Source organism: Amblyomma americanum, chromosome 4 (assembly GCF_052857255.1).
Source record: "Amblyomma americanum isolate KBUSLIRL-KWMA chromosome 4, ASM5285725v1, whole genome shotgun sequence".
In the NCBI taxonomy this organism is placed as follows: domain Eukaryota; kingdom Metazoa; phylum Arthropoda; class Arachnida; order Ixodida; family Ixodidae; genus Amblyomma; species Amblyomma americanum.
Genome location: NC_135500.1, coordinates 101,878,540 through 101,940,273, shown reverse-complemented (window position 1 = coordinate 101,940,273; position 61,734 = coordinate 101,878,540). Strand labels below are relative to the sequence as shown.

Here is a 61,734-nt window from a genome sequence, read left to right as displayed (position 1 = left end):
CACCACGGTCTGGAGTGCCAATGTTGTGATTGTGATTTTAGAGGAAAGGAAAGGCGCAGTAAGTGTCTCATATGCTGGTGGACACCTCAAACATGCCGAGAGGGAACGAAAGAATGAGTGAAAACTTTATTGTCTACCGAGAAGGAGCCCCCAAATCCCTGGTCCCAGCACGCAGTCCTTCGACTTGGGCAAGGGATGCCCAGCAGAATAGGGACAAGTGAAGATGCATTGCTTCTTCAAAGCCTCATCCGCCAGGCGGGTGGCTTGCTGCTTAATGGCGCGGTCCTCGCTACGCAGGGAAGCTTCCCAGGCTTATGTTGAATCCGGCGTCCGGGGAATCGGAGCAATAACAAGTTAGGTGATGATGAGTGCACCTTTGACCGCAATTTTTATATTTTGAATCTTCTTCATCCCGGTCGGTGTCAGGCATACCCAGACTGGGCAGATATAATTTCCAGCTTCTAACCGCCTCCAAATGCATGCGGAATACGCCGCACATTTTGTACACAAAATTGTATTGATCGTTGTAACCTGGCCACTCGGGAAATGTCAGGCAAACACACATAGCGTTTGTTCCGAGCTCTTATTGATCCTTCGCAAACGCGGGCCGAGACGCAGAAACATATGACTCGTGCCATCCATGCTTTTCAAGTGGACATCACCCAATTGGCTGACACACTGAAACAGAAATACTTATGCATGAAAATGGACCACATTTTTGTACCCACTACACATATAGGACTGAAAAATTCTGAGCTAGATGCACCCTTCTATCATGTATGATCTACAAGCCGCTCTTTCAAAAATGAAAAGATGAACGGCCCCCGGCAAGGACGGCATAACAGTTAATCTCTTAGCCAACTTGCCCGAGACTGCTCATATTTCTCTCCTTGAATACATAAACGCTATTTGGCACTAAGGGGACACCACTATCCCCGTGGAATCGAAAAGAACCCTGGTCACTTTCAACCCTAAAACAGGCAAACAGATCAACACGGACAACCTCAAGCCCATATCCCTCACCTCATGTGCGGACAAGCTTATGGAAGCGGTGGTGAGGGATCGGCTATCTGCGTATCTAGAAACGAAACAGGCTTTCGCGGACACAATGCATGGTTTCCGATCCCACAAATTTGCACAGGATATTCTGCTACAACTCAACAAAGAAATTCTTGAAGGCCCAACATATGCTTACGACCACAAGATAGTACTGGCACTCAACCTTAAGGGGGCATTTGACAATGTGAAACGCGATGTCATACTTGTCAATTTAGAACGGTTAGGCTGCGGACGGAATACCTTCAGATACATCCGGCAGTTCTTATCTGATAGGCATGCGTACATAAAGATTCAGGATCCCGAACATGGACCCAACACTTTGGGAACGAGGGGCACTACACAGGGAGCTCTACTCACACATTTTTTTTCAACATAGCCGTGATGCACCTTCCGGCGAAACTAACAGCTATCCGCAACATTAGACACGCCCTCTATGCCGACGACATCACCATTTGGGCCACCGCCGAAGCAGGTGACATTCACGACATTCAGAACAGCCTGAAAAGGGCTGCAAACGTAGTTGAGGCATATGCTGAACATTGTAGACTGGAAACTCCCCCCCCCCCCCCCCAAAATTCGAATACGTCCACATATGCTCATACTCGTAAGGACGGCTTCCAATACAGCTTAAATTAAAAAAAACGGTCCTATACCGGAGAGACCAGAAATCCGTGTCTTAGGGCTATACATCCACCAAAAACACCGCCCCACCACCATCATTCAAAAACTCCATACAATAGCGGAACAAGTAGGCCGCATGACCAGGGGTCTCCAACGAACAGGGAGGCTTGAGAGCACGCCATACCCTACGGCTTGCTCATGCTTTTGTCATCAGTCGCATTGTATACTCGACACCATACTTACACTTACGTAAACAAGATGAAATCAAACTTGAAGTGATTTTTTGCAAAATCTATAAACGTGCTCTGGACCTTCCCATTGCTATGTATAACGCAAGACTAGTCGCCTTTGGTATCACGAACACATATAAAGAGCTTAACTTAGCCAATCTCACTAATCAAACACAGCGATTGGCACAGACCGAATCAGGTCGACGACTTTTAACCCACCTCCAAATCCAACACACCAACCCAGAAGAAGAACGATACTGAATCTCGGAATTATGGCGTCAGGCCCTCCACGTGAGACTCCTGCCACGAAATGTAACTTCGGCTGACCATCATGGCTGTCGCATAACGCGGGAGGAGGCCATAAATCGTTATTACCAATCCAAATCTAAAGTCTTCTATGTAGATGCTACCGGCCCACATCACGATAGCTGGTACACAGCGGCCATAATACATAACCACATCATTGAGACGGGCTCACGTTCCATGCCCCGGACATCACACACGCTGAAGAAATAGCTATAGCATTAGCTTCATAGAACTCAAAATCTAAATACGTTATCACGGACTCGTATGAGGCAAGCCGAAACATAATACAAGGTTATGCACTCTATCTGGCTTCGGACATCTATCAAAGATGCATCCGGGAAACTGACCCTTCACATAAACACGTGGTGTGGGCACCGGCTCACCAGGGGCTCAAAGGGAACTACGCTGCAGATGCAGCGGCTCGTGCGCTTAAGAACCGGAGCGTTCCAAGTTCCCACACTGATCAACCACCTGGTGAGGAGCCCACGCCTGTGACATTTAAAGAAACACGTACCATATGCCGTCTAGAACATCAACGCTTTCCGCCCCTCTTTAAGGGTCTCAGCAAATCAGAAGAACAAATTCTAATCCGCATTTTCACTAACACTTGTCTAAATCTTGCGATACTATAATTTTTTGATCCCAGCATAGACGCTACCTGCCCGCTCTGCGATGCAGAACAAGCTGATGCCTATCACATGGTATGCGCTTATCCCTCCAGTCCCAACGCACCTTACGTCCCAACATGGCCTGGTCAGCCGGGCTCGAGCTGCAGCTGCAGCTAGTGGTCTGCCGGACTAGGCAAACACCACGGCCTCTTCTCAACTCGCCTACTATTTTTTGTAAACAAAGTTTTTCTATCTCTGCCACTAGTCGTCTGTGCATTCTACTGAGTGAATATGAAAAGATGGACATCCACCTCGAAGAGCGTGTAATCATAAAATTCTGCGTGAAGCTGGGCAAGACAGCCACGCAGACCTATGAGCTCCTTCGATCGTGACGCTTACGGCAATGAGACATTTTTGCGGGCGCGAGTTTTCAAGTGGCGCAAGATGTTCGTTTCGGAGAGAACGTCGGTGGAAAACAACCCAAGGCAGAGGCGTTCTTCAATCTCACGGAATGAAAACAACGTGGCTCGGATCACGGAAATCGTACAGAAAGACCGCACCATTACAGTCCGCATGCTATCAGATGCTCTCGGCACTAGTCAGACAGCATGCCACCAAATTTTGCGCGAGAACTTGGGGAAACGAAAGCTGAATGCCAGACTTGTGACACACTCCCTCAAAGAGGAACAATAAAAATGGCGGGCATCATTGAGCGCTGATTTGCTCTCCGAGGCAGAGAAGGATGCTGCACTCGTCGACAGCATAGTTGCTGAAGACAAAACATGATTTTTTCAATACCATCCTCAAAGAATGAGGCAGAGCGCCGATTGGCGGCCCACGAGCTCTCCGACGTCGAGAAAGATGTGGCGACAGAAGATCAAAACAAAGACGACGCTGATAGTTTTTTTTCGATGGCAGAGGTGTCATACACCACTAGTTCGTCCCACAAGGCCAGGCGGTGAATCAGGAGTTTTAGATTCGCGTGCTCCAACACATGCGTGATTAACTGCGACTCCGTCGCCCTGACTTATGGGCATCTGGGCAATCGAGTCTTCTCTACGATAACGCAAGGCCACGCACTGCTCTCAGCATGAAAAAATGTCTCGCCAAGCACAGCATTACTGTACTTCCACATCCGCCATACTCGCCTGACTTCTCCCCATGCGATTTCTTGCTGTTTCATTATGTGAAGAGAGCCCTGAAAGGTCAGTGAATGGGTAGGAGGCCATTCAAAACGCCACGACAAAGGAGCTGACAGCCCTGCCAAAAACCGAAATTGTCCAACTGTTTCCAAGACCTTAAGAAGCGTTGTAAGCTTTGCATAAACTGTAAGGAAGACTATTTCGATGGGGTTATGCACATATTAATTCAGTGTTAAACGCATTTTTTAATATACTCAGTCTCGGAACATTACGGAAATAATAATAGAGTCCGCGCGACCTTAGACTTCAATCAACCATTTAATGATGCAGTCTTCCGTAAAGAATATTCCACAATAGATCATATTCACACTATCAATCAGGTGATGGAGAAATGCGCAGAATATAAAGAGCCCCTAAATATCGCCTTCACTGATTATGAGAAAGTATTGGACTGAGTGGAAGCCTTAGCAGTTATACAGGTATTACAAATCAGAGTGTACAGTACCCTTATGTCAAAATGCCTGAAGATATCTTTGGTAACTGCACAGCGACCGTAGTCCTCCATAAAGTCGGCAATAAAATTTAAATCATGAAGGGTGTCAGGCAATGAGACGTGATCTTGCCACTGCTATTCACCGCCGGTTTACAGGAGTCATTGGGGATCAGAGTTAATGGGATTCGAGGTAATGAAGAATACCCAAATAATCTGTGATTCGCTGATCACATTGCTTTGCTGAGTCACTCAGGAGAATAGCAAAGCATGATCAATGATTTACATAGGCAGAGCAGAATGGTCGGCATAAAAATTAACATGCAGGAAACCAAAGTAATTATCTACAGTCTAGCAAGAAAACAGCAGTTCACAATTGGAAGCAAGGTGGTGGAAGTGCTAAAGGAATACGTCTATTCAGGGCAGGTGGTGACAGCTGATTCAGGTCATGAGAGGGAAATAATTCGAAGGATAAGAATGGGATGGAGCGCATATAGCAGGTTCTCTCAGATGACGAGTAGCAGTTTAATAATATCGCGCAAGAGAAAACTGTACAACCGCTTTATCTTACCGGCACTTCCCTACGTGGCAGAAACGTGAAGGTTAACGAAAAGGGTTAAGCTTAAGTTAAGAAAAACGCAGCGAGCCATGGAAAGAAACACATTAGGTGTAACGCTCAGAGAAAAGAAGCGGGCAGAGCGGGGCAGGGAATAAGCGTGGGTTAATGACACCCTAGAAGAAATCAAGTGGAAAAAATGGGCTTGGGCAGGGCATGTTTTGACAAGACAAGATATCCGGTGGCCCTTAAGAGAATGGAGCAAATTCCAAGAGACGGCAAGCGTAGCAGGGGGCGGCAGAAGAGAAGGTTAAGTGGTCGGATGAGATTAAGAAGTTTCATTTTAAACCAGCCAGAAGACGCGACACAAAGGAAGAAGCAAACAAGACGAGGCTGGACTAACAACTGAAGTTTTACTGAAAGGAAGAAAAACACGAAGACTCGCACTGAGATGCGCGCGCACATAAGCCGTATCAGTGAAAGGGCACACAAAAAAAATTTTTCAATGTCAGGGTCTTACTAACAAGTTATCTAAAAAGGCAAATTCCTTAGCGTGAAGGTTTACCGACGGCTTGTTAGTAAGACCCTGACATTGAAAAATTTTTTTTGTGTGCCCTTTCACTGATACGGCTTATGTGCGCGCGCATCTCAGTGCGAGTCTTCGTTGTTTTCTTCCTTTCAATAAAACTTCAGTTGTTAGTCCAGCCTCGTCTTGTTTGCTTCTTCCTTTGTGTCGCGTCTTCTGGCTGGTTTAAAATGAATACTTACCAACTCGCCCAGTCCTCAACCTTGTTTAAGAAGTTTGCTTGTATAGGGTAGGCGCAGCTGGCAAATGTCATGGTTAATTGGAGAGACATGCGAGAGGCCTATGCTCTGCAGTGGCTGTAGTCAGGCTAATGATGATGATGATAACTTGAAGCTTGTGTTGCCAGGATATTGGTGTAGTGTTATTCAATCTAGTTTTGGAGCCCGTCTAGCATACACTAATTATTCTGGCACCGCGCCAATCATCAGGTATTACTAGCGCTTGCAAGGAGCTTGCGTAAATTATAAACAAGTATTTGAGCACCCAGTCAGCGTATCGGAATAAAAACTTGTTTCAGATGGAATCATGACCCAGTCATTTCTTGGTGTCGAGATTTTGTTACTGGGAAAGGATTCCAGCTTCACTTGTGGATAGTTTCTTCATAGAGTGTTTCTTTGTGTATGCCGGCTGGGAAGTATAGAGGGCTGTTCTTGTGAAACGAATTGGAAAAACTTAATAACTTCGTTTGCAATGTCATCAGGCTGACTGATAGTTTCGCTTGAACTTATAATAGAGGAAATAGTTGACTGGTCTTCTGATAAGTGGTGCCAAAACATATGAGAGCTGTGGCCCATGGAAGAAAGCAGCGTTACTGATAGCTTCGCTTGAACTTATAATAGAGGAAATAGTTGACTGGTCTTCTGATAAGTGGTGCCAACACATATGAGAGCTGTAGCCCATGGAAGAAGGCAGCGTTACAACAGACAGGCAGGATTTTGCTTCTCGAACCTTCTTTGCGAACTGGTGACAAGACTCTCAATGTTATTCTATCTCCCCTTTTTTGCCGGCGTTTTGTTTTTCTTTTAAGTTCAGTTAAGTCACGCGTTATTCACAGGCGCTCCCTCTTTATGCGCTTTTTTTTCAGAGGCGAACGAAGTTCGCAAAGCAAGCATGTACAATTTTTTTTTGAAAGGCAACCATAATTTGACACATCCTGCAATGCGCTGAATTCGGTGGAGCTGCACAGAAGTGATCCTAATATTGCAGGGTCATTTGCCCGCGCATAGTCCCTAGCAAAAATCGGCGATGTTTTTATTTGCTTTTACACGTGACTGAAATGGTGCATGGTAGTACTGGCAATTGGTGGTCTTATATGACGTCTTCAATGCACACTGAACAAAGTGGAAATGTATTGCTAAGAAAGAATAATTAAAGAAAAATAAAAACCCACGAACTCTGGTAATATTGGCTACCAGCTGATCTAAAGAAAAATTCTGTGCGGTAGATAAAAGTGATTCCGCGCTTTTGGAACAAGTTCTATCATGTTAAATGTCCGTCCAATTTATCCGTGGTAGATTATACTGGCGCGACACAATAACTTTAGACCTTGAATTAATGTGCTGTTACAGATAATCGTGCAGTTTTTCAAGATATTCTGAGAAAGAGTTTAGAGGTCGATACACACTTCCCAGCAGTATACATTTGACTAAATAAGTTATTTTAGCCCAGACACAATTTGTACTGCTCTTCAAGACTGAAATTTTTATGCTGTTTTTAATAGCTATAGCTACACCATTCCCTCGAGATCGTCTGTCTTTACGCAGGAGTTTGGGAGTCACATGTTCTTGCTTGCAACAAAGTTCCTGCTATAATTACTACGTAAGAATTGTGTACAATAAATAGCTGCTCAATAAGACCTAGTTTATTTACTGCGCTTCTTGCATTAAAATTTAAAGGGCAATATTCTTACGTTTTGTTTTTCTTTGGACATTTATTATAGCTGTTATTGTTACTTTTATTATTATATTATTTATTGTTATTGCTTCAGCAGGAGAATAATGTATACAAGAAATGGCGCCAACCCATTTTTTTGCTCATCATCTGGGCACTGAAGCTAATACAGGCTGCGTTGAAAACAGGTGTGCGGCAACGATTTCGTCCCGAGCAACCAGCTTGGTTGGCCTCGAATTAAGCAACCGTTGTCTACACGCAACAGTGCTACGCTGGCCGGAACACGATATCAGCAGAATATGCGCCAGCTACGTCTTCGTTCTGTAACGCGGTAGGAAACCCACTTCACATGAGACAGCTGGAACCGGTATCATCTGCCCATAGAGAAGAGATTGGCGATCAGTTTACAACGAAGTACTGGGGTACCTTCAATTTCATTATAATGCTGTTGAACTATAGCGAGTGCTTCACGTATATTGTTCAGCACTTTTTAGGAAATTAGTATTTTTGAGTGAGAAGCACATTTTCTTCGGGAGATCATTGTCAGCTGTGGAGCGCAAGAGAACACAGCTAAGATGTGCGCTAACTAGCAGGCTGGGTTACAATACTGAATAGTGAACATTTAGCTATTACTGTTAGTGTCATTATTTATTCAGAGGCGTGTTGCCCATCGTAAGTAATATCCATACAGTATTTAAAATTTTGAATTTCCTTAATGCAGTTAGCCTCGGCGCTGTGTGCCAGCAAGTTATGCCTAAATCGCGCCTAAAGAATGCGCGTTCGAGAAGCTTGCATTCAAAGCAACCCCTCCAATGCACTCAAGTTGTAGATATAGCCAAAATATTTTCGTTTACTACTGCAAAAATAAGTAATAACAAGGGGACACTTAACCTGCGCCTTTAAGGGTGTGAAGCGATGGCGTTTATGGATCCCTTCAGCGGTTTCTCTTCGCACATAGTCACTGCTCTTCGTTCACCTTCACATATTTGCCCCGATTATTACACTGAAAACATAAATGAGCCCTTTTAGGACTATGAGTGGCTACCGCCCGCTTTTAAACTCCTTATCGCAAATAGCGTGCCCGGCTGTATGTGGTGAAAAAGAGCAAATCTGCCTTTTTTACTGCTGTCACGAAATCAAGGAGTAAAATAAAGCATTCACATGATTTTGCTACTTTACAAAACAGGAGTCGACTTTAATACTCCTTCGGGCCTTTTAAGCACTCCTTAGCGTCTGCCCGCCCCCTAGTGGCAGCTTCCTGTTCGCTGCACTTGCAGTTGGCAACGCCGGCTTGCTCGTCGCTGCTTGCTTGCTTCTCACGTCTGCTCTTGCTGCTTCGTGCCCGTTTGTCATGCTACTAGACATCGGATTGCCACCGCCCTACTCAGTAGTGTGCTGCACAGACTCGGCCTCTGAAGCCTCCAGCGTTTTCGCGGAGCGCTTGGTGTTGCATCGCCTGCGACGGCAGTCTGCATGAGGCTTCTTCAGCCTAGCTCAGTCCAGCCAACATGGCGGTGTGTGACGCGTCGACCTCCCTCCCTCCCCGCAGCCGCCAGCTAACCAGTCGCTCCTCTGTGCGCGCTTGCGTGACAAGAGACTGGAAATCATCGGCTTTGGCAGCAACATGCCGCATTGAACGCCTCACTGAAGCCGGCAATACGTACAGAAGCAACGACTGGTCATTCCTTCTCTACGAAGCTTACAAATGTTGGCGGCTGCCGTTTCGCCGCGTCGACATGGCGGTAAGTGTGGGAAGGACATGTTTTCTCGACACCTTCGGCCCCTGGTTTGTTCGCTGTTACAGGGATACAAAAGACCGGGTTATCATTGTTGTGTATAGGGGTAAGCAGTTTTGAACTCTCCTTTCATGCCACTGATGCGCATGCATTTAACGCCACTCCCTTTGTCGTGTGTGAAGACTTGCGTTGAACACCGGATGCATAGAGACGATAGGCTTCAGCATCGCCCCAAGAAGCTAACTCACGCAGCGGTCACTAAATAAGTATCTGAGAAATTCTTTGTTGTATGCGGGTGAAAAAAAGTGTGGCGGAAAATGAAAGCGTGGCAATACAGCTGTGACTCTTTACTTTAATATGTACAAATTGAAATATGATCAGTTTCCTAGGGACCAAATTTTGTCTGTGCATTTACGCGCCATGAATATGGAAAAGCAGTACAGACGTACAATGAATGGGCAGGATGAAAATGCAGAGCCATTGGGTTCCGTGAATTTTTTCACGTTATTGCAGCAATGAGAACAAAACCTCGCGTGCCCTGATCGGTCGCTTCGTTTCCTGTTTTAAGAGGCGCTTATGATGCAAACAAACTAAGCGATTTTATTCTTTGTTAATATAGCAGAGGATATTACGGTGCCCAAGGAGACTGCCTAATTATTTTACATTTTCCGTGTTGGTGGCGTCTTAACGTAGCAGCGATTTTCGGCAGTGGACGTGGGGTCGTGAGACCTCCAGTTCCAAAATTTATCCTGTAAGCTCTTCGCATTTTAGTAATGTGGAAAGAACTTCTCTCTTCGCATCTAGTTTCCAAACACCTTCCGTTTATGTGAATCTCGTAGAGGCAAGAATTCCGGTTTAATCTGCCACCCCCGGAAAGCCAGCGAAAGAAAAAAATAAAGAATACACAAGTATACAAGATCCTGTGCTCGAAGTGCATGGCGTTCTACAGCGGCGAAACCTAGCATTTCGCCGAAAGAATGAAGCAGCACAAAGCGGATGTCAAACAGAACTGAGCGTGGGCTGACAAGACTGACATGATGGAAGTATTGTGCTGGACACTGAGCCGCGCCCGCTCAGGAGACAATTTCAAGAGTCATGGAATTTTCAGCAGACGCGGGGCAATCATATCCGCTCCCCAGACTCCCCCCCCCCCCCCCTTCCCCTATATTCATGGTCTATGTCCAATGACCGGGCGGATGAATAACCGATGGCTTAAAAAAAGGCTAGCTGCAACTCGCCCGCAGTTACACCTGATGAAGGAACCGAGTAATTTCCGGAACGCTGGTTTTTTTTCGTTTTCATAGTTGTTCTTTCTGACTTAAATTCCTTTCCCAATGTTTGTCCAATGTTTGTTGTGCCCAATGTTTTCTTTTGAACTCTGGCCAGGAATGTGAGGGCAAAGCAGAACACAAGACAGCTGGGCGTGGGAAGGAGCGGTCTGATGGTAGGGTTTTTTTCACCTGTACGCAGAAGGACGACCTCCTCAAGTCAAGAAGTCTTTATTGAGTAACACAAACAAAATGTATGCACAGATATTTGGACCGATAGCCAATGAGGCTAGTAAGCGGTCCAATACAAAATAACATATAGGACAGCAACCACAAACACATTGAAGAAAAACTAACTTTGTAGCCTTGCTTCCATTCCCAAAAAAATGTTTCTTGCATGTCAGTTTGAAATTCCTAGCTTGCTTTATTTCAATTGGCAACTAGTTCCAAATTTTCGCTCCTGTAAATTCTATTCGTCTTTCTCCGTACGCATTATGGCAAATTGGAAGGTTAAAATTGCCATTGCTGGCTTGTCTAGTGTTGCGGACGGGAATACTGAATGCACCAAGAGGTAAGGGGTAGTTGGTATTTATAATATTATTAACCATAAGAGCTATTTTATAATCGCGTAGGGTTGTGAATGACATGATTTGCATTGCGTCAAAAATGTTATTGTTAGAACTATTCGAAGAAGGTAATCCCATGGTTTTCAAGGCACGTTTTTGTAGTCTTAGCAATGGTGTTAAATACGTTTTGTATGTGATTCCCCATGATTCACTGCAATAACTGAGATGACTGTGACATAATGAAAAATACAGTGATCTAAGAATAGCAGGTGGAAAGTGACGCCGTGCCTTAGCCAAGGTAAAACAACCGTACGCAATCTTTTTACACACATTGTGCACCTGTTCCTTCCAAGACAAGTGGTAGTCAAACATGACCCCTAAATATTTAAAAGAAGACACACTATCAATAACATTGTTGTCAACACATATAGAAAAATCACTTGATTTAATACACTTTTGTTTTGAACGAAAAATAACATATTTAGTTTTTTCAGTGTTTAAAGTTAGATGATTATTACGAAACCCGGTCGAAATACGTTGGAGTTCATTGTTAATAGGATTTTCTATTGACTCAAGTGAGTTGCCAGTAAAGATAAGTGCAGTGTCATCCGCATACATCAAAATTTGAGAATACTGTATTGCATTGGGGAGGTCATTAATAAAGATTGAAAATAAAAGCGGTCCCAGAACTGACCCCTGGGGTACACCACACGTAACAGTTTGGTATGCAGACTTGAACTGTTTGAGGACAACTTGCTGCTGTCGTGAAGAAAGATAACTTTTAAAGAATTCAAGTGCGCCGCTACGCACACCATATGCTTCCAGTTTCATTAAAAGAATGGAGTGTGAGACTGTGTCGAAAGCTTTTTTGATGTCTATAAATACGCTTACAGCAACATTATGATTATGAAGAGCAGATAGGATAAGCTGTGATAGAGTAACTACAGCCGTGGATGTGGAGCTGCTAGAAACAAATCCGTGTTGCTGAGGACAAATAATATGATTAGCATCAAGAAAGGTTTTCAGTTGGAAAGCAATTAATTTTTCAAAAATGGTATTGACGACACTCAGTACAGATATGCTGAGATGTAACTAGACGGGTTGTTAGGGTCACCAGTTTTAAATATCGGAACAACTTTTGCAACCTTTAAAGTATTGGGGTATAAGCTAAAGTGTATCGCGTGATTGAATATTCTGCACAAAGGAACACAAAACAAATCAATGTTGTCCTTGATTACCTTAGCCATTATGCCGTCTGGCCCGGCCGCTTTATTCGTGGGCATGTTCGCCACAACACTTGCAACTTCATCGCTATTAATGTTCGAGAAACTGAATTCATTATTAATACATCGAGGTACGCCGGATGTCACTGAAGCTAAGGGAGTAGGTTGCGCACTGTTCTGACCGTAGGTTGTGAAGAACTGATTAAACTGGTCTGCAGTCTCTATTGACAAGTTGTCAGGAACGATCTGTTTTCTTTTAACTGTTCCCGTAACTTCTCTTACAATCTTCCATACTTGCTTAGTGTCATTTCCTTGACGATTAACCAAGGAAATTAGTATAATACAATTTCTTTGATTTTCTCATCAGCGCCACGAATTTGTTTCTGTAATACTTAAACTGTTTCAAGTAATAAGCATTTGTTCTGTTGTTTTTGAGCTTATTGTAGTATGAATCCTTTTTTTTCAATACTGTGAGTATTTCCTCAGTAATCCAAGGACATATGGCATGTTTATAGTTGCGCCGAGAAAACTTCCGCGTAGACTTAGTAATTGCATCGGAAACAGCAGATACGAAGTTAGCAAATTCAGTGTGAACGTCACTGTGACACAGATTTTCGAAATGAATAGATTCAAGCAAACGCCTGACATGCGCGTAGTCCACCCGTGAAAATACATTGGTATGGGTAGGGCAAGTACAATCGATACCCGACCGTGGCAAGAACAGAAAAGTTGAACAGTGATCAGCTATGTTTTGGTTACAAACACCAGCATAGGCATCTATATCACGGTTACATAAGATGTGATCAATAATTGTTGCAGACTGATGTGTAATTCTAGTGGGCACATTGATAACGTTCTTGAGGTTGAACGATTCCAGTAAGAAAATATAATCTGGACAGTCATCCTTTGATAAGTCGATATTGAAATCACCAACTATTGCTAACTGATTATTAAAAGACATCAGAGGAACCAGAATGGACTCCATATCAGATATGAACTGACTTGTGCACGTGTTTGGCGGACGATATACCACGCCTATTACGACGTCTGTCTTAAGGCGAATAAAAAGTGCTTCCGTGGTTTTAGAGCTCAGAGAGGAATCCGAGAGTTGTTGATAATCTATGCCGTTATTTATAAAAAGAGCAACGCCATCCCCTCGTGCGGTGCTATCTCTTGGTAAAGATAGCGTTGTGTAACCCGGTATGTACGGTATTTCTCCTTTCTTAAGCCAGGTTTCAGTTACAGCGATAAGATCATACTGGAAAGAATGTTGCGATAAATGTACAGTGAGTTGGTCTAGATTTTTATTTATGCTGCGGACATTGCCATGAAAAATGGAAAGGTTTTCGCTCTCGCGCCACTTAGCACTGATTTCCTCAACGGAAAAAGCCATGTTTCTAGACTACCTGTGCAAGATCAGCGTCACAGGTTATATGTAGAACATGCGAGGTATCTGTCTTGCGCATCAGGATCTTGCCATCAGATACCCATGTGTGTTTCCACTGTTTTTCCTTTTTGGCTTTCCGTGCTTTACCTAGCAAAATTTTATTTGCCGGGCACAAATGTTCGTTGATGAACACGGGATTCTCGTGATCATCAAAGCTCAGAAGTGTAGTGTTCAGCCGTTGCTTTTTCGCTTTTTTCAGAATGCTCTCTCTCACTTTCCTGGAGGCAAACTTAACAATGATGTTGGGTTCGTCCTTGTTTTTTGAGGGCACACGATGGATAGCTTCAACATCGGATTCATCGAACTCGGTGCTCAAGAGATGACAGATCGATGTCATCACTGAAATCAGATTTGCACTGGGTGCTGGAGGGATGCCTTTGATTTCAAGGTTATTTCTTCTACTGTACTGCTGCTGTTCAGTTAATTCGTGCCTGAGAGTTTTCACTTCATTTGTGAGTCGGTTGTTTTCTTTTTTCATTTCCTGGTTTACGTTTTTCACGTCAGACAGGGTCTTTTTGAGCTCAGAGATCTCTGTTCTAAATTCTTCGAACTTTTCATTGATAAAGCCCATTGAAGTTTTGACAGATTCCATTTCAGATTCAATCGCATGTTTTAAATCTTGCTTTAGTTCACTTTGCTTAGAGTCAAACTGTGCACTCAAGTCAGTCATAGCCTTTACAAGTTCTTTTATGGTTGAAGGAGGCTTATCACCCATGCTGGACACAAACACGAACGGAGCAATCCAGTAGCCTAAGATCAATGTTTGTAATCAAAGATACAGGATACACACCAGCAATGAACGAAGAAGGCGGTTAGCCTCTGCCTGGTTGCGAAGGCTGCCTGGATTGCTCCGTGAATGATGTGGGGACCGTCGTGCTGCGGTTATATAGGGGACGCCGTTGATATCGGACAGTAGTGCGCAGGTGCGGCTTGCCAGTAGAGAAGGGAGGGAGGGGGACGATCCGTGGACACGTGTAGGTTCCGCCAGCAGTGACGGTAGGAGCTTCGGATTCCGCTTCTCAAACGCGCATTTCTGCAATGAACGAAGAAGGCGGTTAGCCTCTGCCTGGTTGCGAAGGCTGCCTGGATTGCTCCGTGAATGATGTGGGGACCGTTGTGCTGCGGTTATATAGGGGACGCCGTTGATATCGGACAGTAGTGCGCAGGTGCGGCTTGCCAGTAGAGAAGGGAGGGAGGGGGACGATCCGTGGACACGTGTAGGTTCCGCCAGCAGTGACGGTAGCAGCTTCGGTTTCCGCTTCTCAAACGCGCATTTCTGCAATGAACGAAGAAGGCGGTTAGCCTCTGCCTGGTTGCGAAGGCTGCCTGGATTGCTCCGTGAATGATGTGGGGACCGTCGTGCTGCGGTTATATAGGGGACGCCGTTGATATCGGACAGTAGTGCGCAGGTGCGGCTTGCCAGTAGAGAAGGGAGGGAGGCGGACGATCCGTGGACACGTGTAGGTTCCGCCAGCAGTGACGGTAGCAGCTTCGGGTTCCGCTTCTCAAACGCGAATTTCTGCAATGAACGAAGAAGGCGGTTAGCCTCTGCCTGGTTGCGAAGGCTGCCTGGATTGCTCCGTGAATCCGTGATTGCTCCGTGAAAATGCGCGGCTGGGAGTTCTACCTGCAAGGATATTGCATGCAAGCCTCCACTGCATGTGTGCAAAGCGGAACGCGTGAGAACCCTTCTGACATGTGAATATATATATATATATATATATATATATATATATATATATATATATATATATATATATATATATATATATATATATATATATATATATATATATATATATATATCACAATGCCCCTTCCAGAGCAGGAAAGCAGCCAAAGGCAATGGGGATACGCGAGTGCCTTACTAAGAAAGTTTTATTTTTTTCAGGTTTGTGCTTTATAGCGAAAATGTTCCCGATCGACGCTTTTTTCCATTCCTCCTATTGCCTTAACGGCTACGAAAGCGGCTCTCTGCAAATCGTGATACCCTGATCACCGCGTTCAGCCGCTGTCATCCTGCAGGGTACAGATCTGTACTAGCTACTAGATTAGTTACTATGTCCTACATGCTGACCTTTGCCATAAAAAAACGTTAAACATCAACAATAATTATCCTATTCAAAAGTGTACCCTGAAATGATTGTGTGATCTTGGCTTAAATTACACTTGAAGCACCTCATACTTCAAGTTAAGCGGTGTGATTGCTTCCATGCGCTTATTTTTTCTTCAAATCTTTTTCTTTCAGAAGAAGCCTCCTTTGACATCGTGCCTTTTAACCAGAGATAGCATGACATTCGTGTATGTTGACAGAAAAACATTTCAACGTGCTCTGCTTGCTTGCAAGTGTGGCATCTCTATTCATTCGTTTGGGTATAATAAATTGAATACCGAAAGAGAGCGTGGGTCAAGGCACTCCTCTTAATCTCTATAGGGGCCATAACGTTGGTCCTCTGTGAACATCGAAAGCAGGCTCCGGGACATTTAACTCGAATGTTTTGTACTCAATGAAAATATTGCTTGAAATCAGTCACAGCAATTTCGTTGTCGCATTTATTGGGCAACACAAAGCCATAAATTAAGGCTTCCATAGGAGTACCGGAATTGAAATGGGATTCCTCATCAAAATAAATATACTTGTCTGGGCAACAAAGATACGTCTCTGTACGTGAGTGTAAAGCAGGTACAAAAAGAGCATTAATATCCTTTGATTATCAGAACATTTACTCAAAAAAAAAACCCTTGTCCAAAGAAGAGTACAATTTGTACTCCTTTGAACACCAAAGATACCTCTCCATATGCGAGATTAAAGCAGGTATTAAAAGGAGTACTAATACTTTTTGATGATCAGAACATTTACTCCAAAAAGGACCCTCGTCCTGAGAAGAGTAAAAGCTTTACTCCTCAGGGAACAAAAAATTCTCCCCCGTACGTGAGAGTATAGCAAATATACTCTTGTCTTGAGAAGCAAATTAAACACCTTTTCGGGAGTGCGCTAGGCGACGAGCCATTTACTCCTTTCTTGGGATTTATCCGTTTGCAGTGTGGCACACGGCTTCCGCATTTCTGTCTTCGAACTCTTCCACCCTGCAGTGTACGCTCACGTTATTTCTGATACACACACATTGATTAGTACTCACTGCACTATACACACAATCACTGGCCACCAAGGAGCTTCCACCCGGACGCAGGTTCCATACTGAGGAAGCCTTATACTACTCGCGTGCCATCTGATGGGTCAGCGTTGGTCATCAGATCGCGGGAGTATTCCGGTGGCCTCCGTATGCCGGCGCCACTACGTCACGTTAAACCAAAGAAGATATGGCGTGGGTTTCAAGACACAATTCCGCCGTGACGTGCGTTTCTCGACGCAACGCCGACGGCGCCTTTTCCGCTGAACAAGAGCCTTAAAGATATCCCTTCAAAAAGTAGCGGGGTCATCCGTGCTACGCCTACTCTACCTCAGTGCAGGAAGGCACGCTTGCTGGTCCGTGTTTCCGCATGCGAAGCTTCTTGCTCTCACTTCTCTTCGTGCTGTGTTGTCAGTTCTCTTTCATCGTAAACGTCTCGCCTGTCGATTCCGAAGGCGATCTCTTCCTCGGCGGCTGGCAGCAGTACTTGTACAATTATCCGCCTGCACCCACGCCTTTTTGTTGGATCATAGGAACACAGTTAATGTGTAAAATTTCTAGACGCAAGTCAGAATGGTCGTTTCATCTCTTGCTTCGGGTGACAGAGACATTCACGCTGCTGATTGGTCCCAACGCAGCTGGCGTGTGTCCACCTCGCCGACACGTGGTGCCGTTCGTGGCGATTCTTGTGCAAGGATGTACTACGTGCCACGCGCCACTTTTGTTCACGCGCTGCAAGCGTCTCGGGCTTGGCGCTGTCCGACGTTGCAATTTTCTCTGGCATTCTACGTGTGACTGTCTTCGCAACGTCTTCATTATAGGTCATAATTTAAAAAATGGCTGTGGTTTAGCTCTGGTTAAACCTGGTAGGTAGTGAGAGGTACAGGCCATGACTACGCTTAGGCTTCGCTGTGGTTGAGCGTGGTAATGCTACTGACGATATACTTGGCTAATCTCTCTCTATGCTTCTTTTGTTCCAGCGCTGAAGTCTGGCTTCTTTCAGAGACGCTAAACTCTGCACGTCGCCTTCTACCGTCGCCGATTCACTGTCGGAGGCCAAGCGAGCTCGTCTAGCCGCGTCATCATTGCGACGCTTATTGAGACGTTTTACACGCTCTTCTTCGGTCTCATTGGCACGCTGTCTCGTCCTTGGTTCGTTCTCATTCCGAAGTTTGGCTTCTTTCAGCCTAGCCGACTCATCGTTTTCCAAAACGGCTCAAGCACAAGGCCGCGTTTCCTCGACGCCGCGTCAGTGCGTGGGCTACTGGCGTCGCTGGAAGCGAAAATTCGCCGCTTGGAGCGAGGCGACGAAGGGAGACGCAGATATGAAGAGATCTCGGCTTTGGCGCTGGAAATCCCTCATAGGTGGGTATTGGTGGAGCCAACAGCCGCGGCCCATTTCTACGAAGGCAGCAGCGTTCCTTCCGTACCCTTGCTATTGTCACCCTTGCCCCCGCATAAGGTTCCCGTCGCCGCTGAATGGGACGAATAGGTTTGGACAGAGGATAACGGACGGGCTTTACCCAGGATGTCTCCCCACCCTGTCTAAAGGTGCCAGTTCGTATGCCCCCATGTGTTTGGTCGCCCCTTCCAGCGGGCTTCGTTCGATGACGCCGGTAGACGAGACGCTGACGCGACGCCGAACAATCGCTGCGCGTCGCCTCCCCCTAAGCCGAGCCGCAAGACATGCCGCCGGAGCAACGGTAACTCTAGAAGGCCAAGACGCCCCACTCAGCAGACAACAAACTACTGCACATGTGGGAGGCAAAAAGTAGTCTATAAAACCGGCTCAAACGACAGAAATGGAACCGGAATCTAAAAAGAAGAATAGCCAGAGTAAATCGAGAACTCGAAAAATACGCACTACACCTATGCGAAGAAAATTGGTGCAGCAATTGCGACGGCAGGGAAAAAGGCTTGAGTCTAGAAAAAACATGGAACATTCTAAGACACTTACTAGACCCAGCCCAATCCAGGTCGCAGACAAACATAAGACTAGCCAAGATGCGACATAAATACGGCGGAACAGACGAGAGCGTCATGGAAGAAATCAAGCAAACATACATAGGAAACGTGACTCGCACCAGCCTACCACAATATGGGGGACCCCCAAATGAGGAGCTAGACACACCCATAACAGAGGCTGAATTGAGAGCGGAAATAATCAGGCTTAAAACGAAATCGGCCCCAGGATCAGATGGAATAACAAACAAAATGCTGCGAAATCTAGACGATGAGTCGATCACAGCTCTAACAAAATATGTACAGCAGGTATGGGAGAAGGGTGATCCGAAACAATAGAAAGAAGCTAGTATCATACTAATCCCCAAGCCAGGCAAGCCCCCTAAGCTCGAGAACCTCAGGCCGATTTCCCTCACATCGTGTGTAGGGAAACTAATGGAACATGTAATCCAAACGAGGCTAACCCGATTCATGGAAGATGATGAACTATGGCCGAATGAGATTCCGGCCGGGCCTAAGCACCCAGGATGTGATGTTGAGACTCCAGCACGACATCATAGACTCGCGATCGAGAGATATAAAAGCAATCCTAGGTCTAGACCTCAAGAAAGCTTTTGACAATGTCAAACACGAGGCAATCCTGACAGAACTTCAGGAAATAGGCGTAGGAGGCAGAACCTACAATTATATAAAGAACTTCCTGACAGAGAGGACGGCAAAGATAAGATAGCAAGATTTGGAATCGGAAGAAATAGAGCTGGGAAACAGAGGTACCCCACAAGAATCGGTACTCTCCCCACTCCTCTTCAATCTGGCAATGAGGGGTCTCCCAGCTAAACTTGGGAGAAAAAAACCTAAATTTCAGCATGTATGCTGACGACATAAACTTCTGGATAAACAAAGGTAGCGACGCATAAATAGAGAACAAGCTGCAAACGGCTGCAGATACAGTGGTAAATTACGTAGCAGCTAGGGGGCTTGCCTGCTAACCAGAAAAATCAGAACTATTAATGAACCACCCCCAATCATTAAGGCTGAAAAAAGACAGCGATCTCAAAATCATGGTCGGAAACCAACCAGTAACCAAAGTAGACAAAAGAAGAATATTAGGTCTTTTCATACAAAGTAACGGATACAACGACGAAACCATAAATAAATTGGAAGGCTACGCAGCACAGATGACTGGGATATTCAGAAGAATAGCCCTCAAGGGAAGAGGGCTCAGCCGATCAGCCGACTCAGCTACGCTACACCATATCTAAACATCCGGCCTCAGAAAGAGATAAATTGGACTAAATAATCAGGAGATGCTACAAACGAGCACTCGGAACACCCATAAGCACCTCAACTGAAAGACTCCTATCAATGGGAATCCATAATACATGGAAAGAAACAGCCGAAGCAGTAAGGACCGCCCAGCAGGAAAGACTCAGCTAAACATACACAGGCAGGGCCATTCTAAGCATGGTGGGATTGCAGACGGACAGAGGCATGCAAAAGAAACAGGATATTCCAAGAAAAATCACGGAACAGCTGAGGATTGACCCGCTTCCCAAGAACATGCATCCCACCTTCAATAAGGAAAGGAGGGAAAAAAGAGCTGAAGCACTAGTCAAACGCTTCAGCGAAGTAAACAGCGAGACAGTGGCATACACAGATGCGGCGAGCGGCAAACTGGGAGCAGCAGTAGCCTCGGTAGTAGATGGCCAAGGTAAATCAATCTCGGCAGCAACAATACGCAGCCGCAATCCAGAGGTAGCGGAAGAAGTAGCAATAGCGCTTGCTTGCGTAGGCACCAAGGCAAGTTATATAATAAGCGACACCAAAACAGCCATCTACAATTATGGAAGGGGCACAGTAGCACCAGAACTACTAGTTGGAAGGAAAATTGACAGGAAAATTAGCCTCATATGGGCACCAGCTCACACGTCAGTTCCAGGCAACGAGGCGGCGCACCTCTTAGCCCGAGATCTCTACCTCCGGGCAAGAGCAGAGCCGCCCGATTGCAAGGAGCTTGACGAGAGACTACAGACATACACGGAGATAATAGAAAACTACAGATTACAGCAAAGAACTGTCCCTCCACCGGACAAAGAGCTCGGAAACAGAGAGGCAACAAGTTGGCGCAGATTACAGGCGGGAAACTACATAAATCCGGTATGGGCATCACACGTCCTGAAAGACGAAGACATAGACGATAAATGTAAGGAATGCGGGGAGAGGGGGACCCTCGACCACATAATCTGGCAATGCACACACTCCCCAGGGGTCAATGAAGGAATAAAGAGTAGAGAAGCCTGGGAGACCCTTCTGCAAAGCGCGGATCCCGCCATGCAGAGGAAAGCCATCCATCTGGCGGTAGAGGCCGCGAAGAGCCAGCAACTCTTTGCCTGCATCTGGTCGCGGAGGCCACGGCCCCTGCCCCTAGGCCTGCGCGCCAGATATAGGGAGTAGGCGGTCTCCATTTCTGATGAAAATAAAAGTTTTTGGAATGGAAAGTAATGGCGCCGAGCTGTGCGACCACGACCGAGGTGCGACAAGAGCCGAGGTGCACCTACGGCGAAAGTGCGACCATGCTGAGGAGGCGAAGCGCCTACAGTAATGTAGCCCTCGCTACAAAATAAAAATAGACCATATCGTGTGTGAGCACTCAAATAAAATAGAAAACGAGAATTTGAACATCGTTTAAGTGGCACGTTGTACTCTTAAGCAGACACTGGAAGTGCAGTATTGCTTAGACGGAAACTTGACGGACAAAACATGAAGACAAAGAGTGGCTAAACCGTAGCTGTGCAATGCATTAATACATTTATACAATGGAGGAATACTTGCCTATTAGACGAGGGCTTCCTCCACCCCACGTCGATGGATGGATAAAATATAGGAGCGTCCCATTTCAAACGGGGTTGGGGCAGTTGCCAGCATGTTCTGCTTTTCTTTCTTTCTTTTTCTTTAGTGGTGCTGTCAATTGGTCTGAAATCTCGCCAGTTTGTTTAAATACGTTTTCAGTCCTACAATTCTTACCTTACCTCACCTTTGTCAGCTCCATGCTTTTGAGCCACCAATCTTCCAATCGCTTTTTAACAACCTGAGCTATCTGCCGAGCGGTGTCGAAAATCGACGGCCTTTGATTCGCCACACACTTCACATATGAAAGCACTGCTTCGGCTATAGGTTCCCGCAGTCCCCACAGGGCACCACACTTTGCTTTGGTTGCATTGTGCAATAAATGAAAGTGTCTTGAGTGGTTCTGGCCGCAAAATACACTTCTTTTTACTGAGTGAACTTGTACGTAATTGCAGGTGTAATTATGCAAAAACCAGATAATCATGATTTATTGTTTATAGGGGTTTAGCGTTGTAAAGCTTCTCAGGCTATGGGGGGCGCCTTAGTGAAGGGCTGGGGAAATTTCAACCACCTGGGGTTCATTAACGTGCACTGACATCGCACAGTACATCAACCTCAAGAATTTCGCCCCGGTCGAAATTCGACCGCCGTGCCGGGATCAAACCCGCGTCTTTCAAGTCAGCTGCTGAGCGCCATAGCCTCTGAGCCACTACGGCGGCTTAGCAGACGATGAGTCATGACAAGTTCTAGCATTTATAAGTTCTTATAGAGCTTTCAAGCTTCTGTGGATGCGAGACTTTTTTTTTAATTACCTGCCTCATTAATGCCATCTGTTGTTCTTGGCAGAAAATCTTCATTCTTTTTTTAGAAACTTGTAAAAGCATTTTAACAGCAGTAAGGTGTCATCTTGGGACCAATTTTTGCGCTTCAGAGGATGACATAGATACGGCAGTAATGATTTACTTGGGCAGAAGTATTTCTTCAATCAATTCAGTCGAGTTCTTTAGGTAATTTCCTCACAATATGGAAGTTTGAGTGCCGTGAAAGAAACGAATAATTTTCCAAGTAAAATGTTCAAGTGACCTTTGCGTAAGAAGACGCCGTTGAAGCATGAGAAGCGCTGCACAATTCCTTAAGACATGACAGTTGCTCAATAAAGCAAAATGTGCAGTCCAAGCGTACTGTTTCGCAAAAACATCATGAAATATCGCGGAAAATGTCAGCACACTACAATCTTGCATCAGTAGTCATCTACAGAGCGGCAGCCAGACCTTTTTTTCAGTTTCGTGTTCTTTGTGTTTATTGAGAAAGTGATGACCGAGCTCATTTTGCTGTCGTCGGCGTAAGTATTGACTTGCCGTGTTGGACAACGCTTCGGTTACTGCGGTAAAGAGGATGAAGAGCAGTAGAACGTTCCTTCTCGCCGACGAATACAAGAAAAGACCTCATTATTTCTTTCATGGAAAATCCTCGGTGCATCCATGTGCGATACGTTGACGCTCTCTGTTGAATGACAGCGCCTCACAGACGGCTCGCAGACTTTAAAGTGTGGCAGTTTTGAAAGCGTCTTCGTGAACATGGAAGTGTACATAAAACTTGAATACACACTAAAGTAAACCTAAATTGATATATTAAAGTCTCAAGACAGCATATGCCCACTATCACCGGCAACTTAGAGCTCTGACAATCGAGAAAATTAAGTAAGAGTGAGAGATATGTTGCGACGGCAAATTGCAATTTTTACCGTGCCTGCACGTCAAGCGCGTATCTTGAATGCTTTTGCAATAGAAATATTTGCAATAGCAATGCAATATCTGGTCTAAGTCCCGTCGAAATAACAGGAATTCAGGGCAGAGAGTCCCGTCCAGATAGGAGCCTGTGAACCGTCGCTCTCTCGACGAGGAGAAATTTTATCAGCGGAACGAATGGCCTAGTTGCTTATAGAAAACAAATAGGCGGTAACTCTACAGTCGGGTACAAATTAAAAACGCTACGGATTTTATCTGTTAAAGGATCATCCAGACAATGGCGTCGGCCGATTCTAAAGACCTCTTTAGCGTGACAATGCAGGAAACGGCGCCAGAATGGAGAGAGGGTCTATCCTTGACCATAGAAGGAAATAGTTTTCGGCTCTCATCTACGACTCCCTGCTTTGTCACAACAGCAGGGTCACGAGAATCCGCCGTCACCATTGGCTGAAAGGGCGTCCTTTGAACGGGAAAAGCTGCTCTGATCTTAAGTTGCATCCGACTACATTAACAAATGCATGGAAGGGAAAACAAAACCTTATGATATTCAATTTTCTGACATTTTACGAAGAAGATTTTGTGGGGCTATAAAGAATAATGACCTAGTAGTGCCCATTGGAGCTTAACAGTATTTCAAATGTTGCAATATTCAGAACTTTTGCCCGAGTAAGTAACATATACACAGTAAAAAAGAAATCATGGGCCCCGACAAACTTCGTGAGAATTCTAATGCATTACAGGTGTTCATAGATCACTGACGCAGCAGTGCACAATGCGCATAAAAAAGGAGAAGAGTAAATAAGAAGGTTTTGACGATTTCATTTAGCAGGTTTGATGTCCCGAAGTGACTCAGGCTATGAGGGACGCCGTAGTGAAGGGATCCGGAAATTTCTACCTCCTAAAGTTCTTTAACGTGCACTGAGGTCGCATAGGACACGGGCCTATAGAATTCTGCCTTCATCGAAATTCGACCACCGCGGCCAGCATCGAGCCCACGTCTTTCGGGTCAGTAGGCGAGCACCATAGACACTCAGCCAGTGCGGAGGGTGTTTAAATTAGAAAGAAAATGCTGGTATTACAATAAAAACATTATGAAGCAAATTACTTAGCGCCATGCGGCTGTCTTCAGAAAAGTTCTATGCATTCCTTTTAATTTTGTTAATTCTACAATTTTAATTTTTTTAATTCTATTTAGTTCTATACATTACTATCTGTCCTACTCTTTGTGCCTTCATGTTCTGACTACGAATTCCCGGCTCCGTCTGGTGGGGTGCTTAAGCCCTCGCTGACCACACTTTCACTTTCATCGGCATGCGGGGAACTGTCTTCCACAGAAACCGGATATGAGGGAGCTTTCGCATTTTTGAGTGTTCATATCACTCAACCTTTTCTTGGTAGAACTGAATAGTCGGACACAGCATCTGTCTATACAAAAGTGAAAGATCACCGAAGACGCATCACCGTCAATAACGAAGATTTCTTGATTGCGTTTTTCACCACCTAATGTCTCTCTATTCGCGAGCCTATTGTCATAGATACCCCGTCGCAAGTGTGATGCTTGATTACAGAACCTGTATAACGCTCAACACTGGGACGCCGCGATTGTAAGGACAGGAAAAGGGGACTGAGGGTATAGAAACTAGAAAGGGAGAAACAAATAGGTTTGCGTGAACAGCATCAGTAGAGTAAAAAAGCACGACAAATAAAACAAGTAGAGAAACTGCAGCTTCACTCGGAACGGAATATGTTAATTCATGGCTACTTATTCCCCTGTCTACTCGCTACACAGCGGGATATTTCCTTTTCTTTTGTTACCGGCAAACATACCTTAGCAGAAGTACATAAAACAACGAACTTCAGCTTAATGCCCATAAATAGCAATGAATAGCTTTACTCTTTGGGCAGGTCTACAAAACATTTTTAAGTTGCTCAGCTCTCCCTTAAACCACAACATTTTCTCGCCTAACCAAATGTTAGTGCGCCAGCACTAAAAATCCATTCTCAGTATTCGCAGATATTAGTCTCTACGAAGCCTCTGGCAGGTAGCAGCCGACCTGCCACGGCGGACTAGTGGCAATCTGCCCAGCGGCTGTGGGAACCTGCCAGCAGGCTTTATGGTCAACTATGCAAGACACTTTATGGCAGAACACTTTAATGGCCACGAGTGGGTTCCGAATACCCAGCGGTGCGAACACTGCAGGCTCGCTCCTCCACTGCATAAGACCACCATTTCGTCGCTGTAGGTGAATATCCAACGTGTTTAAATGCCAGTCTGTTGCACCGTGTTTCGGATGTCGTCTTGTTCATGAACTTCCATTCGTGGGCAATAGATCCAGAGAGACAGAGATACAGAAGGACGAAAAGGTAGAAAGTTAACCAGGCGATGCCCCCGTAGGCTACCCTACGCGTGGGGAGGGAAAAATGAAGAAAAAAGAAAAGAAAGAGCTGAAACGAAATGAGTTTCGTCGTAGGACAAGAGGACAGAGGACGCACACCTAAAGCTCCAAGTTTATAGCCGGGAACGCAACCCCGGGTTCTTTAAGAACTTCAAGAGCGTCTTCACCGCTTTCCTTTGTGATGAAGGTTTTGTCGAAGGCCCCAGAATCTTGGTTTCTCTAAGAGGACCAGGGTCCCAACGGCGGAGTGTAGCAGCCATAAACGCACGCTGTCGCTCAAACTGAGGGCAGTCACAGTGTATGTGCTCGATCGTTTCATCACAACCGCATTGATCAAAAGCTGGACAGCCTATCACGGCGAGAAGATTGAAAACGCCACATCCGCCTGTGGCTGGAATAGGCGTTCACTATGGATGCATAACACATGGCTATTGCATTGCCGTCTTAAGCTGTGTCGAACTGGAACAGAAACCGAAGTGAAAACCGAAGTGCGAGCACATATAATTCGCACTTGGCCTAACCACCATAAACGCCCTCAATTGTTTGTACACCTTTCCATCTGTTGGCTCTTGCACTTACCGTACCCTTAAGAAAAAAAAAATATTTTGTTAATTTTAGTCGGTCGGTGGGCTGCCTGGGAGCTGCAGTGGGCCCGGGTTAAAATGTACCAATGTCTTTTTCAAATGCGAACGATTTGAGTAAACTGTGTAGATTTCATTTGAAGCCGTGCAGACACGATCTCGTTGATGCTGATGAGTAATTGCTCCCTTATTTGAAATTTTCAGCAAAACTGGGAGATAGCTTTTGCGCACCAAATCAGCCGCGCTGGGCCGTTTCCCAGTAACTTTTGATAGCCTAGTTGGTAGAGCAACGGACCCAGACAGGCGGGCGTCCCGTATTATTTCCACGGAGCAGTACTGACAACAGCTTCTACGACGGGTGCCGCCAGGAACAAATACATTTTCTTGTTTATGGTTTATACTGTCTCTCTCTCTCTCTCTCTCTCTCTCTCACACACACACACACACACACACACACACACACACACACACACACACACACACACACACACACACACACACACACACACACACACACACACACACACACACACACACACACACACACACACACACACACACACACACACACTCACACTCACACTCACACTCACACTCACACTCACACTCACACTCACACTCACACTCACACTCACACTCACACACACACACACACACACACACACACACACACACACACACACACACACACACACACACACACACACACACACACACACACACACACACACACGCACGGTCGGACGGTCGGACGGTCGTCTAGGCAGCGGCACATTGGCGTCTGCTCATTTGAGAAATGTGCACCCGCATGTAATTTTGTAGGCTGCTGTGTTGCCGTCGATTACTGTATTTAGGCATATATTGCGCGATCTGACAGCTTCTGTCGTTGTTTTTGTGGTCTAGACTTTTTCATGGCATGTCAGCACTGAACAGATTGTGCTATATACCGTATATATTCAGGACGATACGACGATCATTGCAAAAGCGTTCTGGTGGCAAATTCTGAGATTTGATCTGCCGGTTAACTTTTGCCAGTTCGCCAGTGAGACGTTCGATGACATGTAGATGCCAACAATTATGATTTAGGCAGAAATATGAACTGCACAGATGTCACCCATGCCAGACAGGCTTTCTGGGATGGCGATGCTGATAAGCGTGGCTTGCACAGAATCTGCGCAGCAGATATCGACCACACGCGATAACAAACCCCAGAATCTGTGTACTGGCCACGCAGGTGTAGCCGATAATTTCGGAGGGTTGAAGCTGTAAGAGACGGCTGCGAGCGCTGAGTCAATACCTGATCGCTGGTGAGTGCGTGCTGTGCCTGCAATTGCATACTACCGCCGACGCCGACGACGCGTAACTCTGGGAAAGATATAGCTGTAGCTCTGAGACTTTAACATTTCACTATTTCACGTCACTTGGAACGCTTTGAAGCAGCAGCGTATCACATTCCAGAGCGGGTCGCAGATGCTTTTAGCCGCGTTCCTTGAATCGTTCAAGGCCTATTTACATACGTGTGGAGCGTTGTGTTGGTCCGATTTTCTTCTTTGCCTTTGGCGATTAGCCGAGCGCCTCTGTACTCGTGTCAAGCCTGAGTCAAAGGTAGAAGACTCCGGCTGTGTTCGATTTCAATCACACCTGGTGGCTGGAGGGGAACTGATACGTATAACTGAATGATTCCTGCCCACGCACGCACCGCGAAAAGGCTGTGGTGGTGTCCGAGTGGTCTGAACGACCGGGATAATAATTTGTTTTTTATTTTGGTGTCGGTGGTTCGAACAAGTCTCGGGCAAGAAATTTTTTTCTTTTGGATGCCGTTTTTATGACGACGATAAGACGCTCTAGTTGGCTTCCCTCCGGCGGCTATGGGAGGAATTGGGGCTGACGTCTGTAGTTGCTGAACAGTGGTGTATATGGAAGTTTCTTACTGCTGCCCCGGTTGCATTTAAAAATTTCCAAATCGCTTACTGTGGTGTCCGACTTATCACCGCAGTCGTAATGAGCAGGCGCGCAAAACGAATAAAAGGCGTACGCCGCAACCAGCGCGCGGGCTTATCTCGACCACCCCTCTGGTCTTTTTCGACCCTCGACTGTAAGGTCACAATCCCCCATGTGAGCGCAAAGCGCAGGTCTCCTTTGGCAGCAACGCGTTTGGTTGTAGTTGAACACTTGAAAACAGAGTGTGCCCGCCATCTTCAAATTTTCACGCATAATTCTGTGGACAAGGTAAAACAAGCTAGCGCCGCGGCTTTTTACATTCCTTCTTTGGGCTGTAAGTGGTCCGTACACTTTCCTGCTATCGTATCCTCCACAACGGCTGAAAGGTTTGCTATTGAGGCTGCTTTACGGAAGTTAGGGTCTTGTCCGGCTCAACCTGTTGTCATCCTAACTGATTCAAAATCTGCCCTTCAGAGGTTAGAGCGCGGATTCCCAACTGATGCCTTGGCTGGAAGCTCTCTGCGCTTGGCGCAGAATCTGCACAGCAGAGCATTTACTCTCAATTTCCAATGGGTGCCCTCTCACATATGAGTCTACGGTAATGAGGTGGCAGACAATCTCGCCCATAATGCTCTCTCAAGGAGTCCATCAAAAAAGTATCTCAAGATGGGAAAAGTCTCTACAGGGAAACGGTGCTCGATCATTTCAGTACCCTGTGGAGTCACAGTACAGTTCAAGACATTGTTTACCTGAGTGGAAACCAGACATGCAGAAGGGAGGCTGCACGCCTTGTTTTAATATTTCTGCAGGACACGGATCTTGTTTGTAAATGGTGAAAGCAGGAACGGGCTATGGCCTACTGTGATTGAATGTGTGCGTAGATGGTGTTTTCCGGAGTGGACTACTTTATACTGTGAGTGAATGTGTTTTGATCTTTCTCATGTTTTATATGATGGCAGCACAAAGCCAATCGCTTTCGCATCGCGTACTTTGACCGATGCCGATAAAAAATACAGCCAGCTTCAGAAAAAGGCCTTTGCGATATTTGGTGTTGAGAACTTTAAGTTCTACGCTTACGGCCGTTCGTTCAACTTATTCACCGAGAATAAACACTTTCAGACAATCTTGGTCCCAACAACCGGCATTTCTAGTATCACAGCAGCGCGTTTGCAGCGCTGGGCTGTCATATTGTCAGCTTACCAGTATTCGCTTCAAGCGCGAATGCTGAAGCCGATTTCTGTTCGCGCCTGCCACTATCAGTGGTGAAAGATGAAACCCAAGAAAGAGAGGAAACTTTTTATTCATTGTGGTTGCAATCAATGACAGTTTCAAGCCAGGACATTGTTCGAACATCAGCTTTGTACCCCTTGCTTTGTAAAGTGATAGATTTCATAAATCGGGGGTGGCCGGCGTCTGTGACTGAAAAAGATTTTTTGACAGAGGGAACGAGCTCACAGTTCATCAAGGCTGCATCATGTTCGGGATGCGAGTGATCGTGTCGGAAAAGTTGCGCAACTTGCTGCTGACGAACACCACGAAGGGCCCCCGGACATCGTGCGCAGCAAGCAACTGGCGCGCAGCTACGTGTGGTGGCCGTCCATCGAGGCGGACCTCGAGCGTAATGTGAAGGCCTGCGTAAGTTGTCAAGAACAACGCTGAGAGCCGTGCAAAGCGCCCCTGCACCCTTGGTCTTGGCCGACAGCACCATGGCAAAACGTACATATAGATTTCGCTGGCCCATTTTTGCATGAAATATTTCTTGTAGTCGTGGATATGCACTCATAGCGGCCGGAAGTGTTTCTTAAGCGCTCGACTACATCGGATGCTACAGTTCACAAATTGAGAGAGCTGTTAGCGCGGTTTGGGTTCCTAGAAACCATTGTCACTGATAACGGCCCGCAGTTCACTTCCAAAGAGTTCAAGGTTTTTGCAAAAGAATTGGGCTGTCGTCATGTGCTCACAGCACCGTATCATCCCGGCTCAAACGGGCTTGCAGAGCGTTTTATTCATACAGTTATAAACGCTCTTCGTAAGTCTAGCGGAGAGGACACATTACATCTGAGGCTTCACAAGTCTATGCTTACCTATCGCAACTCGCCTCATGCGACAACTGAGTCACCAGCAAACTTGTAACTTGAACGATGGCTGCGAAATCGACTCGATCTTGTCAAGCCAGCGGTGGGAGGAAGGGTTGCATATAATCAGTTCAAGCAATGCGTGGCTCGACCACGTCGTGATCGTGACATAGCAGTCGGCGACCAAGTGATGGCTCGTAATTATCGAGGAAGTCCAAACTGGGCCCCAGGTATTGTTGTGGGGCAGTCCGGCCCTTTGTCTATTACCGTTCATGGTACCACAGCGAGGCACTTTCACCTGGCGTCGCCACAAGGACCAGATGCTCGCGCGGATCATGGATCCGGACCGCGAGGCATCTGACGTGTTCCTGGCGTCTCCACCAAGCGTCCACCCAGTGACATCCTCCACTCCTACCACCAGTGACCCTGCCGTTTCGCAAGAGGTTCAGACGGCGGGTGCAAGACGCTACCCGACTAGAGACCGTCGACTACAGGACAGATATCAAGCTGGAGTTTAGGTTGCTAAATTAGCCAATATAAAAGGCGAGGGATGTGGTGTCCGGCTTATCACCACAGTGGTAATGCGCAGGCGCGCAAAACGAAAAAAAGGCGTTCGCCTCAACCAGCGCGCGGGCTTATCTTTACCGACCACGCACCGATTAACATGTGGGAATAAGCGTCGCTTCGCCCCTGGAAACTTTTCTGCTCCTTCATGAACCACGCAATACTGCACTTATCTGCCTTCAAATAATCGGGACCCACTGACAGGTTCACCACTAGTGCCTCAGAGCACGTGGAGCAGTATGGTTGTACAAGGCATGAAGCGAAACCTATAAAGATGATAATGACCGATGCCATTTCTTGTTGTTTAACTGCAGCATGCGTCGACACTTGTAGTAGTAAGCTTTGCATCACCATGCGCTGTGAATACGGCAACCTACACTCCCCCGTGTGGCGGGACCTGTGTGACGCAATCCAGTCTTTCCATCTAGTCTCTAGCAAGGGTGTGTATATGTAGAAATAACTGTTACACAGCATCTTTTAATCCCTGCAGCTAATGCCGAGGGACCAACGTGTCACTCGAGTGCAGCTTGGGGCGTTTAGGATTATTTTTCTCGTATATAAACGCCCATCGGACAGAAATCAGGCTCAGTTTTGGCGTCAACATCAGGGCGATTTTTAAAGCACGTTAAACTGAGTTGGACAACAATTGGAGCGAAAAGAATCCCACAACAGAATAAAGCACTCATAGCTTGTGATCGCAGTCGCTAAAGAACGCTGAAAACGTCCAGTAGAGAGCACGCCCAATATTCTACCCAGGATAATTACGGAAGCGTTCCTCTTCTTAGCCGCCATCCTTTAACAAGTGAGACGCCTCCCTTATTTCGATAAACAGTTTAATTATTGCCATCTATAACTCAATCTCCTAGCCGAGTGCTCGAATACGTGTTACACATCATGCCTCAAATCGCTGCGCAAGGTTCACTTCACCATCTGGGAGGTAGAATCATTTATTACACATGAAGACAAGTACAAAGAATACAAACAGGATGGTGATTCCTGCCATAAAGTAACATATTACCGAATTTATGCTTGATGGAAGGCTCAGTATGCGAGACCTGTGGTTCTGGTTCTCATCTTTGATCGTCTATCTTTTGTTGTGGTCATAACTACGAAGATTTGAGTTAAACGTCAAGCATTAATATCGTGACAATTTTTTAGGACGGCCGAAGTGCATAAAAGATGCGTAAGTCGGTTTCCCGTGTTTATAATTGCCCTTAATTTGCTAAAAATCTGGAATGCAATAGATAATCTAGATCTGCCTTTGCTTACTTTAAAAATAAAAAAAATTATTTGTGATGCGCCAACAGAAGTTAATACTTTGATACAGGTATTTAACGTCCAGGTTGCCTTGCAGATTGATGAAGGAGATGCCTATTTTTGCTTCTTGAGCTGCGTCGGCGAGCCGAACTATAATTATGCATGTGCAGATAGAGGAGCGCTCTTCTGAAGTCAGAGGAAGCTGCATAATGCCAACTGTGAACAGATTCAGTATCTTGAGAAGCAATCTGCAGGCTCACGTTCAGCAGTTTCGCATACATAGGGCTTCTCTGGCTTAAGCAGGGCGCACACCACACTGAAGAGGTCGTGCCTGGCCAATACTTCCATCGTCTCGTTGTGAACGCCATTGAATTCATCCCATGGCACGTATTCAGTGGTCAGGTGGTGTCCCCGCGTCCTCTTGCCCATCTCGTAAAGCAGCTGCTTGCCCTCCCTGGCTGCACTTGTCCAGCACTGGCCAGTCGGTGCCCACTTTCCGCGCGCAAGGGTCGCCTGCCTTGGCGGAGTTGTCGTCGGAAAGCATGCGGGCGATTAAATGTAGTAGCTGCGTGGGAGGGTGGACGTATTTAACTGCACACGTCTGGACCTCGTTGACGTAGCATTCTTCGGGGCCGTGCTGACACGTGAAAATGACGATACCGTTGGCGACTTTTATGTGGGCATTGCTGAACGGCAAGAGGTCGATGATGATGTAGTATGCCAGCCTGTCGTAAGTGGGACGCAGTTGATTCAGAATAAAACTGTGCAGCCCTGGCAGAGACCTTCGTAAAAAGCGTTGTTTGGACACGAGCTCCTCCTCTTGTGGACCTATTGAAAGGCTTCAGCGGAGAGAATGCACAAGAGAGGACAACGGCTGTAGCGATGACCAAGAGACGCAAGGACTGCATTTCAGCTGTGTTGAGAACCGTGCGGAGCACAAAATCTGTTGGTTACCATGCGTTCCGACTGCTGACACATGGTCTAAAATGTTTTGTTCAGCTTGGCTGATATACACGCTGGCTATCTGCTGATGCTGAAGGCGGATGCGCTGTCAGGCCGTTTTGTTTGGATAGGTTGGAGGGTTCTCCCATGAAAGAAAGCAGGCATTGAACCCCTTATCTTCTTGCGCTACATGCTGAGAATTTTTGTTACTCCCTATCTATTTTTTCTATTCTATTTTGTTTTCTGCACATAATCACATCATCACATTCATCCCCACTTAAGCACTGTTTCACATGTATGTGGCTCAGGCGGCCTTTGATGCTGGCTATAATACAGCATAGTGTGACAGAACGCCTTATGCATACGCAAAGTATTCTACAAGTAGCTTTAGGCTTCGATTACTTGCACAGAAAACAATTATTTAATTTGCATAGAAAAAGAGAGTGTATAAAGAAATCCTTCCGACAGAGCTGTGACCCAGCCCTGGAATAAGATATATAAGATTCAGCGTATATTCGTTTATCAACAGGCATATAAAATAAAGCAAGTGTTGCCATAACTACGCGAGCGCAAAAGAAAATTACAAGATTTGTATTTTTTGCAGGTGCCGCGTAATCTTAATATTTGGAGGCACAAAGGCATCAGTAGTCAAACGTGAAGGTTATACAAGCAAAGTAAAGCAAATGCAAAATTTCTCGAACGTTTCTAAATGAGCAGACTATTATTTTAGACTTTCTCAAAGGAAATAATATTCAAAAATTGCTTCAAATTTGAAATATTGCCATGCTAAAGTATTCATCCTAAAAAATGTGAGGTATTCTGTGCCTGAGTATTTTCTGTAATTATCACGTGTTTTGCGTTTTAGCTGTTTAAGTTACTGTCGGAGTAGTGCCTTATATAGAAAATATAGTCTTTATACTGCTCCAATGACAAAGTACTTTATGTTTTAAAAACTTCCTTTTTGACATCATCGTTGGTTTACTATTCCTTTCCGAACTTTTTTACACATTTAAAAAATGCAGGGTTTAATTGTTTCATTCCTATGGCGGTACATAACCGATATAATGTTTTACCATAGTTAGCACTGATTTTCCGAGTGCACTCTACTCCATTTTCCATAATAACTTGTTCATTAACGGCTTGAATTTATTCATTTCATGCTTGAACTAAATACCAATAAAAATAATAAAAAAAGAATAAGAGTAATAAGAATTTTTTTGCCCCAGCAAATTTGGATATATGCAGACTGGGGCCTGTAAAGCCATGAGGAGGCTTGCAGGACTAAGCCCAGAAACAACGGCGAGAGAAATATGAAGGCAGTAATTATATCATGATAAGTATACACACACTGAAACACAAATTGTTAATAACATGCACAGAGTAAAAGAAAAAGAACAGTATCGAAATCACCTGTTCTGTGCATCCTTTGGTCTTAAGATATGGCAGATTTTGACATTCGTATGTGGCGCTGACCTTTATGTAGTGTTCTGGCAGCAACTTATTTAGTCTTTAAGGCAGGATTCGAAAAGAGCCGTAGTATAACTGTTTTTCATAAAAACGTTAAATGGACGGAAGAGCAAGAAAGTTAGACACGTTTACTTGAGGGGGAAGGGGATGATCACACGCGGTACTTTTCAATACACTTTTTACAGGAGCATTCACATGATCATATCACGGTTGCGAATGAAAAAATTTCAAATATTAATGTTAATAGCGCTTTTAAGGTTTCGTTTTGTAAGCGGGCAATCGGCTGTTTTGAGATTACTAGACGGCTTTTCATGTTCTCTATTTGGCTTTCATTTTGTTGGCTATCATCAGTCTGCTTCCCTTCAACCTCACTGAAGACGGCCCGCACTAACGGGTTCATGAGTCCGCAGCGCCCCGAGTAGTCGTCGCTGCCCACGTCCCAGATGTTGACACCTCCGGGGAACATCTTCACAAGTGACGCCATCTTGCGAATGCTGATCTCGTCCTCTTACGCCATCCAGAGGTTATTCCGCGAAGCATGGGGCTTCTCGCTCTCGAGGTTCAAGGACACTGCCCAGCCAGCTTCCTGCATCAGGTGACACGTTTCTCCGTGAGACACGACGTGAACCTCCCGCGCGCTGTTCCAGGTGAGCACCTCGTTTTCCCCGGAAACTTGGACACGTGCATAAGTAACCTGAGAGAGAGATGGTGACCAGCAGCCGTCTACGGAGTACTGCGCTAGAGATCGCGCGCTTGACGGAGTCCTCGACGCTTCTCCCACATTTGCGGCCACGCTTATTGTAGAAAGCGATTTTGCTGTATTTTTTCATTAAAATATTAGTAAAAAAGACGGAAAAGATTTTTGCTAGCCCCGGCATCCGCAATCGATACTGAAGCACCTGAGCTGGGGCAGCGGAAAGAAAGGATAACAGGAAGAATGCAGAAATTAAATGAAAGAGGTGAGGAGACAGGAAGAGAGAATAGGGAGAGAAGTAAGATACACAAACTATTTACACAATAAGAAATGTGTCAAGGCTGTGCGCGTGATTAGTTCATGTTGGAGGAATTAAAACTCACGCGTACAGCACTGTGTTGGCTACAACTGGAGTGTTGCATCAAGCTATTAACGATTCAAGGTAGAACTCGCGGAGCGTAGGGTAACTCCATTTACCTACCTGACGGAGAACAGACGTGTGTTCGAGGAATGCACAGAGGCTCACCAAGGATCGCTCACGAGTGCGCGCACAGTCCTGCGGCCACAATAGCGTCTTGAGGGAGACCGGTAGTATTCCCAGCGCCCTATAGGCCGCAAGTATATCACGACGAGCATAGGCGAACGCGGCACAGTGAAGTAGCAGGTGTTCTATAGTCTTTCCACTGCGCCGCATCCGTCACACACATCACTCGTCGCGATTCCGTGACGCTACCGTCGTTCCCCGGGCCACACGCAGCCGATGCGCGCGCGGAGGATTATTACACGTTGCGACCGTGTAAGTTCGCGACAGCCGGTAATACTGTCGATGCGCTCACCTTTTGTGATGCGTGGATCGGGCTGCCACTGTCGGAGATGGTCGTGGATGACCGCACGCACGTCCTCCAGCGCAAGGAGCAGATCGCTGGCAGGTAGTTGACGTGCAGCGGTCGCGAGGTCGTCAGCTTCTTCGTTGCCGGCGATGCCGCAGTGACCGGGCACCCACTGTGCACGCACGGCACATCCTCTCTGCACGAGGCGCTCGATGCTCGAGCGAACTTCCCGCACTAGTGGGGTATCGCGGCCGTTAGATTGCAGGCTGCTGAGGGCGGCGCGGGAGTCGCACAGCAGAGCACTCTCAGGCGGCGGAGGGCCGAGGGTGAGCAGCAAGTCCAGCCAGAGCCGGATCCCCATTAACTCCGCCGTGATGGAGGAGCCCAGGAAGGTTGCGTGTTGCTGGCTGTGCAGTCGCAGGGCGGGGATGGTAGCCGCCGCTGCAAGGGAGCAGCTGTCACGGGCCACTGAGCCGTCGGTGTACACGAGGAGATGTTCGTGGAGCTCCTCGTGTATGACGGCTCTGGCCACCTGCAGCACAGCACACAGGGGTGTGCCCCGCTTTCCCGCAATGACGACGATCTCACTGTACCTCCGAGGCAGCAGGCCAGGGCGCGCAGGAGCCGTAGGGCGGTGGGCCTTGTGTCAATTGCTCATACTCGAGCAGCGCTCCGCCCTTTCGTGAGCGCGGGTGTGAGCGCATACGCTGCAGCAGCGAGCCGCCATCCGGTGCGCTGTGAAGCCGGTCGATGTGATTCAGTCCCCTGCGCACTGCTTGGAGCTGCCTCGGCCAGCGTTGCGGCGCACTGCGAGTTTTTGGGCAGGCCTAGCACACGCGCAGTGACTTTCGGTGCTGGAGCACGAGTTTCTTCTTGCACGGCTTGCGCACCGTGACGAGCGGCAGCGTAGAGAGCAGCGCCCCTAAAGCTGCGGCATTGAAGAAAGTCACAAGGGTGCGGTCGGACGCATTGGCTGCGTGGTGCATACCGTGCGTCAGTACGCCAACGTAGTCGAGAACGTTTCTTAGTCGGCGAAGCCTGACGCCTCCTCTAACGATACCCGTATCCGACGTCGCGGTCACGATAAAGAGGAGGCCGTTCTTGTGCATGACCTGCTTGAGGTGCGACAGGAAGGCAGTCGTATGCCATCGGTAGTCTCTCCCGGCTAGGAATTCGCGGCTGAGAACGAGTTCTTCGAAGTGGACGTGCAGCAGCCAGCGGACCATCTCCACCTGGGAAGTCCGGAGTACCGTGGCGCTGGGTGTCTCGTGGAAGGCTAGTCGGTTACCGTCCTTCTCGTCACTTACGGCGACTATGTACCTGAGGTGGCGGAAGGTTCTGTTCATTTCGTCGCGCAGCTCGATAAGGCGGGACTGCACCATACTGAAGGTACTATATGGTTTTCCACCTTCACCACTGAGGAAGCTGTGGGGGGAAGCAGCAGGTGTGAGCAGTAGTTACCCGGAAGGTCTGTAGGCTTGTATGGAATAATAATATTAATAATTGGTTTTTTGGGGAAAGGAAATGGCGCAGTATTTGTCTCATATATCGTTGGACACCTGAACCGCGCCGTAAGGGAAGGGATAAGAGAGGGAGTGAAATAAGAAAGGAACAATTAGGTGCCGTAGTGGAGGGCTCTGGAATAATTTCGACCACCTGGGGATCTTTAACGTGCACTGACATCGCACAGCACACGGGCGCCTTAGCGTTTTTCCTCCATAAAAACGCAGCCGCCGCGGTCGGGTTCGAACCCGGGAACTCCGGATCAGTAGTCGAGCGCCCTTACCACTGAGCCACCGCGGCGGGTTGTATGGAACGGCGCGATCATAGAATCTAGACACGTTCACGTGGCAAAGGATGGGCACAGGTTTATTCCTCTGCGAGCGGACCTTGACTGGAAAAACGGCAACGGCACTGTTGTCCTCCCTGAGGACGTCGAAGGCAATCCCGAAGACGAAGACACCAACGAACACTACGCCTCCTGCGCTGCGCAGCTTGTAGCCTCCCTCGTCTTCTTCCGCCACACCGCCCCTTGCTGTAATCGGTACCTTCTGAGTCACTTGCTGCGGTTTTCTTCTGTATAGCGCTCAATCGCAGGCATGGCTACGACGTTTGCTCTTTGAAGCATTACATGCACCACACTCTTTTTTCATATTTCCTCAGAGAGAATATTGCCGAGTTGTTAGTCAAAAATCTTTGAAACGTTTCTGCCCGAACTTAAAGCGACGGCGATAGTGCTCCAGCGTCATAAAAAAAATTGTTTTGCTACAGACAGCCTCTCATCTTGAGCCACTTTTTGGCAAGGCATGCACACGTTGATATGCAAACCCAGCGTACGCATTCTCCAGAAAGCATGCTCAAAGGTTAGGGCACTCGCCTACTGATTTGTGGTTCCTGTGTTCGAATCCGACCATGGTAGCTGCGTTTCGACGGAGGTGAACCGCTAAGCCGCCCGTGTGCTGTGCGATGTCAGATCGGGAGTACCCGGATTCGAACCCCACCGCGGTGGCCACGTTTCGATGGAGGCGAAACACAAAGGCGCAGTGTGCTGTGCGATGTCAGTGCACGTTAAAGATCCCCAGGTGGTCGAAATTATTCCGGAGCCCTCCACCACGGCACTGCTTTCTTCCGTCCTTCTCTGAGTCCCTACTTATCCCTTCACTTACGGCGCGGTTCAGGTGTGCGCCGAGATGTGAGACAGACACTGCGCCGTTTCTTTCCCTGAAAAAGTAATTCTCTGTCTCTCTGATTTCGTTTCTCATTACCAAGGTTCCGTTTGACAAAACTCCTTCGCTAGAGGCATTCCTGAATAAACGTTGCTATTCTCATTAGCTCTCATTACGGGGCTATCGTTTCGTTTGCTGTGATGAGTGGCGTGGCGTCAACGTACATTCCAATCATGTGACACTCATGCCTAGGGGAATCGTTTGTAACATTAGTCCAGAAAATAACGAGTCTTTCAAGTGTGGCATCCTTGACGATGCCGTTTGCAGCGTGTCTCGGCCACGGGTGGCTGCCACTCCCGCTCTTTAGGTGGTGCCTAGTAATGATTTATGAGGGTGAAGTGGCCCAACGATTGATGTCAGTAAGTGCAACGATGGCTTCACCAGGTAGGATTTACTTACTTGATTTGCCTTGACATTTGCCGTAACACTGGGAGTTGCCTATCTGTCAAAAGAAAATCTTAATGGCATCTTCGCACCAGTGCCATGTAAAACATTCTGCTATATAAAAATGGACTAATCTCGTATTCGTAAATAGGCGAAGAGGACTTTTTGAAGAAAGGAAAATGGGGCGCGTACATTGCTGGGTCAGTTTTTATTTGTCATGAAAAATTCTAGTCACACTATGTGGGAAGTGTTTCGTAATGTTGTGCATGTTACTTTGGCTACGGATAGCAATGAATACCGTAGTAGATACGTAGGTTTACGCACATGGCCGCTCACTACTTGCTTGTAAGAGAGCTATATTTTACTTTTGCTAGAGTAGGAGCCTTCTGGCTGGCGCTACAAATTGGCATTAAAAATGTTGCTCTGAAAGTACGACGATAGAATTTAACCCATTGACAAAGGACTAAATGCAAAGACGCAACCACTGTTCCTCTGAGTTTAATTTTGCCGTTAGCGCTGATCAGTACATAACTGCATATAACACCATAAAAATCATGGCCCGCATTGCTGGATAGCTAGGCAGTCGGAACCCTTACAGCTGTGTCGTACCGAAAACTGCGGTGTCTACGCTCTACGCTAGCGAGGGCAGCGAGGTGGACCCCAGGAATGGGATTTAGGTCGCTGGCAGCCTATTGCTACACCCAGTTGCAGCGTATATACCTGCGCTTTACTCGTTCGGCCTATAGCCGCCACATCACGCAGCATATTAATAATTGGTTTTTTGGGGAAAGGAAATGGCGCAGTATGTGTCTCACATGTCGTTGGACACCTGAACCGCGCCGTAAGGGAAGGGATAAGGGAGAGAGTGAAAGAGGAAAGGAAGAAGAAGGTGCCGTAGTGGAGGGCTCCGGAATAATTTCGACCACCTGGGATCTTTAACGTGCACTGACATCGCACAGCACACGGGCGCCTTAGCGTTTTTCCTCCATAAAAACGCAGCCGCCGCGGTCGGGTTCGAACCCGGGAACTCCGGATCAGGAGTCGAGCGCCCTAACCACTGAGCCACCGCGGCGGGTATCACGCTGCAGACAATATAGAATTCTTGACAGCAAACATTTAACCAAGATGCGGAAGGAAAGTCTAATGACCGAATGGTCAAAAACAAAAATAACGAAAATGAAAATTGGTTCTTGAGGAAAGGAAATGACGCAGTATCTGTCTTACATATCTCGGTGGACACCAAACCCCGCCGTAGAGAAAGCGATAAAGGAGGGAATTAAAGAAGAAACGAAAAAAGAGGTGCCGTAAAGTTCACCTGAGAGGGAAATATAATTTGCACTCTTCAAAAATGATGGAGTAGAAGGCTATAGCGTAAGCCCTAATTCATTCTTCTAACCGTCGGCAGGAATTCCTTGGCACTCTGCGGCGGTCAGGGTGAGACCTGTGGCATTGTGTTGGTGTTCTGCTTCCTCGGTTTGAGCAAGAAGATCTCCCAGGATTGTACGTTTCTATTCGAAAGGTTATGGAAGAGGCAGGATCTGACCATGTCGACTGGATCTGCAATGCTATTGCAGTGCGTACATTTAGGACTAAAGAATTCTGGATGCCATTTACTGTACAGTTGACGGTTTTGAAACACCCCGGTTAGCAATTTCTTCCACACGATTTCCTCTCTCCTACTGAGTTGTTTATCTGCTTTAATACGAAGCTTTACTACAGAGCTTTGCTACAGAGATTTCACTACCCCTTTTCAACCAAAATCTGCGGGGAGGAGACACACCGAATACCCACAGAAGACAGGGAACGCATACACGTGGACCCAATACCCAAGAACATGCACCCTATGTTTAACGCCAGCCGCAGACTAGCGAGAGTGGTGGCACTCGAACGGCTAAGAAACGACCCAAACACTCACTACACAGACGCAACTCCTTTCCCTAGAGGCTGAGAGCATTTGATGGTGTCGTCACTAGACGGAACCAAGCAATCACGTCTGTTACCATCCGCACCAAGAGCACGACCATTGGTGAAGCGGCTGCTATAGCACTAGCCATACTAGCGGCCGAGGTAACGCAAGAAGCTTGCCGACTGTTTCTCAGGGGCGTCCTCCCTCGGAGCGTCCTAGGCATAGTAGGAACCAACCTTCGAGAAGATCACATCATCACATGGTGCCCCGCTCGCGAAGGTGTACAGGGAGACGAACGGACGGACCGCCTGGCTCGAGGACTAATTTTCCGAGCCGCGGACACATCGACCCGGGAGGAATACCTCACACCTAGCTGCCGCAAGGTATCCTCGACAGCTAAAGACGCGCCAGGCAGACAGTGGCGCCACCCAACCCTAAACTCATACGCTAGCAATCCAGGGACTGGAGACGCCTACAAGCCAACACATATCTCAGCATACACACACTGAGCAAAATACACCCGTTGCAATACGATAACTGCTGTTCTTGGTGCAGCTACACACCAACCCTCAAACACATCACTTGGCATTGCAGAACAAAGACCAGCAGAAAGAAAAACGCTCCTCGTCACACGCAACGAACCTGAAAGGTCGCGGGAGGCAACACTCGCCCGGCAGGACCTGGGAAGCCAGCAGGCAACATTGTGGCAAGCCGAACGAGCCACTAGAGCCAGTGGGGCCTTGGAATAGGGGCTTCACCCGCAAGAACCGCAGTCTGCTATTTCAATAAAATGTTTAATACTACTTCTCCTCCTCTGCTGCTTGGTAGGTCTTACGACCTAGCTTATAAAGAGAAATTATTTCACGGAATGTTGTGAGTTCTTCGCCCGATGGAAGGTGTTCTTCGCGTGCATGCGGCGCGACAGCGGCGATCGACCGGAATGAGCCCTTGGGCGGTCGCGTGTGCCTTCTCGTTCCCTCACAGGCCCTGATGAGCCTGGGACCAGGTCAATGAATTTGCTCTGACGGTACTTCCCGTCTTTCAGAATTTTGGCGGCGGCAGCAGACATTTTTCCCGTATCATAATTATTATTAGCTGCCTTAGAGTGACTCACTATCACTCTTGTGGCAATCTGCATTATTGCTAGAGCAATGGCAACTTTTTCTGCCTCAGTTGCACTTGTGTTTTTAACGTTGCAGCACGACACTGGATCTCCTCTCTCACGAACCACTAATGATGTGTGTGCTGCATTGCTTTCGTATTCGGCAGCTTCCGTGTGGAGCGCATCGGATCTACCTCGAAATTTGCCCTGTAAGACCACAGCCCTATCTTCGCATCTACCTTCGTGAAATGCCGGATGCATGTTCTTTGGCAGCGGTGGAATTTCTAGTCTCTCCCTGGTAGCTCTAGGTACGTTATCTGTCCTCTTTGAACACAGCAAGGGTTGGAAACCCAGGCGCTCCATGATTTTTCATCCAGTTCGTTTTTTAAAACCCATTGTCTGTGACACCGTGGCGCCTTTTTGAGCTCATGCAGAGTGCTGGAGACACCTAGCCTTAGAAGTTTTACCGTTGAAGTGTTCGGAGGAAGACCTAGTGCGGTTTTGACCCCCTTTTTTGATTATGACTTCAATTTTGTCCTGTTCTGCTTTGGCCAGTTTGATTAATTTTTACCACTGGGGGATCTTAATCATGTACTAGCATCGAACAGCACAGGGGCGCCTTTTGCGTTTCGCGTGTATGTAAACGTGGCCGCTGTGCTCGGGTTTGAACCTGGGTACTAATGGTTAGATTATTAGGCAGAAATTTTCTGCAGATCGTCACTTGGTGCGTTGCAAAGAGTGTGCGCAGTCTAAATATACAGGCACCCGGGCCTGTAAGGAATATCTGAACTCAGAGATACAGCGAGTTCACACTATGCCATCACTTAGTTAACGTCTGGAACGAGCTGAAAGAACATCTACAGGGACCGTTTTATAATTTCCTTGATACGAGAGGCGTCAGATTATCTTAGCGTTCTGTAGTCAAATGATTGTTAGATATATGATTTAAATTACCACCTAGTTACAACGTGCGAAGTCAGGGCTCAATAATTAGAAAATGCGCGCTAACTTCGTTACAAAATGAGTGTTTTCACAACATTTTTATTATATATTTTATTTAAAATCAATGCAGGCCCTTTTAAGGCCCATTCAAGGGTGTTTGCAAAGCATTCTTGCAGTAAAGCCAGCATTATATATACATAAAAATATTACAGGTGCAAAGCATTTGTTTAGCCTGGTTGGCTAATGCTTTGCTTTGCCGGGTCGTCGGCATGTATAGCTGCGATGTTAGACTAAGGCTGAGGTCTCATCGAGGTTAAGCTGATCTGATATATTCACGCCGCAGTTCAAAGTTGATGAAGGCGATTATGTGCAATGCAGTTTAACCCTGGCCAGCCCACTTCCATGGGTATTTTTTTATTCGAAAAGTGTACGCCGTGGGTATGCGCTACTAAGCCTGAGGTCATCATCAACATAATGAGGCGAGATCGGCCGCGGCGATAGCATAGTGCTCCCGTGTAGTGCCCAGTGAAGCTGATCTTCTCACCCACAGTGGATCGGAAACCCAGTCGCGGCAGAACATAATGCTGCACCGTGAAGGTCACAAACGCCACATGATTCTTGGGTGGGTTTGGACGCCGCGGAGCAGTACTTAGGGCGTGAGAAGACATTTCGTAATCGCATTAGGAACACAAACTTCGGCGTACAATGACAATCATCGGCTATGAATTCTTCAAGGCTATGGGTGAAGCCGAAACATGGAAAGCAGGTATTGTTGTAAAAGACAGAAGCGCGATGCTGCTGCTGTAGGTGGTTGACGTTCCGTGAAACACGCTTGGGGCCACTGCTTTGTGTCCGATTGTTTCAAAAACGCCGGAAAATATATTTTGCGCTGCTAAAACGGCAAGGAGCAATTTTACTTAGGAAGCAACCTGCAACAAAGCATTAAGCAAAATCTCACATTCATTGAACATTCGCTCAAGGGATATGCACCAGGTTTCATATTTTACACCATGGTTCAAGGCACGCATTCATTTTGCAGTCACGCGGAACTATGATTTATGAGAAAAGGCTGAGATTCTTCGGCGGGCGCTCGAAGCGAGCGGACGTGTTTTTTAGCTCTCCGCTCCTTCGGACGCTGGGCCTAAGGCTTCGCGGCGCTGCGGCGTCTCCCCATGGAGGCCACAGACACCGTGAACGAGCGACAGCCTGCGTTCGGTGGTGACAATGAGCAACGCCGGGCAGGCCGCTCATGCTCACGATCACGGAGACGAACGCCATCCAGAGCAAAGTCGTCCAGCACCATTCGGCGAATGCCGGCCGAGATCGCTGATCTGCAGGACACGATGAGGTGCCTAACGGCGGCGCTCATCAGCACCTCGGAGAACCTCGAGTCCGTCATCGGGACCTTGGACGTGTCGCCGGCGGACCCACGCGTTCTAGCCTTGAGGGACGCCAAGGTGCTTGCTCACCAGACAAGGGACTCCATGGCGGCTCCCTCCCCGCCATTTATGGCTACCCCTGCGCATTCGGCCGCCGTTGCTACTCCTGCGGAACCGGCTGTAATGCCCTCTCCCCCTGATGCTGCTGCTGCGGGTCACCGCGGACACCTGGAACCGAGGTGAGCATGTGCACCCCGATGGACGAGTCTGTACTCAGGAAACGGCGACGCTCAGCGGGGTCCGAGGAGGAGAGGGTCGCGGGAACCAACAGGGACATCGCGGTGGCCAAGCGGGAAGCTCGAATCCTCCCCCCCCCCCCCCCCACCCCGACACTGTTCCCTCTCCCTCCACATTCGAAGGAGCAGGGCCTGCCCATCACGAGCCCCATGGAGCCAACCTCCAGCCTGCTGCTGATGCTGCTGCTGTTGCTGCTGGGGCGACGGCGTCCGGAAGAAAACCGGGTGCGACCTCACCAAATCCCGCCGCACGAGACCAGGCTGCGGCTGGGGCTTCGTCTGCTGGCAGCGAGCGCGCCCAACTCCGCGGCGCGCCGCAGCAATGCGCCGCAGACAGCGCCGACGCTGATGCTGGGGCCAGCCTGGTCCCGTGGCGCACCATCACTACCAAGGCGCAGCGGCGTCGGAGAGCTGCCCTGGAGCGAGCCGCGGCTGCCGTGGAGGTCCCGTCTAGCCTGATGGGGACGGTGCTGCTTCGGCCGGCGAACCGGAGCATCGCCTTCACCAGGGAACAGGGCTGGGAGTTGGCCGAGGAGATCGGATCCCGTCCGGGCGTCCTCGCCGTCCGGGAAACATGCGGCGGAATGTGGTGGCAGTGGACGCGGGGAGCAGCGATGCTCTACAGGCCCTGCTAGCCACGGCTGTCATCAGCGGCGTGCTGGTCGGCGCCAAGGAGCCTCCTCCTCCGGCCTGGTCTCCGGTGTGGACGGGCGCAAGACGGCGGAGGAGCTGCTAGCGGCGGCAGAGGCAACGGTGCCGATGGTATTTATTGGTTTATTTATTTCGGAATACTGTCAATCTCTTGTTGGGTTTTTTACAGGCGAGGGCAAAACATAAAAGTATTTGTTCAATGCTAATATTTTTTAGATTCAGAAATAGAGGCAAAACATAAAATACACATGACAATAATAAAAAAGCAATCGAGTGATGAAGCTGATGATAGCACTTGAATACAATAAATACAATGAGAGGAACACAGTATTACAAAATTATGAACAAGGTAATGGTGAGAGGAATGTAAGCAGAGAGCTCTCAGCGAGGGTAATAAACTTGTCTATGGTGCGCTGGGCTTTGACTGATGCATGCAAGCGATTCCAATGTTGGACAGCTTGTGGAAAAAAAGGAAAATCGGAAAGTATTACTGCAACAGAAATATTCTTCAAGGGTGAGTGCATGCTTGTGACGTGTTCCTTTAGTTGTGTTTATACGAACAAAGTCTGTGGGAGACATCTTTAATGCATTATTAAGCAGTAAATACAAAAACTTTAGACGGTGTACTTTGACACGGATGGACAACGTGTGAAGCCCAGCCTTGAGTAAAAGATATGTGGCTGAATGCATGCGTCCAAAGCAGTTGAAGATAAAGCGCACGGCTTTCCTTTGGACCATTTCAAGTGTTTTAATGTTGTTTTTAGTTTGGTGGAACTAAGCTATGTTGGCGTATTCTAAGACGGGACGGATAAAAGTGGCGTAAGCAAGAAGTTTTGCATCAGATGTTGAACGACGAAGGGCCCTTTTAAGGAAAAATAACTTGTTCATTGCTTTGCTAGCTATGCTTTGAACATGAGTAGTCCAGTTAAAGTCACAAGCTATGACTACACCCAAGCATCGATATTCAGTCACACTACGGATATTCGTGTTATTCAAAGAGTGTATATAGTCAAATTTACACTTTTTCCTTGTCATAGACATAGAGAGGGTTTTTTTTTTAAATTATTTACCATATTCCATTTATTACACCACTCTGCAATTTTTCCTAGAGTATTGTTAAGTTTTTCCTGGTCATTAGAGTCTTTTATTTCTTGGTATAGCGCGGAGACATCCGCGAATAATCGCATCTTTACATCAGTTTCATTTGATATATCGTTAATAAAAATTAGAAACAACAGCGGGGCTAAAACTGTACCTTGTGGTACTCCTGAAAGAACAGGTACTAACTTGGAGGCATGGTGGTCGTATTGCACAAATTGATAGCGGTCAGAAAGGTAATTATAAATCCATCTTACTAGTGGTCCATCACCAAATAGTTTTAATTTTAAAGTGAAGTTTAGTATGAGAGACTCGGTCAAAAGCTTTCAATTGATCCAGGAAAAGGGCATCGATATGTGACTGATTGTTGAGACGTAGTGCATTATCATGCAGAATTTCTACTAGTTGCGTAGCGGTTGACAAGCTACTTCGAAATCCGTGTTGGCTTCTGTGGAGTATGTTATTGAGTTCAACAAAATTTGTCAGAAATTTAAAATGATGTGCTCTAGTAATTTGCAGCATATACATAATACAACATTTTGGGCGAGTTGGTTACCTACATTCATTATTACAGCACAAAGACGGCACAGAACAAGAAGGGGACACAACAGCGCTGTCTTTCAACCAATTAACTGTTTTGAACAAGGGAAGCTTCCTGCCTGCCTGTCTGTACTTTGCTAAAACGTCGACACCTTCAGAGATGCAACGGTCTGCTTCGGTCTTCTCCGCGCGTCGGGAAACTTGTTTCACCATAGCCAAGAGCTCCGGTCTCGATGCTTTTGGCTCGACCGCAAACTTGGGCCCCCGGCCAAGGACTTGCCTGATGTTGTCGGGAAGGGAGATGCCCTCCATGACGTGGATTCGTTGCCCGGTAACTGGAGTCCTCTTAGGAAGAAGTGCACGAAGCGCTGGGAGGGTCTGTTGCCAAAGGAACTCGCTGGTGCGGTCATTGGACCGTTATAAATGGTGCCACTGTGCATTCGAATGTTCTGGCCCAGCTTGGAACTGTACCAAAACCTTCAGGCGCTCCTTGTGCGCTCGCACTTGCTGAAGCCATTCAGACCTGAAAATCTTGCAGAGTCTTCTCCCATTGATAGCTGAAGGTTGTACGCCGCCGAATAAGGCTGATACATCAGGTGGCCGGATTCTCTTGCGAACGCAAAACCCGAGTGAACGTGCTCGGCAAGCCGCCGCGGCGACTACTGGTATCACTTGAAAGAGATCAGGAACACATGTAAAAGAGCGCTTTGTACTAGAAATAAAGTTCCATAATACAACATTTTGTGCGAGCTGGTTACCTACATTCATTATTACAGCGCAAAGACGGCACAGAACAAGAAGGGGACACAGCAGCGCTGTTGTGTCCCCTTCTTGTCCTGTGCCGTCTTCGCGCTGTAATAATGAATGATCATATACATGTTAGTGATATCGGTCGATAATTAGCTGCAGATAAAATATTGCCTGATTTAATAATAATTTATGCACCGGAATAAATTTCGCTACTTTCCACTCAGCAGGAATGCTACACTCGTCCATTGATTTTTAATATATTGCCACATTGCTGACATTCTGCCCGCGCCACCTGGTGGCCGAACCTGTCTCCCAGCGCGTGGCCGAACGTCTTCTTTCTCTCGAATCTGTGCGGTGGTTCGGCAAGCCTTGCCCGAGAAAACGGTTGTGCTTCCCGCGTCCTCTACGTTTGTCGGTGACATTTGGTGGAGGTGCTGGGTAGTCGCATGTACGCTGACCCCGTCGAAATCCTTGACGCTTCTCCCCGACGCGCGGACGCCGCCCCTGTTCACAAAGCCAGCCGTCGCTTGCGAGGACTGCAACTCGAGTTTTAGCCACTGAAAAGGCTTGTGCGAGCTATGACTTCCACCACTGGCAGCCAGACAGGTCAGTACTCCGGCAGTGCGCAGCCGTTCGCCCTTCTCGTACCTCGGTGGCCACCATCCTTCCACAGAGGCCAGTTCGAGGATGTTGAAGATTGGCCAATTTGACCGTGTTGCTACGTTCAACTAATGGGACGACGAGTGGAAGCTGATTAATGTTAATTTCGCACTGCAAAACTCGGCGAAAACGTGGTTCGAGAACCATGAGGCATCCTTTTCTAACTGGGCAGCTTTTCGCCGTGAGCTGCACGCCACCTTCAGCTCGAACGAGCGAAAGGAAACTGTTGAAATTGTCCTTCGCTCCAGATCACAGCAGTCCAACGAGAGCGTGGCCATATTTATTGAGGACATGACCCGCCTCTTCAATCGGGCCGACCCAGCCCTGCCCGAAGCTAAAAAGGTGCGGCACCTTATGCGAGCGGCACCACTATCGGAGCCGCACGTGATGTCCTACAGGGATGCCCTGCGCCGACCTACAACCGCGCCGCAAGCGTTTCGCCCCATTTCTGAACCACGACCACCCCATCGTTACCTGCATCCCGTCGAGCAGCAGCAGGACCTGTGCCCTCCTTTCAGCAAAGCGCACGTATGGCGAACATCCAACAATCGCCCGCTCTGCTACCACTGCGGGGAGCCCGGCCATATTCTGCGGAATTGCCCGTACCGACGGATGGGTTTGAGAGGATTCCCACCGGACGCACCTCTACCGCGCTAAGGTGCAAGACCGCAGGACATAGAGGAGTACCTCGCCACTCATGTGCTGTCCCCGACCTCGCTGCGGCACCAATCGCGATCGCCGTCCCCGAGGCGCTCTGCTTCGCCCAGTCGACCCTCAGCCTGTGGTCAGTTCAGAGGCACGTCCCCTCGCCGGGAAAATTGAAGACGGCGTCCTTCGGGGGCAGGGCCGCCACCACTGCACAGAGTCAACAGCCTCCACCCGACGATTTGACGTGACGGCCCGAGCGGCGACGACCCGATCCGACGTGCTGCGAGCGATTAGTTGCTGCTAAAATTTTAGTAACCGCCGACAATCATGAAGTGACCGCACTCGTCGATACCGGCGCTGATTTTTCTGTGGTGAGCAGGCAGCTCGCCACAACCCTCCGTAAGGTTCTGACGACTTGGTGTGGACCCGTGATCTACACCGCCGGTGGCCATATAGTGACGCCGATCGGCATCTGCACCTGTCGCATCCAGATCCGCGGTCTTACTTTCACTGGTTCTTTTGCCGTGTTACGGGACTGTTCGAAAGATCTCATTTTGGGCATGGATTTCCTTCAAGAGTATGGTAGGTCATCGACCTTCGGGACCTTATGGTATCTTTTTCCGCCCAGCGAGCCGTTGACACCAACACCGAGATCAGCAGAGTAATGTTGCGCGTAAGTGACGACCACATAACAATGCCTCCGCGAGCCAACATGTTCGTCGCAGTCGAGTGTAATGACAGCTGTCACTCCCGCGCTCCTATTCCCTGCCCCACGGACGAGTCCGAGGACGATTCCGCTTGTCTCGGTGTTGTCACCACATCCACCCTTGCCCGCCAACAGAGGGACGACTACGAACTGCTGCCCCTCATCGAGTACCTCGAAGGAACCGCTCCATCACCACCTCGACTCTTCAAGCGCGGACTTTCATCGTTTTCCTTGCGTGATGCTGTCCTCTACAAAAAGAACTACGGCCCAACGGACACTGTCTACCTGCTTGTAGTGCCTACAACGCTTCGTGACGAAGTTCTGCGTGCGTACCGCGACGACCTTCCCTCGGGCCACCTCGGGTTTTCCCGCACGTTAGCGCGCATACGCCACAAGTACTACTAGCCCAGGCTTGCTGCGGTTGTCCACCGTTACGTTCGAACCTGTCGTGAGTGTCAGCGCCGGAAGACACCGCCGACTAAACCAGCCGGGCTCTTGCAGCCTATCGATCCCCCGCGGCTCCCATTTCAACAGGTCGGCACGGACTTACTCGGCCCCTTTCCGGCGTCTTCCATGGGTAACCGGTATATTGCTGTCGCCACTGACTATCTTAGCCGCTACTGTGAAACCAAGGCCCTTCCCCGTGGCACCGCCGCCGAAGTTGCACATTTTTTCATTCACAACATTGTGCTTCGTCACGGAGCCCCAGCAGTCGTATTAACTGACAGGAGAACCGCGTTTACGTCGGCACTTACGAGCGAGGTACTTCAACTCAGTGGCACCAGCCATCGCAATACTACAGCTTACCATCCGCAAACAAACGGACTGACTGAGCGACTTAACAAGCCAATTGGCGATATGCTTTCTCTGTATGTCGACGATGATCATGCAAACTAGGACCGGATACTGTCTTACATCACGTTCGCGTACAACACTGCGCTCCATGAAACGACGCGCTTCACTCCGTTACATTTGGTGCACGGTCGCGAAGCCTTGACCATGCTGGATGCCATGCTTCTTCCGGATCCTACTGCCTCTTCTGTCGTGGACGCTGAACAATTTGTTCGTGACGCCATAGCCGCTCGCCAAGTTTCTCGACAGCGAATCCGGTGCCAACATGCAACGCCGAGCGCTACAACCTCAGCCGCAGGGAGGTGATTTACACTCCCGGTGACCAAGTCTGGGTGTGGAGTTCGATCCGTTTGCTAGCGCAGTCTGAGAAGCTTCTTCGCCGTTACTTTGGTCCATACCAGGTGTTACGCCACCTCAGCGCAATGACCTGCGAGGTGCTCCTTCAAAGAACGGTCCGGTCGCCTCGACAACCAAAGACCGAAGTAGTCCACGTGCGCGAATGAAGGCGTATTACTCCCCTTAGCCCCTTTCCACAAAGACACTCACGCCAATACCTGGAAGCCTTAGGTATGTTTTTCCCCCATCGCGTGCGGCATCGAGTCGATGCCTCTTGGAAGGGAGGGGGGCAATGCCACATTGGATGGATGGGTGGATGGATACGGCTGAACCCTTTAAATCTGGCGGTGGCCGAACCTGTCTATTATCGCGTGGCCGAATGTCTTCTTTCTCTCGAATGTGTCCGGCGGTTCGGCAAGCTTCTCCAGAGAAAACGGTTGTGCTTCCCGCGTCCTCTACGTTTGTCGGTGACAATATCAGGCAGAGGTATTTACTTATAGGCTCGGCATACCGCTTGTGAAATTTTTTCGGGATTAAATATGGTCCATCACATTTCTTATCTATGTTTAACCACATCATAAGCACTCCGGCCTAGGATATTGGTGGATTCCCTTTCAGCGTGGTCTTACATTCGAATGAAAAGGTAAGGTCAAAGCAGTCGTCATCTGTGAACACTGACTGAAAGTGATTGTTAAAGGTGAATGCCTTCGGTGTATTTTGTCTTGCTGCTTGTGTTTTGGAAACTAAGGTATCTCCATAATTTGCCTGGTGCTGATTTTATGAAGCCATTAAGTGTGGTATTAAAATAAGGCAGTTTAGCAGTCTTAATTTTTCTTTTTAATAGGTTAGTTAGAGAGTGAAGGCGAGTAAGGTAGTTTGGAACCGGGCGTATTTTGTTCGATTTTCTTAGTCGTTTGATTTTACGCTTGAGGGGAATAGCATCGCGTGTTATACATGGATTCTTTTTTTGTGCAATTTGTTACTGTGGGAATGAAATTGTCAATACAATGCCGGACATAAACCTTAAAACTTGCCCATACCTGATCAATGGTTGACGAATCATCCACACACAGTTCAAGAAAGTTGGCGTATTCATGAACAAGATATGTCATAATGGCTGCGTCATTTGCCTTTCCAAATGCTAATATCGGTGAACTTTTTTTTTTGACAGCGAAAGGAACACGAAAAGGCAAAGTGCACAACATAAGTTTATGTTCTGACAAACCTATTATTTCAGTGTCTATTGTGGTTGATCGAAAATAATCACTAACGAAACCCAGATCGAGAATCGAGCTGGACGACCCTTGAATGCGAGTAGTTGTGTGGACAAGTTGATTCAAGTTAAATGCATATATAATGTCCGAGAGAGTAATATTAAAAAGTAATCTCTGGATATAAGAGCTCCACTCCGGTTCCGAAATATTGAAGTCCCCAGCCAAGATAATTTTGTCACTTGATATGTGCAGGTGCATGTTATCAAGTAAGGGAACCAGGCCCTCTGGGTCAGCGTTGGGTGGCCTCTAGACAGCGCCTACATGCAGAACGTATCCTTCTATGTTTAGTTTGCACCAAATGCTTTCGACGTTCGGTACATCAGGCATAGGCATGAAATATAAATCATCCTTCAAGATAATAGCCACACCCCCGCCTTTTGATGCTCTATCTTCGCGCAGAATAGCATAACCTGGCGCAACAACTTCATTATCTGAAACGTTAGAGTGAAGCCACGTTTCCGATATAGTGACCACGTCCGGACTCAGTGCTATCAAAAAAGCTTCTAAGCATTCCACCTTGTTGACAAGACTTCGCGCGTTTAAGTTTAGAAGGGTTACATTTGATGAGATCGCGTGGTTCTGCGGACTGAGCTGGATTCTTCGTCGCTTTTTGGTTTTATCTCAACCATTAAGTCGCTTTCTGGGTCCCATGCAAAAAGGTGGCCAGAGATGCAAATTTTATCGTAAGTTAGCATTACCTTCTCCTTCCGGTCATGATTTTCTTTAATTTTATAGCAAAACTTTTTCCTTATGTCATGAACATTGCGTGAAAGAGCTTCGCCAATGGAGTATTTGGTATTTTTCAGCTTCTTGTTATTTTGAAGGATTTTTGCTTTGTCTCTGTAGTCATGCAACTTAAAAATGACGGGTCTAATATAAGTGTCATCATCTGGTTTTGGTCTACCAAGTCAATGAATTCGATCTATTCCCTGCAATGTCAACATCAATAATGTCTTTCAGAATTCCATATACAACTGCCTCCTGAAGCGTTTCAGGGGATTCTTCCTTAGGTTCACTCAAGCCGTAAACAATCATATTGCACCGACGACTCCTATTTTCAAGATCATCAAGTTTCTTGGCCTAAGTATCCACGCGCTGCTTAATGACGGTCACTTTCTTCACACACTCTGAGACTTGTTTTTTAAGTACACCAATCCTCTCAAGTGTTTGTCTATCGCGGATAGTTTTTGGGTGGTTACTGTTTTGCCCTTTTTAATTTCTTGTATGTCAGCTGCGATTGCTTTCAACTGGGCTTCTAGCGACGTGTCCCCTGGACAGGGATTTGATTCAACATCTCCCCCAAGAAGCAGTAAAGCCGCTAATCGCAAAAAATTCAAAAATAGGCCGTGGGGCGACAGCACGAGCAGGCAAACATCATTACTGCGGTAACACTTTCCATATCGTCTGCTCACCTGGACGAAGAACAGAAACGAATTTGAGGCCATGATCCTCGCGTTGCCGAAATGCCCACAACCTAAAGCTACTTGGAAGCCATCTTTTAACTGGTTGCTGTCGTTGACGACCGGCCTTGCAGTTCCAAAGTTGAAAAATTGGCGCCGCTTGGAACGCTGGTTTGTCTCTCGATAAAAGGCATCAGAATGATCGGACGAGTGACCCAGTAGCCGTTGGGAGCCGGGAAGTGCATCAGCGGTGCAGCATGCTCCGTTGTCGGTCCTGGTGCCAGCAACAACCAAGCAAAACCTGGGCGAAGAACAGAAACGGATTTGAGGCCATGATCCTCGCGCTGCCGCCGTGCCCACTGATAGGCGTCTTGGTCGGGCAGCACACTCGCTCTCTGTTTTGCGGCGCCGACACTACCGGCGTTCATCACCATATTGAAGCGCACGCTCGCGGTCCGTCCGTACCGTCCCCGACCACTCTAGTTTGCCAAGTGCGCCAGCCTGGGGCATGCCACTGAGGTGTGTCGTGCTCCTGCCTGATGCACGCGCTGTGGCGGGCCGCACGAGCCTGCTACCTGCGCGAGAAAGCCCCGCTGCATTAACTACGGGGGGCGGCACGCAGCCATTGACCCAGCGTGCGCGCTGACACACCTCAATGAAACCAACTGTGGCCGCAACACTCTCAACTATATCAAAGACTTCCTGACCGATCGAGCCGCACTAATCAGAATCCAAGAGGAAGAATTTGGTCCGTATCAAACGAGTACGCGGGGGACACCACAAGGCGCGGTGCTATCCTCCCTACTCTTTAATTTGGCGATGCTCCATCTCCCAGACAAGTTGAATGGTAGCGAAGGCATACGGCAGGCATGCGCTGTATGCCGATGATATCACGATCTGGGCTACAGAGGGAAACTTAGGGCGCAAGGAGGAGTGCCTGCAAACAGCCGCTCATGTAGTGGATCGCTACGCAGGGCACTGTGGTCTCCAATGCGCACCCAAAAAGTCTGAAGTGCACCTTAGGGCATCCCCTAAGGACACTACCCAAATACATCTCTCCTTATCAAGTGGCCCCATACACGAGTCCAAAGAGTTTCGAATACTCGGGCTCTTCATCCATAACCAAAGAAGAGTAGGCACAACATTGCACAAACTCCGCAAAGTTGGAGACCAAGTAGGCGGTATGGTCCGTCGCGTCTCCAAGAAGAGAGGGGGCTTGCGAAGCAGGGATGCCGTGCGGCTGGCCCATGCTTTCGTAATCAGCCGAATCCTCTATTCGGTCCCTTATCTACCGTTGCGGAAACACAACGAAGACAAAGTTGAGGTAATACTACGCAAAATGATTAAGAGGGCACTCCAATGCGAGAACACTTTTCAGGAACTCAAGGAAGCCCATCTCACAAATCAATACTCGAGGCTGGCCCAAACGAAGTCGAGTCGGCACTTGTTGGCCCGCCTTCACATCCAACATGATTTTCACATTCAGGAGCGGGTCCGAGTGCCCGAACTCTGGAGACACGCCGTCAGAGTTCGACCCCTACCCACTTATATGGACAAAGAGGATCATAGTGGTCGTCGTCAGGCTTGGGCGGAAGCCTTAGCGCACCACTATAGGCAACAAACATGGTATCTTTTACGTAGATGTAGCTGGGCGTACCCACGGGGGATGGTACACGGCCGCGGTCATACATAAAGAAATACAGGTGGATGGTGGATGGCTTTCCTTTCGAGGCCCAGGCACAACACAAGCTAATGAGGTTGCCATCGCCCTAGCTGCTTCTCATTCAAAATCCAAACACATAATAACAGACTCACGTTCGGCATGTCGCAATTATGAGACTGGCTGGATAACTCCATTAGCTGAACGAATACTAAGAAACTGCAGCCGGGATACCGATCCTACACCCCGCTACCTGGTTTGGACTCCTGGCCATCAGGGCCTAGCAGGAAACGAAGCTGCAGAAGCGGCGGCCCGAGCACTCATTCACCGGGCGTTCCCATTCGCTCCTGAGCACCTGGAACCTGAAGGTAGCTACTTACTCTCCTTCAAAGCTATCACATCCTATTATAAGGATAGGCATCGCCTCTACCCGGCCCCTGCAAAGATACTGGGGAAAGCAAACGAACGCGTTCTACTCAGATTATCCACGAACACAATACTGTGCCCGGCAGTACTAAAACACTTCGATCCCGCGTTCACTGGCAGGTGCAAACACTGTGGGGAGGTGGCTGACACCCACGACTTGGTTTGGGCTTGCCAGCGCAACTCAGCTCTCTCCCCCCACTCCAACCTTACCAGAGAGAAATGGGAGGCGGCCCTGCTTGGCTGTTCGGACCTTCAGTCCAAAAAGGCTTTGGTCAACAGGGCTAAGCTGGCGGCTTCGACCAATGGGGTCCCGGAATAAGGACTCCACCCATTGCGGGGCTCTTTAAAGAGCCTCACCTCTTTCATTAACTAAAAGCTTTTCACCACCACCACCGCACTGGCAGCGAGAGCATGCGTCACGTGGCCACTTTAATGGCCACATCCATGGCACCGATGTCCAGGCGGGTTGTCCGAGGCGTCGCCCAGGCCAAAACAGCGGCCCCAGCCCAGCAACATCATCATACGCCGGGAGCGCTTTCATATGCGCAGGCCGTCTGGGGGGCACCCCAGCAGCAGCCATCCAAGCAACGGCAGCGCCGGCAGCGGCAGCGGCGATCTGGTTTCCCAACGTCCCATACAGCGCGGCCCGAGCCTGCGGCCGCTTCTCATGTCCAGCCTCCTGACGCACGGGACGCAGAGATCACGCGCCTAAAGCTGGCGTTGCGCGCCCTCAGCGCAGTTTTCCCTGAGGGCAACAATGGACACCGGCCTTGCTTACAAGCAGCGGGTGCTCCAGCACAGGTAAGCCAACATGATGGCTAGCCGCCGGGCTCCCTCCCGCATACAATCCATCCTGCAGTGGAACGTGCGCTAACTTGCGGAGCGTTACGCCGAAATGCGAGTTCGCATCGCACATGTAGGATTCGCCGGAAGTTATCGCGTTGCAGGAGACGTACCTACGTTCATATGACGGGGAGCCCCAGATGCGGCTACCTGGCTGCATTGGCTACCACTCAGCCACCACGTGCGAGTAACACACCTGTGCCGCAGTGCCCTGTTGTGACATATCTCATCGCCCTGGGAAATCAAGGTGCGCGATATACGTGAGGCAAGACGTCCAGCACATCCTCGTCGGCTCTGCAGCGGCGGCATCTGACGCCCAAAAGTGCGTGATGGTGACGTGGTGGTGCATGGTGGTGGCGTCGGTGGTTTTGACACGTCGGTGGCCAGTGTTTACGCGCGTCCAGCTGTGGCGTGGAACGCGCTGTGTTTTCGCGCTGTGTCTTCGTGCTGTGTTTTCGTGCTCTGTCTTCGTGCTCTGTCCCGCGCCAAATCATCTGTGGTGATTTTAACGCCCACCAAGGTGCGTGGGGCAGTGTGCGACACTCTGTGTGTGGCGACGACCTGCACGACGCAGGAACGCTGGTGGGACTCACCCCCTCGAACACCGGCGAGAACACCTTTCGACGACGCGGAACAAGCGGCTCTTGCATCGACGTTGCCTTCGCATCCAGTGGCATCGAGGCGACAAGGCGCCGATCACTATCTCTCTGGGGCTCGGATCATTACTCCATCCTAATCGATCGCACTGCGCTGGAGGCGCGCCCCAACCGTGCCTACTCCATTACCAACTGGAGTGCGTTCAGGCGGGTGGTCGACGACGCGGCGGCCACTGGCGCAGATTTGTTTTCAAGTCTAGTCCGAAGCGCTCTCGCAGCCACCCAACGAGCAGAGTTAAGGGCAGAGCAGCCCACACCTGATAAGAAGCTGCTCAATCTGCGCGAGAAGAGAGATCGCGCAGAGCGACGGGCGCGACGGACTGACAGAGCCGACGACTAGACTGTCTACAACCGCTTGGACGCGGCAGCGCGCGCCACTCCAACAAGCTATACCGCTGGCAGTGGGCTTCACTATGCCAAAAAATGGAGGCAGATGTCAGCTCGCGGAGGCTGCTTGACATCCTGCGCCGCATCACCGAACCACAGGCAAACCGTCGATCGCTGGCCGCCCTCGCAAGCTCCAGCGGGTCAGCTTTGAAGAGTTGGCACCGCGGTTTGCCGATCGGTTCGCGCCGCCCGCCCCGCAAACGCAGCTAGCATAGCTGCTCCTGAGAGCCCCAGAAGCGACGCCAGTCCCTCGCCCGTCGCCTCGGAAAGTCCATGTGATGCGCCGTTCACCGCGGCGGAACTGAACAATGTGCTGCAGCGCTGCCGCCGCCGCTCGGCACTCGGACCGGAAGGGGTGACATACCTGATGCTGCAAAACCTCAATGCGCAGGAACGACAGATCCTCCTGCAGCAGATAAACCTGGTGTGGGAACGCGGGGAGCTACCGGAGGATTGGGGAACCACGGTCGTTTGTCCCATCCGAAAAGCAGGGCACCCACTTACGGAGCTGAGCGGATACCGGCCAGTGGCATTAACATCCGCGGCAGGTAAGCTCATGAAGCATATGGTGTTGCAGCGTCTGAACGAGCGGGCTGCGGAAGCTGATTTGTTTGACGAGCGGCAGACGGGTTACCGTGGGATGCGGTGCACTGCTGATTCTATATCGGACGTTGTTACAGCGCTGAAGCATGCCAGGATGGCAGGCCAGGTTGGGCTGCTGCTACTGCTGGACGTCTCGGGCACTTGTGACAACGTTCACAGCGCACCAATTTTCGAGGTGCCTGAGGGGGCCGATGTGAGCGGGCGCCTTTTGCGATACGTTCATGGCTTCCTGAGCGGGCGAACCATTCGCTTACTAGTAGGGGGTAAGCTCTGCAAGCCTCGCCCTGTAGACATGGGCGTGCCGCAGGGCTCTGTCCTATCACCATTTCTGTTTAATGTGGCCATGTCGGTGGTGCCGGCCTCCCTCCCTACGAGCGGTCGACACCATGTGTACATGTCCATATATGCAGACGACGTAGCTCTGTGGGGTCGGGGACAACCGGGCGAGGCGTTCCGCGTGCGGGAGTGCCTTCAGGGAGCCCTGACCGCAATCGATGCAAGCTTGCGCGGCCTTTGTCATTCGCTGACCGCGGACAAATCGGTGGCCACGGCCTGCGTTTCGCGCTCGCGCGCGCACCTTGTGCCACTGTCACTGGACGGGACTCCAATTCCTTGGCGTAAATCGGTACGGTACCTTGGCCGAGACATCGACCGGCGCCTTTCCTTCCGCCACGCGGCGACCAAGGCCTGTGTGCAGATGAAGAAGATCACCGCCACCGTGCACAAGCTCAACGCTGGAGGCCAGGGCATATCCCAGCACAGCACACGGGCGCCTCAGCGTTTTTCCTCCATAAAAACGCAGCCGCCGCGGTCGGGTTCGAACCCGGGAAGTCCGGATCAGTAGTGCTGTGCGATGTCAGTGCACGTTAAAGATCCCCAGGTGGTCGAAGTTATTCCGGAGCCCTCCACTACGGCACCTATTCTTCCTTTCTTTCACTCACTCCTTTATTCCTTCTCTTACGGCGCGGTTCAGGTGTCCAAAGATATGAGACAGATACTGCGCCATTTCCTTTCCCCAAAAAACCAATTATTATTAATTATTATTATAGTCGAGCGCCGTAACCACTGAGCCACCGCGGCGGGTATATGTCTCACTTCTCAGTAAACACTTCAACCACTCCTTGAGGCAGGTCAGGAATCGCAAACTCTAAATTGGTTTTTGGGGAAAGGAAATGGCGCAGCATGTCTCTCATATCTCGTCGACACCTGAACCGTGCCTTAAAGGAAGGGATAAAGGAGGGACTTAAACTGAAAAGGAAGAAGGGTGCAGTGGTTAGTGGAGGGCTCCGGAAACAATTTTGGCCACCTGGTGATCTTTAACCGGCACTGACATCACACAGAACATGGGCGCCCTTGCGTTTCGCCTCCAAGCAGGTTTGGTTGGAAGAAGTAAAAAAAATGGAGGACGCTTAGGCTTCGCCTTTAAGAGTGGAACGCGACATCGTGTTGAAGCGCAGCCAGGGAGTCCTCGGAACGCCAATTCCCGTTCGGAGCGACGCCTAGGCCATTGGACAAATCACTCGGCGAGGTTTCGCCTTTAGCCTACTATATTCTAAAGCTGGTAGTAAAGGAATCGGACCCTTCACCACAACCCATATTTTGGACTCCCGGTCGTCAGGGCCTTAGATGTAAGGCGGCTGCGGGCGCGGCCGCCCGGACGCGTACCCACCTGGCACCTCATCCAGGCTCATCCGTGTTATAGATTAGGCAACCGCTTCGGCGGCTCAGAGAAATTAAGGAATTCTATTGTGAATGCCATCGGCTTTTTCCGGTCCCTGCTAAAGGTCTGAGTAGAGCCGCTGAGCGCTCTCTCAGGCGCCCACAGACGAACATTTTGTTGTGCCAAGCAATAACAAAAATTTTGACCCCAAAAATGATGTGCGCTGTCCTCACTGTGGGGAAGTGTCCGAAAACGTCCTCCTCGCTTGAGCCAGTCAGAAAAATTCTTCCCGTCCCCCAAGCCCTTCCTGAGAGGCATGGGAGGCAGGCCTGCTCAAGAACTTGGGGCTGGTGACTTAAAGGGCTCAAGTCCAAAAGTTGTGAGTAGCGGCCTCGTCCAGCGGGGTCTCCGACTAAAAACTCTACCTATGTAAAGGATCATTTTTAGCCTGCAAACTGTCTTCATTGAATAAAAAAATTGCTGGTGGTCTAGCTGCGGTCAACCCTGGTCGAAAGCGGAATGCTGCATCTCTCTGGCTACGTTTGTGGTCGAGCGAGTGGCAGTTTCTATAGAGAGCCATACTGACACACACACAGTAGTCGGCACTCGGTAATATTTCATTTGTTAAACATCTTGATTTTCTCGAAATGACGTCGACCCAGACGTCCGGCAGTCAGCTGTCGATTTTGCCACTGAAGGAACAATGAAAAGGAAAATGCAGGGAGCTGCCGGCTGCGTAAACTTGAGGAGGAGGAGAAAAACCTTTAATAAGAGCATAAAACTGGGCGGGTTCTGTAGGAGAACTCATTGTCGCCATGAGAATCCGGCCCCTCTCAACCAGCGGTTGATAGTCGAGGGGACTATGAAGGGTTGCCTCTGCGCTCATATGTCGGATCAGGATTGCTGTCTTAGTTTGGGTTTTCTTGGAATTCCCAAACTGTGCGAAATAGTGTGCCAACTTCTCCACAGAAGGAGCAGGTAAAATCGTAGGTGTCTGGATGCAATTTACTCATCAAGTAGGGATTGGGCACAGCATTAGTTTGTAGTCGCCTGATTATGTACTCTTCAAATTTGCTGTGTTTTGTGAGGAAGAAGATATAGCCTTCTTATGATCTTATAGTACCAGTAATATCTGTGTAGCTTGGTAAGGATGAGGGGTTGTAAACTGTGTCAGAGAGTTCCTCAAGTTTGCGTCTGTTTAGAAAACTGGTGCACCTCATATCAAGAGATAGTCGCAGTGGCTGTGAAGCTTCACAAGGCAACTCTTGTAGTCGTGTGTTGCCATGTAAGAACCACCGCTGGAGCTCCCTCCCACAATAATCTGGGGTGATTATTAACTATACGACGACACCCCCAGGGTGGCCTATTTTAGTCGGTGATGAATTAACGCCATTCACCCGGACTTGGGGTACCCCACTTCACGCCCCGTGGAAAGCGTGTGCGGGACGCATTCGCGGATGCGCTGTTTCTTTTACTCAGTAATCCAGATTTAGCAACGCGCACAGTGCGTCATGCTCGAAGTCTAACATATGCTCCGGGCCTTATGTGGTGGTCAGTGCCCGACACTCTCTCGTGGCAACCGAAGCCAGACTGCTGGGGTAGTGACCACCATCGTATCATCATCGGTCTCCATCGATGAAGGGCCCGCTGATTACGCCGTAAGTGTTCTATGACCAATTGGGACAC

General features: G+C 48.4%; 2 pseudogenes; both read right to left on the bottom strand.

Moving 5' to 3' along the window:
- Positions 1 to 29,795: 29,795 nt before the first annotated feature.
- On the bottom strand, positions 29,796 to 33,208 carry LOC144129718 (gamma-interferon-inducible lysosomal thiol reductase-like; annotated as a pseudogene).
- A 268-nt stretch (positions 33,209 to 33,476) lies between these two features.
- Positions 33,477 to 60,079, bottom strand: LOC144129717 (chitinase-3-like protein 1; annotated as a pseudogene).
- Between the last annotated feature and the right edge of the window lie 1,655 nt (positions 60,080 to 61,734).